The sequence below is a fragment of the Ranitomeya variabilis genome, chromosome 1 (assembly GCF_051348905.1).
Source record: "Ranitomeya variabilis isolate aRanVar5 chromosome 1, aRanVar5.hap1, whole genome shotgun sequence".
NCBI lineage: Eukaryota > Metazoa > Chordata > Amphibia > Anura > Dendrobatidae > Ranitomeya > Ranitomeya variabilis.
The window spans coordinates 24,059,363-24,131,451 of NC_135232.1; the positions used below are offsets into that span (position 1 = coordinate 24,059,363).

Consider the following 72,089-nt stretch of genomic DNA (forward strand, 5'->3'; position numbering starts at 1 on the left):
GTCCATTTATTAAATGTCACCATCCTAGGCACTAGTGATGAGCGAATATACTCGTTACTCGAGATTTCTCGAGCATGCTCAGGGGTCCTCCGAGTATTTTTTAGTGCTCGGAGATTTAGTTTTTCTTGCTGCAGCTGAATGATTTACATCTGTTAGCCAGCATAAGTACATGTGGGGATTCCCTAGCAACCAGGCAACCCCCACATGTACTTATACTGGAGAACAGATGTAAATCATTCAGCTGCGGCATGCTCGAAAAATCTCGAGTAACGAGTATATTCGCTCATCACTACTAAGCACCTATGTTTCCCCCATCCTGGATCCCTATGTCCACTTTAAAAATGTCTTGATCCTGGGCGCCTTCCAGTAATAATGTCCCCATCCTGGCCCCCTATGTCAGCCCCTATGTCCACTACCCTGCCCCATCACAGAGGGGGAAGAAAAAACATTCTTCTCACCTTCCGGCGCTCCCCGTCGTCCTCTTGCAATTTCATATTCGTCATGGTCGTTAAAGTGGCCATTTAACATAACTGCTATGTGATGTCTAATTACCAGATTGCCAAAAGTCAAATACACCCTCAGCTAAAGATTCTTAGATTAATACGTAACTTTTAAAATTATTATTAAAATTAATAATAATAAAGTGCGAATTAAAATTGCAATATCTAACACAGTTATTTTGTTTGAGTTATTAGTCCAAGATGTAAGTAAATTTGTCATTGTTGAAAATGGCTTAGTAGGATAGATTATCTTTCTTGGGGGTAAGTATTGTTCAATATTTCCTTTTCCAAGGATAAAGTTTCAGTGAAAATTTTCACTGTTTAACCTAACCACCGTGGCGGTCCCAGAGGGCGAATAATTTACCTTAGCGATAAGTTTACCTAATTAATGAAGCTGCCTATTATCTTCATTGTATTATTAAGTATTATTCAATTCTTCCCCTTTCCAAGATAAAGGTACAGTAAATAATTTCCACTGTTTATGCCATCCGCTGTGAGGGTAATTGTAAGAGTCTCTCCTCTAGCAGTATGATTATTCACTATCTGGTGATCAATTGTTTACATCATATGGGACATTATTACAGGATACAGTTTAGCTCAAAGTGGCCTCAGACCTCTACTTAGCTTGCACTAACTGTGTAGATTGCTGCTCTAAAAAGTTTAACCAGCTGCCTCCCCGACATGTTTCACCATAACTGGCTTCTTCAGGAAATGAGGCTGTAGGTAAGACTGCAGACAGAATCTTATCATGTATCTCTGTATACAGGGAGCTCCCCCTAGTGGTGGATGCAGACAGGATCTTATCATGTATCTCTGTATACAGGGAGCTCCCCCTAGTGGTGGCTGCAGACAGAATCTTATCATGTATCTCTGTATACAGGGAGCTCCCCCTAGTGGTGACTGCAGACAGGATCTTATCATGTATCTCTGTATACAGGGAGCTCCCCCTAGTGGTGGATGCAGACAGGATCTTATCATGTATCTCTGTATACAGGGAGCTCCCCCTAGTGGTGGCTGCAGACAGAATGTTATGTATCTCTGTATATAGGGAGCTCCCCCTAGTGGTGGCTGCAGACAGAATCTTATCATGTATCTCTGTATACAGGGAGCTCCCCCTAGTGGTGGATGCAGACAGGATCTTATCATGTATCTCTGTATACAGGGAGCTCCCCCTAGTGGTGACTGCAGATAGGATCTTATCATGTATCTCTGTATACAGGGAGCTCCCCCTAGTGATGGCTGCAGACAGGATCTTATCATGTATCTCTGTATACAGGGAGCTTCCCCCTAGTGGTGGCTACAGACAGAATCTTATCATGTATCTCTGTATACAGGGAGCTCCCCCTAGTGGTGGCTGCAGACAGTATCTTATCATGTATCTCTGTATACAGGGAGCTCCCCCTAGTGGTGACTGCAGACAGTATCTTATCATGTATCTCAGTATTCAGGGAGCTCCCCCTAGCGGTGGCTGCAGACAGGATCTTATCATCTATCTCTGTATACAGGGAGCTCTCCCTAGTGATGGCTGCAGACAGGATCTTATCATGTATCTCTGCTTACAGAGAGCTCCCCCTAGTGGTGGCTGCAGACAGAATCTTATTATGTATCTCTGTGTACAGGGAGCTCCCCCTAGTGGTGGCTGCTGACAGGATCTTATCATGTATCTCTGTATACAGTCAGCTCCCCCTAGTGGTGGCTGCAGACAATCTTATCATGTATCTCTGTATACAGGGAGCTCTCCCTAGTGATGGCTGCAGACAGGATCTTATCATGTATCTCTGTATACTGGGAGCTCCCCCTAGTGGTGACTGCAGACAGAATCTTATCATATAGCTCTGTATACAGGGAGCTCCCCCTAATGGTGGCTGCAGACAGGATCTTATCATGTATCTCTGTATACAGGGAGCTCCCCCTAGTGGTTGCTGCAGACAGGATCTTATCATCTATCTCTGTATACAGGGAGCTCCCCCTAGTGGTGGCGGCAGACAGGATCTTATGTATCTCTGTATACAGGGAGCTCCCACTAGTGGTGACTGGAGACAGGATCTTATCATACAGTTCTGTGTACAGGGAGCTCCCCCTAGTGGTTGCTGCAGACAGAATCTTATCAAGTATCTCTGTATACAGGGAGCTCCCCCTAGTGGTGACTGCAGACAGAATCTTATCATATAGCTCTGTATACAGGGAGCTCCCCCTAGTGGTGACTGCAGACAGGATCTTATCATGTATCTCTGTATACAGGGAGCTCCCCTAGTGGTGACTGCAGACAGGATCTTATCATGTATCTCTGTATACAGGGAGCTCCCCCTAGTGGTGGCGGCAGACAGGATCTTATGTATCTCTGTATACAGGGAGCTCCCACTAGTGGTGACTGGAGACAGGATCTTATCATACAGTTCTGTGTACAGGAAGCTCCCCCTAGTGGTTGCTGCAGACAGGATCTTATCATGTATCTCTGTCTACAGGGAGCTCCCCCTAGTGGTGACTGCAGACAGGATCTTATCATGTATCTCTGTATACAGGGAGCTCCCCCTAGTGATGGCTGCAGACAGGATCTTATCATGTATCTCTGTGTACAGGGAGCTCCCCCTAGTGGTGGCTGCAGACAGAATCTTATCATGTATCTCTGTATACAGGGAGCTCCCCCTAGTGGTGGCTGCAGACAGGATCTTATCATGTATCTCTGTATACAGGGAGCTCCCCCTAGTGGTGGCTGCAGAAAGGATCTTATCATGTATTTCTGTATACAGGGAGCTCTCCCTAGTGATGGCTGCAGACAGGATCTTATCATGTATCTCAGTATACAGGGAGCTCCCCCTAGTGGTGGCTGCAGACAGAATCTTATCATGTATCTCAGTATACAGGGAGCTCCCCCTAGTGGTGGCTGCAGACAGAATCTTATCATGTATCTCTGTATACAGGGAGCTCCCCCAAGTGGTGGCTGCAGACAGAATCTTATCATGTATCTGTGTGCAGGGAGCTCCCCCTAGTGGTGGCTGCAGACAGAATCTTATCACGTGTCTCTGTATACAGGGAGCTCCCCCTAGTGGTGGCTGCAGACAGGATCTTATCATGTATCTCTTTATACTGGGAGCTCCTGCTAGTGGTGACTGCAGACAAAATCTTATCATGTATCTCTGTGTACAGGGAGCTCTGCCTAGTGATGGCTGCACACATGATCTTATCATGTATCTCTGCATGCAGGGAGCTCCCCCTAGTGGTGACTGCAGACAGGATCTTATCATGTATCTCTGTTTACAGTGAGCTCACCCTAATGGGGGCTGCAGACAGTATCTTATCATGTATCTCTGTATACAGTGAGCTCCCCCTAGTGGTGGCTGCAGACAGGATATTATCATGTATCTCTGTATACAGGGAGCTCCCCCTAGTGGTGACTGCAGACAGAATCTTGTCATGTATCTCTGTATACAGGGAGCTCTCCCTAGTGATGGCTGCAGACAGAATCTTATCTTGTATCTCTGTATACAGGGAGCTCCCCCTAGTGGTGGCTGCAGACAGAATCTTATCATATAGCTCTGTATGCAGGGAGCTCCCCCTAGTGGTGGCTGCAGACAGGATCTTATCATGTAGCTCTGTATGCATGGAGATCCCCCTAGTGGTGGCTGCAGACAGAATCTTATCTTGTATCTGTATACAGGGAGCTCCCCCTAGTGGTGACTGCAGACAGAATCTTATCATGTATCTGTATACAGGGAGCTACCCGTAGTGGTGACTGCAGACAGGATCTTATCATGTATCTCTACATACAGGGAGCTCTCCCTAGTGATGACTGCAGACAGAATCTTATCATGTATCTCTGTTTACAGGGACCTCTCCCTAGTGGTGGCTGCAGACAGGATCTTATCATGTATCTCTGTATACTGGGAGCTCCCCCTAGTGGTGACTGCAGACAGAATCTTATCATATAGCTCTGTATGCAGGGAGCTCCCCCTAGTGGTGGCTGCAGACAGGATCTTATCATGTAGCTCTGTATGCATGGAGATCCCCCTAGTGGTGGCTGCAGACAGAATCTTATCTTGTATCTGTATACAGGGAGCTCCCCCTAGTGGTGACTGCAGACAGAATCTTATCATGTATCTGTATACAGGGAGCTACCCGTAGTGGTGACTGCAGACAGGATCTTATCATGTATCTCTACATACAGGGAGCTCTCCCTAGTGATGACTGCAGACAGAATCTTATCATGTATCTCTGTTTACAGGGACCTCTCCCTAGTGATGGCTGCAGACAGGATCTTATCATGTATCTCTGTATACTGGGAGCTCCCCCTAGTGGTGGCTGCAGACAGAATATTATCATGTATCTCTGTGTACAGGGAGCTCCCCCTTGTGGTGGCTGCAGACAGAATCTTATCATGTATCTCTGTATACAGGGAGCTCCCCCTAGTGGTGGCTGCAGACAGGATCTTATCATGTATCTCTGTATACAGGGAGCTCCCCCTAGTGGTGGCTGCAGACAGAATCTTATCATGTATCTCTGTGTACAGGGAGCTCCCCCTTGTGGTGGCTGCAGACAGAATCTTATCATGTATCTCTGTATACAGGGAGCTCCCCCTAGTGGTGGCTGCAGATGGGCTCTTATCATGTATCTCTGTATACAGGGAGCTCCCCCTAGTGGTGGCTGCAGACAGGATCTTCTCATGTATCTCTGAATACTGGGAGCTCCCCCTAGTGGTGACTGCAGACAGAATCTTATCATGTATTTCTGTATACAGGGAGCTCCGCCTAGTGGTGGCTGCAGACAGGATGTTATCATGTATCTCCGTATACAGGGAGCTCCCCCTAGTGGTGGCTGCAGACAGGATCTTACCATGTATCTCTGTATACAGGGAGCTCCCCCTAGTGGTGGCTGCAGACAGGATCTTCTCATGTATCTCTGAATACTGGGAGCTCCCCCTAGTGGTGACTGCAGACAGAATCTTATCATGTATTTCTGTATACAGGGAGCTCCGCCTAGTGGTGGCTGCAGACAGGATGTTATCATGTATCTCCGTATACAGGGAGCTCCCCCTAGTGGTGGCTGCAGACAGGATCTTACCATGTATCTCTGTATACAGGGAGCTCCCCCTAGTGGTGGCTGCAGACAGGATCTTACCATGTATCTCTGTATACTGGGAGCTCCACCTAGTGGTGGCTGCAGACAGGATCTTCTCATGTATCTCTGAATACTGGGAGCTCCCCCTAGTGGTGACTGCAGACAGAATCTTATCATGTATTTCTGTATACAGGGAGCTCCGCCTAGTGGTGGCTGCAGACAGGATGTTATCATGTATCTCCGTATACAGGGAGCTCCCCCTAGTGGTGGCTGCAGACAGGATCTTACCATGTATCTCTGTATACAGGGAGCTCCCCCTAGTGGTGGCTGCAGACAGGATCTTACCATGTATCTCTGTATACTGGGAGCTCCCCCTAGTGGTGGCTGCAGACAGGATCTTACCATGTATCTCTGTATACTGGGAGCTCCCCCTAGTGGTGACTGCAGACAGGATCTTATCATGTATCTCTGTATACAGGGAGCTCCCCCTAGTGGTGACTGCAGACAGGATCTTATCTTGTATCTCTGTATACAGGGAGCTCCCCCTAGTGGTGGCTGCAGACAGAATCTTATCATGTATCTCTGTATACAGGGAGCTCCCCCTAGTGGTGGCTGCAGACAGGATCTTATCATGTATCTCTGTATACAGGGAGCTCCCCCTAGTGGTGGCTGCAGACAGGATCTTATCATGTATCTCTGTATACAGTGAGCTCCCCCTAGTGGTGACTGCAGACAGGATTTTATCATGTATCTCTGTATACAGGGAGCTCCCCCTAGTGGTGGCTGCAGACAGGATTTTATCATGTATCTCTGTATACAAGGAGCTCCCCCTAGTGGTGGCTGCAGACAGGATCTTATCATGTATCTCTGTGTATAGGGAGCTCCCCCTAGTGGTGACTGCAGACAGGATTTTTATCATGTATCTCTGTATACAAGGAGCTCCCCCTAGTGGTGGCTGCAGACAGGATCTTATCATGTATCTCTGTATACAGGGAGCTCCCCCTAGTGGATCCACCGAGGACTGTCCTCACAAAGACAGATTTATACTTTTTTTTTTTAGACGGGAGAGCACATAACTGTGATTCCTAAACAGGTTCCTAATACAATCGGCGGCGATGTTCTGCAGAGGTGCTGGGTAAAGATTCTGCAGGTATTTTTTTTTTCACGGTCATTTGCAGGAACGTGTACACTTAATGAGGTTTAGCCAGCGAACATCTGAGGGTCACAGGAAGGTGTGTATGGAGATGTGGATGCGCTTGACACAAACTCCCCATGTCGTCTCTCCAGTGAAGAATGTAGACCTGTATCTCAGGTCACGGTCTTTTAATAACATCTCTCGGGGTTTTCACTTTATAAAGTTAAGAATCTGTTGAGTGTAGAAGATAATGTGAACCAGAATCACAGGCACAGAAATCTAGAAGATGGGAGGCAGAGATAAGGGAGGTGATGGCCATAAATCATGGGCCGGCCCCAGCAGATGGTGAGCAGGGGCCCCAGCATTATGAAGGGCTTTAAAACGGAATATTAAACTTAACAAAAGTCTTTTCATTCCCAAAACTCAATTTCTATTACTGACTGATACAATCCTATTCGGCACTAAGTCCCTATAAAACTGTATAAGTGGTTTAAATCATGTTTTTGGGGTTATAGACCTCCTATAAAGGAGTGCTCTTATGAATGTAATGAAATAGCCCCCTTCACTCAACTCAAACGGCAACCCATTCTATTCTTATATCAGGACTGGCTGCAATCTAAAGAAACACAGCTCCCGAGTTCTGCTGTATCGATAAGCTCACATACTGGAGCTACCGCCGGCCGGACAAGTGAGTGACAGCAGGTGAAACAAATCTTTTCCTCGGTTTACTGATCACGTTGGACCGAGGCCGGAGAAAGGATCCTTTGTGCTCAGCCATGAGGAGAATATTTATTTCTCCTCCTGTCACAGCCCTTTTGTGTTTATGACACGGTTCCTCTGTCAGTTGAGACTCAGATCTCGGGAGCAGTGTTTCTTCAGGCTGCACTAGGCTGCACTAGGATGGGTTGCTGTTTGAATTATGCGATGGGTGCCCATTTATAACTTTCTTGGAAAATCTCTTTAAGCATGGATAAAAGTGATATATGTACAGTATATACATTGTATACGCACATGCATTGCTTGTTGCATTTCCCTGCTGGTCGCCTTTATCTAGCAGCCATATGATGATGCTATAGTTAGCCCTTCACAGCTGTAATCGCACGTGGACATCGGCTGTCACTGGAGATGAGAAGAAACTTCATGGGTGGCCACTGTCATGAAACCGTATCCTTCTAAGACCTCAGCCGCCTCCTTGAAATTTGCAAAATCTTACGAAATGGCAGCTGAAATATTTAGAAGGACATTCCATCCCATTATAAAGTTTCAAAGTTACAATGTTAATAAATACTTACGGTAAGTAACTTTGTAAATACTTCAGTTTACCATTTTTGCATTTTTTTCTTCCATTTTTTTTACATTGTCCCTACTCGTTTCATTAAGGGTAGTCAGCGGTTTAGCTCCACCCACCTGTCAGTCATGTGACCTAACAGAACTTGTCTTCTGAACTCCCACAATGCACTGCTCTCAGAATTTTGGCTTGTGGCTTAAATAATGGAAAAAAAAAATCATCCTGTGTTTTTTAATTTTTTTTCATTTTTGTATTTTCATAATTTCCTCCCTTTCTTCCAAGAAGCAATCACTTTATTTTTCTTCAAAGCTTGTTTTATGAGTTGTAGTTTGGAGTGACACCATACTTCAATTAACAATATAAATATCGGACGCTAAAGGTCTGTTCACACAAGGTTTTATGGATTTTATTATAAACATATCCTACTCAAAAACAGCTTCAAAAACTGTTGAAAAATTGAAGGATGGGGGTGTTGTTTAATTTTTAATTTTCACTTTCTATCCTTTCAAGAAGAGTTTTCCGTAGTTTCCTTATCAGCAGAGGCAGGATTACAATGACAAGTAACATCTCCATACACTGCAAATAACTCAGGATCTACCATTCACAATACATGATGTCACAGCTCACCTCCTCCTCCTGTACAATGACTGATAACATCTCTATATACAGTATATAACACAGGATCCACCATTCACAATAGGTGATGTCACAGCTCACCTCCTCCTCCTGTACAATGACTGATAACACCTCTATTGATAACACCTCTATATACAGTAGATAACACAGGATCCACCATTCACAATATGTTATGTCACAGCTCACCTCCTCCTCCTGTACAATGACCGATAACACCTCTATATACAGTAGATAACACAGGATCCACCATTCACAATAGGTGATGTCACAGCTCTCCTCCTCCTCCTGTACAATGACTGATAACACCTCTATATACAGTAGATAACACAGGATCCACCATTCACAATAGGTGATGTCACAGCTCACCTCTTCCTCCTGCACAATGACTGATCACACCTCTATATACAGTAGATAACACAGGATCCACCATTCACAATAGGTGATGTCACAGCTCACCTCCTCCTCCTGTACAATGACTGATAACACCTCTATATACAGTAGATAACACAGGATCCACCATTCACAATAGGTGATGACACAGCTCACCTCCTTCTCCTCCTGCACAATGACTGATAACACCTCTATATACAGTAGATAGCACAGGATCCACAACTCACAATAGGTGATATCACAGCTCACCTCCTCCTCCTGTACAATGACTGATAACACCTCTATATACAGTAGATAACACAGGATCCACCATTCACAATAGGTGATGTCACAGCTCACCTCCTCCTCCTCCTGTACAATGACTGATAACACCTCTATATACATTAGATAGCACTGGATCCATCATTCACAATAGGTGATGTCACAGCTCACCTCCTCCTGTACAATGACTGATAACACTTCTATACACAGCAGGTAACAGGATCCACCATTCACAATAGGTGATGTCACAGCTCACCTCCTCCTCCTGTACAATGATTGATAACACATCTATACACAGTAGATAACACAGGATCCACCATTCACAATAGATGATATCATAGCTCACCTCCTCCTCCTGTACAATGACTGATAACACCTCTATATACAGCTGATAACACAGAATCCACCCTTCACAATAGGTGATGTCACAGCTCACCTCCTCCTCCTGTATAATGATTGATAACACATCTATATACAGTAGATAATACAGGATCCACCATTCACGATAGATGATATCATAGCTCACCTCCTCCTCCTGTTCAATGACTAATAACACCTCTATATACAGATAACACACGATTCACCATTCACAATAGGAGATGTCACAGCTCACCTCCTGTACAATGACTGATAACACCTCTATATAAAGCTGATAACACAGGATCCACCATTCACAATAGGAGATGTAACAGCTCACCTCCTCCTCCTGTACAATGACTGATAACACCTCTATATACAGTAGATAACACAGGATCCACCATTCACAATAGGTGATGTCACAGCTCACCTCCTCCTCCTGTACAATGACTGATAACTCTGTATACAGTAGAGAACACAGGATCCACCATTCACAATAGGTGATGTCACAGCTCACCTCCTCCTCCTCCTGTACAATGACTGATAGCACCTCTATATACAGTAGATAACACAGGATCCACCATTCACAATAGGTGATGTCACAGCTCACCTCCTCCTCCTCCTGTACAATGACTGATAGCACCTCTATATACAGTAGATAACACAGGATCCACCATTCACAATAGGTGATGTCACAGTTCACCTCCTCCTCCTGAACAATGACTGATAACACCTCTACATACAGTAGATAACACATGATCCACCATTCACAATAGGTGATGTCACAGCTCACCTCCTCCTCCTCCTGTACAATGACTGATAGCACCTCTATGTACTTTTGATAACACAGGATCCACCATTTACAATAGGTGATGTCAGAGCTCACCTCCTCCTCCTCCTGTACAATGACTGATAACACCTCTATATACAGTAGATAACACAGGATCCACCATTCACAATAGGTGATGCCACATCTCACCTCCTCCTCCTGTACAATGTCTGATAACACCTCTATAAACATCTGATAACACAGGATCCACCATTCACAATAGCTGATGTCACAGCTCACCTCCTCCTCCTCCTGTACAATGACTGATAACACCTCTATATACAGTAGATAACACAGGATCCATCATTCACAATAGGTGATGTCACAGCTCACCTCCTCCTACTGTACAATGACTGATAATACCTCTATATACAGTAGATAACACAGGATCCACCATACACAATAGGTGATGTCACAGCTCACCTTCTCCTCCTGTACAATGACTGATAACAGCTCTATATACAGTAGATATCACAGGATCCACCATTCAGAATACGTGATATCACAGCTCACCTCCTCCTCCTGTACAATGACTGATAACACCTCTATAAACATCTGATAACACAGCATCCACTATTCACAATAGCTGATGTCACAGCTCACCTCCTCCTCCTGTACAATGACTGATAACACCTGTGTATACAGTAGATAGCACAGGATCAACAGTTCAAAATAGGTGATGTCACAGCTCACCTCCTTCTGTACAATGACTGATAACACCTCTATATAAAGTAGATAACACAGGATCCACCATACACAATAGGTGATGTCACAGCTCACCTTCTCCTCCTGTACAATGACTGATAACAGCTCTATATACAGTAGATATCACAGGATCCACCATTCAGAATACGTGATATCACAGCTCACCTCCTCCTCCTGTACAATGACTGATAACACCTCTATAAACATCTGATAACACAGCATCCACTATTCACAATAGGTGAACCTTTGCATACGCACATTAGATGCTTCTATATAACCGATAGTCAGAATCTGTTCATTGCTGCTAATGTACATGTGAATTTGCAGAAACGATAGGAACTTTAGAGTCTAAACAAGCCTAAAGCAGCCGATGGGAAAATTACAAGATATCCAATTTTTCTTTCAAATATGGAAAAAAATACATTTAACACAAAAATCTGATTTAGACAATGGCTCATTTTCTGATGACTCGTTCCCTTTAACAGTGGCATATTCAGGAGTGCGGCGGATGGTCCCAGCGTCAGATCTCCCTCCCTACACTCCCTGACAAGTTATGTCACTTATCCATGTTATGTAAATAAAAGCTTATAACCTAATATTAAATTAATCCATTGGTTGTATAAATTATTCTTTTGAAAGCTGAAACCCTCCGAAACGTGGTTTGGGTTAAGAAAATAAATTGGCATCAATGCAGAAATATTGATCAGTTAATGGACACAGAATGGTCAGATTTTGGCAAGACAAAAGTTTTGTCGCCTGGTCATATAATGCACCCAATTCTAGTTTACATCCTCACCTGTGCTCAGTAAATGATCGGTTAATTAGTGTGTGTGTATAAAAAGACACCCAGCACCCTAGACCTTCACTTGAACTGCAACTTGAGCTCTGACAACATGCCAAAAATCCACCCTGCGACCAAAGCCTGGATTATCAAGAGGCTGAAGACCAGATCCACTGCAGAGGTGGCTGGCACCTTTAATGTGTCTCAGCATCAAGTACAAAGAATTAAAAAAAGAAGAGAATGGAGATGTGTTTGACAAGTCCAGGTCCGGCAGACCCCGCAAGACAACTACTCTGGAGGAACGTTTGTTAATTAGAAAATCCAAAGCAAGCCCCTCTTCCACTGCAGCAGAGCTCCAACAGGACTGGTCACCTCAAGTCCCTGTGTCAAGTAGAACAGTTTGTAGGATTCTGTCTCGAAATGGCCTCCATGGTTGAATCAGTGCCCAGAAGCCAGCACTAAACAAAAGGCAAATAAAAAAACGTGTGGCATTTGCAAAGTCCCACAGCCTGCTAAACAGATGGACGCTGGAAAAGTGGCAGAAGGTGGATTTCTCTCATGAATCTTCAGTAGAATTACACAACAGCCGCCGCAAATACTGCAGTCAAGCAAATAAGGCAGCACACTGCAGCGCTGAAACATGCAAACATGACACACGAAAATTGAACTGCATTACTGCACTAGAAATATGAAAAATGAGAGCATTTAGTGCATAAAAATGGCCAATTTTATGTGTACCTGGTAGCCACTTTACGGCATCTCTCGTATACCAGGTCCTACGCTTTCCTTTCCTCGCTGAGAATAAACGTCTCCATCTGAATGGGTACCTATGAAAACCTCTTCTTAGACTAACATTCTCTCTCTCTGTGGAGGGGTAATGGACCTGTTGCGATTAAAACACCTGTGGCTAGGAGGCGGAGTGCTCGGTCAGAAGGCTAAATAATACATTTGAAAAAAACTGACTGTCACATCCAAACATAGACTAAGTGTGAACAGGTGCTGAACCTAGAGTCACTAACTCTTATGCTGCAAATACTGCAGGAGACCTACTGGAGCCCGTATGGATCCAAAATACATCCAGAAAACAGTTAATTTTGGTGGTGGAAAGATCACGGTCTGGGGTTACATTCAGTATGGGGGTGTGCAAAACATTTGGAAGGTGGAAGGCAATATCAATAGCCTAAAATATCAAGAAGTATTAGCTACCTCTTATATTCCAAATCATAAAAGGGGTCAAATTCTGGAGCAGGATGGTGCTCCATCTCATACATCCATCTCTACAACAAAGTTCCTCCAGGCAATAAAGATCAAGGTGCTCAAGGACTGGCCAGCCCAGTCACCAGACATGAACATCATTGAGCATGTTTGGGGTAGGATGAAAGAGGAAGCTTGGAAGACAAAACCAAAGAATCTAGATGAGCTCTGGGAGGCATGTAAGACTGCATTCTCTGCTATTCCTGATGACTTCATTAATAAATTGTATGAATCATTGTTGTACCGCATGGATGCAGTCCTTCAAGCTCATGGAAGTCACACAAAATATTAAATATGACTCTAATAGCACTACAACTTCATTCACCAATGTTATGCAACATAGATTTGTATTTTAAGTATTATTTGTTTGAATATAACATTACTTTCTGCGGGCGATAAAACTTTTGTCTTGCCAAAATCTGACCATTCTGTGTCCATTAACTGATCAATATTTCTGCATTGATGCCAATTTATTTTCTTAACCTAAATCACATTTCGGAGCGTTTCAGCTTTCAAAATAATAATTTATACAACCAATGGATGAATTTAACATCAGGTTATAAGCTTTTATTTACATAACATGGATAAGCGACATAACTTCTGTCAGTGAGTGTATAACCTCCCCTGTGTTCAGATGAGAACAGATTAAATCTTAATACGTCGCGGCACAAGATTCCCCATCTGGATGGCCCCCGCGTCCTGTTCACCTGATGGAGGAAGGATGCGGGGTGATCTTGGAAGGAAGCGCACAAGATAAGTTTTGCTTTTTTTTGAAGATTTTGCTTAAAAACTAAAAAAAAGTGATAATCCTCGGGATACTGTGGTCCTTGTTTTCGCTCCTCGTCCTCCAGCTGCTGAGTGTGACTGCAGGCGAGATAAGCGGCGTGACGTTCATGGTCAGTCACATTGATCGTGTTCTCATTATTATGGGCCCGGCGGGCGTCCTGACAGCGCAGGCCGATGATACAGAAATACATTGTTCTCCTTGAGGAATATCTCCAGACTGGCAAAGCGAGAGATCAGGACCAGGCAATGATCACTGGGAAGAGGACGCGCAAATGGTCTCTTCCAAGAAGAAGAAGAGCCAACGATTGGAGGTGGCCACCGAGACAACAAAGCGCAAGAAGCCAAAAGGGCCGTCTATAGATGGAGGTCTCTAAAGGCCCGAAGTCTCCAGATGGAGTAGCCTCGCTCCTGATCGCGGCTGTGAGTCCTCGTAGTCTTCATAGATCACTGATGTCGCTGTCCTCCACACATGAATGCCCATAATGTCACCATCACCATTCTGTGACATCGCACCAGTGATGTCATCATATTCGCTGGTAGTCACAGGTCCCACCAACTTATGGACCAGCAATCTGATATCATCATCTTTGGCAGCACCGAGGTGGTGATCGCTTCCTTATCAAAAGATTTAGGATTACCCTGACGGATAACACCTCTATATACAGCTGATAACCCAGGATCCACCAGTCACAATAGGTGATGTCACAGCTCACCTCCTCCTCCTCCTGTGCAATGACTGATAACATCTCTATACACAGCATATAACACGGGTTCCACTATTTACTATAGGTGATGTCACAGCTCACCTCCTCCTCCTCCTGTGCAACGACTGATAACACCTCTATATACAGTAGATAACACAGGATCCACCATTCACAATATGTGATATCATAGCTCACCTCCTCCTCCTGTACAATGGCTGATAACACCTCTATATACAGTGGATAACACAGGAGCCACCAATCGCAATAGATGATGTCACAGCTCACCTCCTCCTCCTGTACAATTATTGATAACACCTCTATGTCTATATTTGCCCCGTATTTCACATGTAAAGCGCCATGGAATAAATGGCGCTATAAAAATGTATAATAATAATAATATACAGCTGATAACACAATCCATCAGTCACAATAGGTGATGTCACAGCTCACCTCCTCCTCCTGTACAATGACATAACACCTCTATATACAGTAGATAACACAGGATCCACCATTCACAATAGGTGATGTGACAGCTCACCTCTTCCTCCTCCTGTACAATAACTGATAACACCTCTATATAAGTAGATAACACATGATCCACCATTCACAATAAGTGATGTCACGGCTCACCTCCTCCTCTCCTCCTGTACAATGACTGATAAGACCTCTATATACAGTAGACAACACAGGATCCACCATTCACAATAGGTGATGTCACAGCTCACCCCCTCCTCCTGTACAATGACTGATAAGACCTCTATATACAGTAGATAACACAGGATCTACCATTCACAATAGCTGATGTCACAGCTCACCTCCTCCTGTACAATGACTGATAAGACCTCTATATACAGTAGATAACACAGGATCCCCCATTCACAATAGGTGATGCCACAGCTCACCTCCTCCTCCTGTACAATGACTGATAACACCTCTATATACAGCAGAGAACACAGGATCCACCATTCACAATAGGTGATGTCACAGCTCACCTCCTCCTCCTGTACAATGACTGATAACACCTCTATACAGTAGATAACACAGGATCCCCCATTCACAATAGGTGATGCCACAGCTCACCTCCTCCTCCTGTACAATCACTGATAACACCCCTATATACAGTAGATAACACAGGATCTACCATTCACAATAGGTGATGTCACAATTCACCTCCTCCTCCTGTACAATGACTCATAACACCTGTATACAGTAGATAACACCTGAGCCACCATTCACAATAGGTGAGGTCACAGCTCACCTCCTCCTCCTGTACAGTGACTGATAACACCTTGTGGTGCAGTGACCTCTGTGGCAGCTAGGAGGCGCTGTGTGTGCTCCTTGGGATATGCATTGAGGCATATCAGTTGTGATAATGGTAGTAAAATAGTGACTGGCAGTGTTGTGAATGGCCGATATGTGTCACAGAGGGAGTCTGCGTGGTAAGTCTGATGCAATGTTGTTGTCCTGGGACCTGTAGTCCCTCAAGAGTTTGTATAGTTGTAAGGGAGACTTACTAGGCTAGTTGTGTGAGATGGGTGGGACAAACTAGCCACACATCCACACTCCCACCTGTGGGAGTGGTTAGTACTATATAATGTGACTGAGGTCTGGTCACATGGTCTTGGAGTGTGGACCTGAATGGTCTATGCCGGAAGGTCCTGGAAGCCTGTGTTGGAAGTCCTGGAGAATAGGATTCCTGAAGAGCACATGGCAGGGCTCTGGACCTAGCACATGCCAGTGTGTGGGATGGATGGAGATCCGTGTTGTACTGACCGGGGTCAGAGTGAGAAACGTCTGAAGGATACCTCTGTGGAGGAGAGGTATCTGAGAAACCTGTGCGGCACCAACAGGTAACAGAAAGGGATCCGTGTTATGCTAACCGGGGTTAGAAGAGAGAGACATTGTGTATGGGGGCACCTCTGAGGCCAAGAGGTGTCCAGGAACCTGTGAAGGTAACGGATGAGATCCGTGTCTTATGCTGACCAGGGTCAGAGACGAACTGTGGTGAAGTTGAATATGTCCAGAATATACAACCTCTATATACAGTAGATAACACAGGATCCACCATTCACAATAGGTGATGTCACAGCTCAGTCCTCCTCCTATACAATGTCTGATAACACCTCTATATACAGTAGATAACACAGGATCCACCATTCACAATAGGTGATATCACAGATCACGTCCTCCTCGTGTACAAGGACTTTTGCACACGCTCATTAGATGCTTCAATGCAAAACACAGGTTCACACTCTGTTCATTGCTGCTAATGTGCATGTCCATTTCCTGAAATAACAGGAAGTTAGAGTCTAAACAAGCCCAGTGGCCGATGTGAGAATTGCAAGATTTCTTCTACTTTTTTATTTTTAATACAGATCGAGATTTGGTAAAAAAAAATGATTGCCAATAGTTAAAAAAAATATATACCTTTAACACAAAAAAATATGTAAGCAATATGTGCCTTTTAAAGGGGATGCTCTCACCTATGGCATGGGCCACTCCTGCTCCCTATAAAAATTTAGGAATTACCTTGGTTTGGACTAATTGTTTTGGTAACATCCATTATTAATCACATCCAATTGTGATTACTTGTACAAATCGTGTCCTATTACCAGGGAACACAAGAATGTGCAGGATAATAATGTGACGGCTCTTCTGGACATCACATTTACTTATAAAACTCTAATCTAATTTGTAGCCGGGATATAAATAAGAAGCCGGAGACGACGGGTCTGGGATGTGGGGAAGATAATGGGCTCTAGAGGATCTCGGCAGCAAGGAAAGTGCTGAACTCAGACTTTACCTCTGCTACATTATTCAGCTCCGATGACACGAGGGGCAGGACGTTCTCCGAGATCCGACCTCTGAGATCATATTATCTACAGTATTATAATACTTCTTACATTGATCCCTTCAGACCCCAAACCAGGGGGAGAAGAGTTTTATAAGGTGTACTAAGCTTATTAAAGGGGTGTCCACCTTTCAAAAATGTTCCCAAATGATTGGATGCTTGTAAAATGATACACAGGGACAGTATCCACCCTTGTGCGGTCTGATCAATGTACATTACTGCTGCAGTCAATCACTGAGCTCAATCAGCTGAGTTGCTGAGCTCAGTGATTGGCTGCAGCAGTGATGTGCGGTGTTGTCATGATACCACCCCTGCAGCCAATACACTCCCAATACAAGGGAGTGTGACTAACATCTGTGTTTGTTATTTTACAAGTAACCAATCGTTTGAAACCACTTTTTTTAAAAAAAATAGTTGAAAACCCTGCAAAGAAAACTTCAACAACTTTAAAATATACTTTGTGTTCCAATTTCTTGTCAATTGTAACATCTCACAGGAGCTTTGTATGAAGTGTACAGGGATCACCACTGACATTATACACAGGAGCTCTGTATACAGTGTATAGTGTACAGGTAATACAGTGATCACCAGTGACATTATACACAGGAGCTCTGCATATAGTGCTAGTGTACAGGCAATACAGTGATCACCAGTGACATTATACACAGGAGCTCTGCATATAGTGTTAGTGTACAGGTAATTGTCATGATTCTCAATGGCGAGAGAACATAGCCCAGCATATATGAGAACTAGCTCTTGGAAGATGGAAACTATACTGACCATGAACTAAACCTGCCGCACAACTAGAAGTGGCCGGGTAGCATGCCTACGTTTTTTATCCCTAGATGCCCAGCGCCAGCCGGAGAACTACCTAATCCTAGCAGAGGAAAAGACAGTCCTGGCTCACCTCTAGAGAAATTTTCCCAAAAGGCAGACAGAGGCCCCCACATATATTGGCGGTGATTTTAGATGAAATGACAAACGTAGTATGAAAATAGGTTTAGCAAAATCGAGGTCCGCTTACTAGATAGCATGAAGACAGAAAGGGCACTTTCATGGTCAGCAGAAAAACCTATCAAAACACCATCCAGAAATTACTTTAAGACTCTAGCATTAACTCATAACACCAGAGTGGCAATTTCCGCTCACAAGAGCTTTCCAGACACAGTAACGAAACAGCAGCTGTGAACAGGAACAAAATGCAAAAACACACAAGGACAAAAGTCCAACTTAGCTAGGAGTTGTCTAGTAGCAGGAACATGCACAGAAGGCTTCTGATTACATTGTTGACCGGCATGAAACTGACAGAGGAGCAAGGTTATATAGCGACTCCCACATCCTGATAGGAGCAGGTGAACAGAGGGGATGATGCACACAAGTACAATTCCACAAGTGGCCACCGGGGGAGCCCAGAATCCAATTTCACAACAGTACCCCCCCCTCAAGGAGGGGGCACCGAACCCTCACCAGAACCACCAGGGCGATCAGGATGAGCCCTATGAAAGGCACGGACAAGATCGGAGGCATGAACATCAGAGGCAGTGACCCAAGAATTATCCTCCTGACCGTATCCCTTCCATTTGACCAGATACTGGAGTTTCCGTCTGGAAACACGAGAGTCTAAGATCTTTTCCACAACGTACTCCAACTCACCCTCAACCAACACCGGAGCAGGAGGCTCAACGGAAGGCACAGCCGGTACCTCATACCTGCGCAACAATGACCGATGAAAAACATTATGAATCGAAAAGGATGCAGGGAGGTCCAAACGGAAGGACACAGGGTTAAGAATCTCCAATATCTTGTACGGGCCGATGAACCGAGGCTTAAACTTAGGAGAAGAAACCCTCATAGGGACAAAACGAGAAGACAACCACACCAAGTCCCCAACACAAAGCCGAGGACCAACACGACGACGGCGGTTGGCAAAAAGCTGAGTCTTCTCCTGGGACAACTTCAAATTGTCCACCACCTGCCCCCAAATCTGATGCAACCTCTCCACCACAGCATCCACTCCAGGACAATCCGAAGATTCCACTTGACCGGAGGAAAATCGAGGATGAAACCCCGAATTACAGAAAAACGGGGACACCAAGGTGGCAGAGCTGGCCCGATTATTGAGGGCGAACTCCGCCAAAGGCAAAAAAGCAACCCAATCATCCTGATCCGCAGACACAAAACACCTCAAATATGTCTCCAAGGTCTGATTAGTCCGCTCGGTCTGGCCATTAGTCTGAGGATGGAAAGCAGACGAAAAAGACAAATCTATGCCCATCCTAGCACAGAATGCCCGCCAAAATCTAGACACGAATTGGGTCCCTCTGTCAGAAACGATATTCTCCGGAATACCATGCAAACGAACAACATTTTGAAAAAACAGAGGAACCAACTCGGAAGAAGAAGGCAACTTAGGCAAGGGAACCAGATGGACCATCTTAGAGAAACGGTCACACACCACCCAGATGACAGACATCTTCTGAGAAACAGGCAGATCCGAAATAAAATCCATCGAGATGTGCGTCCAAGGCCTCTTCGGGATAGGCAAGGGTAACAACAATCCACTAGCCCGAGAACAACAAGGCTTGGCCCGAGCACAAACGTCACAAGACTGCACAAAGCCTCGCACATCTCGTGACAGGGAAGGCCACCAGAAGGACCTTGCCACCAAATCCCTGGTACCAAAGATTCCAGGATGACCTGCCAACGCAGAAGAATGAACCTCAGAGATGACTCTACTGGTCCAATCATCAGGAACAAACAGTCTACCAGGTGGGCAACGATCAGGTCTATCCGCCTGAAACTCCTGCAAGGCCCGCCGCAGGTCTGGAGAAACGGCAGACAATATCACTCCATCTTTAAGGATACCTGTGGGCTCAGAATTACCAGGGGAGTCAGGCTCAAAACTCCTAGAAAGGGCATCCGCCTTAACATTCTTAGAACCCGGTAGGTAAGACACCACAAAATTAAACCGAGAGAAAAACAACGACCAGCGCGCCTGTCTAGGATTCAGGCGCCTGGCAGACTCAAGGTAAATTAAATTTTTGTGGTCAGTCAATACCACCACCTGATGTCTGGCCCCCTCAAGCCAGTGACGCCACTCCTCAAAAGCCCACTTCATGGCCAAAAGCTCCCGATTCCCAATATCATAATTCCGCTCGGCGGGCGAAAATTTACGGGAAAAAAAAGGCACAAGGTCTCATCACGGAGCAGTCGGAACTTCTCTGCGACAACACCGCCCCAGCTCCGATTTCAGAAGCGTCGACCTCAACCTGAAAAGGAAGAGCAACATCAGGCTGACGCAACACTGGGGCGGAAGAAAAGCGGCGCTTGAGCTCCCGAAAGGCCTCCACAGCATCAGGGGACCAATCAGCAACATCAGCACCCTTCTTAGTCAAATCAGTCAATGGTTTTACAACATCAGAAAAACCAGCAATAAATCGACGATAAAAGTTAGCAAAGCCCAAAAATTTCTGAAGACTCTTAAGAGAAGAGGGTTGCGTCCAATCACCAATAGCCTGAACCTTGACAGGATCCATCTCGATGGAAGAGGGGGAAAAAATGTATCCCAAGAAGGAAATCTTTTGAACCCCAAAAACACACTTAGAACCCTTCACACACAAGGAATTAGACCGCAAAACCTGAAAAACCCTCCTGACCTGCTGGACATGAGAGTCCCAGTCATCCGAAAAAATCAGAATATCATCCAGATACACAATCATAAATTTATCCAAATAATCGCGGAAAATGTCATGCATAAAGGACTGGAAGACTGAAGGGGCATTAGAAAGACCAAAAGGCATCACCAAATACTCAAAATGGCCCTCGGGCGTATTAAATGCGGTTTTCCACTCATCCCCCTGCTTGATTCGCACCAAATTATACGCCCCACGGAGATCAATCTTAGAGAACCACTTGGCCCCCTTTATACGAGCAAACAAATCAGTAAGCAGTGGTAACGGATATTGATATTTAACCGTGATTTTATTCAAAAGACGATAATCAATACACGGCCTCAAAGAGCCGTCTTTCTTAGACACAAAGAAAAAACCGGCTCCTAAGGGAGATGACGAAGGACGAATATGTCCCTTTTCCAAGGACTCCTTTATATATTCTCGCATAGCCGCGTGTTCAGGCACAGACAGATTAAATAAACGACCCTTAGGGTATTTACTACCCGGGATCAAGTCTATGGCACAATCGCACTCCCGGTGCGGAGGTAGTGAACCAACCTTGGGTTCTTCAAAAACGTCACGAAAGTCAGACAAGAAATCAGGAATCTCAGAGGGAATAGATGATGAAATGGAAACCAAAGGTACGTCCCCATGAGTTCCTTTACATCCCCAGCTTAACACAGACATAGCTCTCCAGTCGAGGACTGGGTTATGAGATTGCAGCCATGGCAATCCCAGCACCAAAACATCATGTAGATTATACAGCACCAGAAAGCGAATAACCTCCTGGTGATCCAGATTAACACGCATAGTCACTTGTGTCCAGTATTGTGGTTTATTACTAGCCAATGGGGTGGAGTCAATCCCTTTCAGAGGTATCGGAGCCTCCAATGGCTCCAAATCATACCCACAGCGTTTGGCAAAGGACCAATCCATAAGACTCAAAGCAGCGCCAGAGTCGACATAGGCGTCCGCGGTAATAGATGACAAAGAACAAATCAGGGTCACAGATAGAATAAACTTAGACTGTAAAGTGCTAATTGAAACAGACTTGTCAGGCTTCTTAGTACGCTTAAAGCATGCTGATATAACATGAGTTGAATCACCACAATAGAAGCACAACCCATTTTTTCGTCTAAAATTCTGCCGCTCGCTTCTGGACAGAATTCTATCACATTGCATATTTTCTGGCGTTTTCTCAGTAGACACCGCCAAATGGTGCACAGGTTTGCGCTCCCGCAGACGCCTATCGATCTGAATAGCCATCGTCATGGACTCATTCAGACTCGCAGGCACAGGGAACCCCACCATAACATCCTTAATGGCATCAGAGAGACCTTCTCTGAAAATCGCCGCCAGGGCGCACTCATTCCACTGAGTAAGCACAGACCATTTGCGGAATTTTTGGCAGTATATTTCAGCTTCATCTTGCCCCTGAGACAAGGACATCAAGGCCTTTTCCGCCTGAAGCTCTAAATGAGGTTCCTCATAAAGCAACCCCAAGGCCAGAAAAAACGCATCCACATTGAGCAACGCAGGATCCCCTGGTGCCAATGCAAAAGCCCAGTCCTGAGGGTCGCCCCGGAGCAAGGAAATTACAATCCTGACCTGCTGTGCAGGGTCTCCGGCAGAGCGAGACTTCAGGGACAAAAACAATTTGCAATTATTTTTAAAATTTTGAAAGTGAGATCTATTCCCCGAGAAGAATTCAGGCAAAGGAATTCTAGGCTCAGACATAGGTGCATGAACAACAAAATCTTGCAAATTTTGTACCTTTGTGGCGAGATTATTCAAACCTGTAGCTACACTCTGAAGATCCATTTGAAACAGGTGAACACAGAGCCATTCAAGGATTAGAAGGAGAGAAAGAGAGGAAGGCTGCAGCATAGGCAAACTAGCAAGTGATTCAATTAAGAGCACACTCAGAACTAGAGGGAAAAAAAAAAAAAAATTGTAGCAGACTTCTTTTTTCTCTCCTTTCTCAGCCAGTAATTTAACCCTTTTTTTTGGGCCGGTCAAACTGTCATGATTCTCAATGGCGAGAGAACATAGCCCAGCATATATGAGAACTAGCTCTTGGAAGATGGAAACTATACTGACCATGAACTAAACCTGCCGCACAACTAGAAGTGGCCGGGTAGCATGCCTACGTTTTTTATCCCTAGATGCCCAGCGCCAGCCGGAGAACTACCTAATCCTAGCAGAGGAAAAGACAGTCCTGGCTCACCTCTAGAGAAATTTTCCCAAAAGGCAGACAGAGGCCCCCACATATATTGGCGGTGATTTTAGATGAAATGACAAACGTAGTATGAAAATAGGTTTAGCAAAATCGAGGTCCGCTTACTAGATAGCATGAAGACAGAAAGGGCACTTTCATGGTCAGCAGAAAACCCTATCAAAACACCATCCAGAAATTACTTTAAGACTCTAGCATTAACTCATAACACCAGAGTGGCAATTTCCGCTCACAAGAGCTTTCCAGACACAGTAACGAAACAGCAGCTGTGAACAGGAACAAAATGCAAAAACACACAAGGACAAAAGTCCAACTTAGCTAGGAGTTGTCTAGTAGCAGGAACATGCACAGAAGGCTTCTGATTACATTGTTGACCGGCATGAGACTGACAGAGGAGCAAGGTTATATAGCGACTCCCACATCCTGATAGGAGCAGGTGAACAGAGGGGATGATGCACACAAGTACAATTCCACAAGTGGCCACCGGGGGAGCCCAGAATCCAATTTCACAACAGGTAATACAGTGATCACCAGTGACATTATACACAGGAGCTCTGCATATAGTGTCAGTGTACAGGTAATACAGTGATCACCAGTGACATTATACACAGGAGCTCAGTATATAGTGTCAGTGTACAGGTAATACAGTGATCACCAGTGACATTATACACAGGAGCTCTGCATATAGTGTCAGTGTACAGGTAATAGTGATCACCAGTGACATTATACACAGTAGCTCTGGATATAGTGTCAGTGTACAGGTAATAGTGATCACCAGTGACATTATACACAGTAGCTCTGGATATAGTGTCAGTGTACAGGTAATAGTGATCACCAGTGACATTATACACAGGAGCTCTGCATATAGTGTCAGTGTACAGATAATACAGTGATCACCACTGACATTATACACAGGAGCTCTGTATACAGTGTATATTGTACAGGTAATACAGTAATTACCAGTGAGAGTATACACAGGAGCTCAGTATATAGTGTCTGTACAGGCAATACGGTGATCACCAGTGACATTATACACAGGAGCTGTCACGCTCGCGCCCAGACTGGTTGGTGCGGGGGAGTGGCCCCACTGGACCACAGACCAGACTTCCCTGGAAGGGGAGTAACTAAGTACCTTCCTTGGTGTTCTCTGGAGCCTCTGATGGTGAGGTCAGACTTGTGCGGCAGGAAGCTACCAGGTGCTACTCCAGGGTGGTGTCTGGCTGTGGCTGCTGATCCCACTGGGGAACGGAACATAGACAGGCAAGCGGGCACGGCTGTCACTCTGGCAGACAGGCGGGCATGACTGGGACACAGGCAGGCAGATGGGTACAACAGAGATACTGGCAGGCGGGCACGGCTGGCTCTCTGGTAGGCAGGTACGGCTGGCTCTCTGGCAGGACAGGCGGACAAGACTGGTACACTGGAAGAACCGGTAGGGACCGGTCTGTAGGCAGGTATGTAAAACAGGTAAGAACCTGTTCAGACACGAGGACTTAAGAATAGGAAGAGAAAGACCGCAAGAGAGGATGCAAAGTGAAAGCACAGGAGCTAGAGCCAAGAACAGAGATGCAGGAGGCGGAGCCATGAGGAGCCAAGTGCAGAAACGCAGGAGGCGGAGCCAAGTGCAGAAACGCAGGAGGCGGCGCCAAGAGCAGGAGGTGGAGCCACAGGCAGAAATGCAGGAGGCGGAGCCAAGAGCAGGAGGCGGAGCCATGTGCAGAAACGCAGGGGGTGGAGCCAAAATCAGGAGGCGGAGAACCACAAGGAGCGAGGTAGAACTGCAAGGAGCGGAGCCACAGAGCAAAGCCACAGAGTGCAGAGCAAAGTTACTGAGAGCAGAGCTAGAGCAAAGCCACAGAGTGCAGAGCTGGGAACAGAGCAAAGTCAGTGTGCAGAGCAAGACACAGTACAGAGCCCAGAGCAAAACCACAGAGAGCAGAGCAAGGCCACAGAATGCAGAGCAAGGAGCAAAGCAAGGTTGTAGAGAGCAGAGCCAAAAGCAGAGCAAAACAAGACACAGAGTACGCACAGCAGGGAAAGGAAACCAAGGCAGGGATATAAACGGACACAGCAACTTGACTAGGCTAAGACAAAGTCAGGAACAGGACAAGGCACAAAGACACGGACACAAGTCAGGGTACGAAGCCCCACTGGATGGCAAACACTGGACACAGACCAGCGTACAATGCTCCCCTGGGTGGCGGACATAAGATTAACAGAGACAGGGCCTGGCACCTCAGCAGCTAAGAACTGACTGAGGGAGTAAGTTGCACAGGCCCCCACCAATGGGTGGGAATGCCTTAAATACAGGAAGCGATTAGCCGGGGACACCTTAGCAAGGTGCACACAGTCTCAATAAGACACAGGAGTTGCTGGCGCCGCCCCCCTATGCACACAGACAGAGCATGCACAGAGCAAGCAGCAGACATGAGACACACAGCATGGAGCTGGCAGCAGAGAGAAGTCACAACAAGGCCCAGAGAAGTGAGTTTGAGTGTAATGCAGGTGGGGGATGGGAGGCCATGCAGTGATGCCAGCAGGGTTGTTACCCCTCCTTTACGGCCCCTCTTCTTCAAGCTCGACAGGATGATTGGCAGAAGAAGAATAGGTTCACACACAGTCCAGGCCAACATGACATTTTCAGGGTAGAATAAGGCAGGCGGGTCACCAGGAATCTCAGAAAACAAAGTCTCTTGGTGCTCAAAAGGGTTGGCTTCCACAATGAGCTGGACCACCTCCTCCAGGTACATAGGTAACAGGGACTTGAATGCTGCTGTCTTAATATCTTCACCAGCCGGACACATGGAAACTGGAAACCTTCCCATAGGGTTCATCTCTTGCCCGACAGGTAGCAGAGATGTTCTTAAGTACGGAACACAAGAAAAGTCATTGGTGATGAGTGTGGAGAACAACACCTCCACCAGGTCAGAGAAAAATTGAGGTGAGCAAACTTCTGTTTTGAAATCTTCACCAGCCGGCCACAAGGACGCTGAAGGTATCCACATAGGAACCATCTTCTGCCCATTAACCAGAAGAAATCGTCCAAACGGTGGGGATGTTCCTAGGAACGGATTACAGGTATAGTCATTGGAGATGTGTGGAGACATCGTCACCGTTTCCCCATCTTCGGTGACATCAGCACACCTTTACTCGACAACTATCTGTTTACTGGTATAGTCACTAGAGATGTGTGGAGACATCGTCACCGCTTCCCCATCTTCGGTGACGTCAGCACACCTTGACTCGACGACTAGCAGACCAGCTGAAGAAGAAGATGACACTGCTAACTGTCTTTGACGCATGGGAACCAGACACTTCTCAAGACTGGGTAAGTTCAAACGAAGCACTTTACTGGAACTCTTGACCAGAGCGGGTGGTAGAGTTCTTGGCTCAGAATGACCCATGGGCATAACAGACACCATACGGAAAACAAACTTCTTCGTGTATAAGGCTCCAACTTGGAGCTGTAGTTGTCCTTGCAGGACTAGACTGCTCTTTAGCAGGGCTCGGCCATTATCAGACAACGCCCACACCAGGTTCTGGAGCTGTAGAACGGAGACCATACACCGACTCCGTATGACAGGCGGCTTAAACACACCAAAGCTCCCAGAAGGCAGAGAAACAGTCATTAATGTAGATAGAGAGGAAGTACTCTCACCAGGGGCAGCCTCTCCTACTGGCCCAGGGTTTTGGAGTACAGGCTTCACAGGGCAGAGACCATCTGAATGTTCTTTACATCCGCAGGGATACCGTATTTCAATCTCAGCACCAGATTCAGGCTGCAGATTTGCCAGCCCCCTTTTATTAGACCTCTTGGATCTTGCTCGGGTGGCTGTTTCGGCAGATTATGGAACAGGTGAGTCTTGGACGGTTATAGACGGAAGCGACGGTTTACACACAGGTTTCTTTCGTCTGGACCATCTCTGTGAGCTTGGAGGGGAAGACTTTTCAGGAGATGCAGTACTAGGCTTATCGAAGGCCTTACAGTAGGCCACCAGGAAGGCTGGCAGATTCAAGGTGATGGGGTCCCTTGCTTCCCAGAGGGGGTTGAGCCACATCAAAGCATCTCCTCTTAGGTAGGTCATTAAGAAACCTACTTTAACCCGGTCTGTGGCGAAATAGGGAGCATGCCACTTGAAATAACACAAGCACCGCTCCAAGAACCCACGAGATTGCTTTGGATCCCCATCATAGCATGGAGGATCTGCTGGGACGGGTTCGTCATTAGGAGTGCAGGCTTGAAGTCGATCAAACAGCTCATTAGAGATGACAATTGTGGGTGGAGCAGTGAAAAACTGGATTTCAGATTGGGAAAACATTTTCCTCGGAGGCCAATACTGGCAAGAAGAGAGTTCATCTTGCTCCGAAAGCGAAGGCACATGGGACTCAGCGGGGATCATGGCCTATGCAAAACTGTCATGCTCGTGCCCAGACTGGTTGGTGCGGGAGTGTGGCCCCACTGGACCACAGACCAAACTTCCCTGGAAGGGGCGTAACTAAGTAGCTTCCTTGGTTTTCGCTGGAGCCTCTGATGGTGAGGTCAGACTTGTGCGGCAGGAAGCTACCAGGTGCTACTCCAGGGTGGTGTCTGGCTGTGGCTGCTGATCCCACCGGGGAACGGAACATAGACAGGCAAGCGGGCAAGGCTGGCACTCTGGCAGACAAATGGGCACGGCTGGGACGCAGGCAGACAAGTACAATAGAGACACAGGCAGGCAGGCAAGGCTAGTACAATGGAAGAACCTTTAGGGACCGGTCTGCAGGCAGGTATGTAAAACAGGTAAGAACCTGTTCAGACAAGAGGACTAAATAATAGGTAGAGAAAGACCGCAAGAGCGGATGCAAAGCGAACGCACAGGAGCTAGAGCCAAGAACAGAGATGCAGGAGGCGGAGCCAGGAGGAGCCAAGTGTAGAAATGCAGGAGGCGGAGCCAAGTGCAGAAACGCAGGAGGCGGAGCCAAGAGCAGGAGGCGGAGCCACGTGCAGAAACGCAGGAGGCGGAGCCAAGAGCAGGAGGCGGAGCCACGTGCAGAAACGCAGGAGGCAGAGCCAAGAGCAGGAGGCAGAGAACCGCAAGGAGCGGAGCCAGGTAGAACAGCAAGGAGAGGAGCCGCAGAGCTAAGCCACAGAGTGCAGAGCAAGGTCCGAGTGCAGAGCAAAGTTACTGAGAGCAGAGCTAGAGCAAAGCCACAGAGTGCAGAGCTGAGAGCAGAACAAAATCAGAGTGCAGAGCTGAGTGCAGAGCAAGACACAGAGTGCAGAGCTGAGAGCAAAGTGTTGTGAATTTGCTTTTTGCTCCCTCTAGTGGTTGCTAGTTTTTTGACTCTGGTTTTTCTGTCATTCCTTTTATCCGCACCTGGGTCGTTAGTTAGGGGTGTTGCTATATAAGCTCCCTGGACCTTCAGTTCAATGCCTGGCAACGTAGTTATCAGAGCTAGTCTGCTGTGCTCTTGTCTACTGATCCTGGTTCCAGTTATATCAGCTAAGTCTGCCTTTTGCTTTTTGCTATTTGTTTTGGTTTTGTATTTTTGTCCAGCTTGTTCCAAATCTATATCCTGACCTTTGCTGGAAGCTCTAGGGGGGCTGGTGTTCTCCCCCCGGACCGTTAGACGGTTCGGGGGTTCTTGAATTTCCAGTGTGGATTTTGATAGGGTTTTTGTTGACCATATAAGTTACCTTTCTTTATTCTGCTATCAGTAAGCGGGCCTCTCTGTGCTAAACCTGGTTCATTTCTGTGTTTGTCATTTCCTCTTACCTAACCGTCATTATTTGTGGGGGGCTTCTATCCAGCTTTGGGGTCCCCTTCTCTGGAGGCAAGAAAGGTCTTTGTTTTCCTCTACTAGGGGTAGCTAGATTCTCCGGCTGGCGCGTGTCATCTAGAATCAACGTAGGAATGATCCCCGGCTACTTCTAGTGTTGGCGTTAGGAGTAGATATATGGTCAACCCAGTTACCACTGCCCTATGAGCTGGATTTTTGTACTCTGCAGACTACCACGTTCCTCTGAGACCCTCGCCATTGGGGTCATAACAGTTTGCCAGGCCAGTATTAAATGTTTAATGCATTGCAGAAGAGGGATTATAAGAAAGAAGATTCTGAGTTTTTTTTTTTCTTCTTCCCCTTTACCTCAGAGTGGCTATGCTTGCTGCAGACATGAATGTCCAGACCTTGATTACAAGTGTGGACCAGCTGGCTACTCGTGTGCAGGGCATACAAGACTATGTTATCAGAAATCCTAGGTCAGAACCTAAAATACCGATTCCTGAACTGTTTTCCGGAGACAGGTTTAAGTTTAGGAATTTCGTGAATAATTGTAAATTGTTTTTGTCCCTGAGACCCTGTTCATCTGGAGATTCTGCTCAGCAAGTAAAAATTGTTATTTCGTTCTTACGGGGCGACCCTCAGGATTGGGCTTTTTCGCTGGCGCCAGGAGATCCGGCATTGGCTGATCTTGATGCGTTTTTTCTGGCGCTCGGTTTACTTTATGAGGAACCCAATCTTGAGATTCAGGCAGAAAAAGCCTTGCTGGCTATGTCTCAGGGGCAGGACGAGGCTGAAGTGTATTGCCAAAAATTTCGGAAATGGTCCGTGCTGACACATTGGAACGAGTGTGCACTGGCCGCTAATTTTAGAAATGGCCTTTCTGAAGCCATTAAGAATGTTATGGTGGGTTTTCCCATTCCCACAGGTCTGAATGATACTATGGCACTGGCTATTCAAATTGACCGGCGGTTGCGGGAGCGCAAAACCGCAAATTCCCTCATGGTGTTGTCTGAACAGACACCTAATTCGGTGCAATGTGATAGAAAAACCGCAAATTCCCTCATGGTGTTGTCTGAACAGACACCTGATTTAATGCAATGTGATAGAATCCTGACTAGAAATGAGCGGAAAATTCATAGACGCCGGAATGGCTTGTGCTACTACTGTGGTGATTCTACACATGTTATCTCAGCATGCTCTAAACGTATAGCTAAGGTTGTTAGTCCTGTCACCGTTGGTAATTTGCAACCTAAATTTATTCTGTCTGTAACTTTGATTTGCTCACTGTCATCTTATCCTGTCATGGCGTTTGTAGATTCAGGTGCTGCCCTGAGTCTCATGGATCTCTCATTTGCTAAGCGCTGTGGTTTTACTCTTGAACCATTAGAAAATCCTATTCCTCTTAGGGGTATTGATGCTACACCATTGGCAGCAAATAAACCGCAGTATTGGACACAGGTTACCATGTGCATGACTCCTGAACACCGCGAGGTGATACGTTTCCTGGTTTTACATAAAATGCATGATTTGGTTGTTTTAGGGCTGCCATGGTTACAGACCCATAATCCAGTCCTGGACTGGAAGGCTATGTCAGTCTCAAGTTGGGGCTGTCGTGGTATTCATGGGGATTCCCTGCCTGTGTCTATTGCTTCTTCTACGCCTTCGGAAGTTCCGGAGTATTTGTCTGATTATCAGGATGTCTTCAGTGAGTCTGAGTCCAGTGCACTGCCTCCTCATAGGGACTGTGACTGTGCTATAGATTTGATCCCAGGCAGTAAATTTCCTAAGGGAAGACTGTTTAATCTGTCGGTGCCTGAACATACCGCTATGCGTTCATATATCAAGGAGTCTCTGGAGAAAGGACATATTCGTCCGTCTTCTTCCCCTCTTGGTGCGGGATTCTTTTTTGTGGCAAAAAAGGACGGATCTTTGAGACCTTGTATTGATTATCGGCTTTTAAATAAGATCACTGTCAAATTTCAGTATCCTTTACCGCTGTTGTCTGACTTGTTTGCCCGGATTAAGGGTGCCAAGTGGTTCACCAAGATAGACCTTCGTGGTGCGTACAACCTTGTGCGCATTAAGCAAGGTGATGAATGGAAAACCGCATTCAATACGCCCGAAGGTCATTTTGAGTACTTGGTGATGCCTTTTGGGCTCTCCAATGCGCCTTCAGTTTTTCAGTCCTTTATGCATGACATTTTCCGGAAGTATCTGGATAAATTTTTGATTGTTTATCTGGATGATATTTTGGTTTTTTCTGATAATTGGGATTCGCATGTGGAGCAGGTCAGGTTGGTCTTTAAAATTTTGCGTGAAAATTCTTTGTTTGTCAAGGGCTCAAAGTGTCTCTTTGGTGTACAGAAGGTTCCCTTTTTGGGGTTTATTTTTTCCCCTTCTGCTGTGGAGATGGACCCAGTCAAGGTCCGAGCTATTCTTGATTGGACTCAGCCCTCGTCAGTTAAGAGTCTTCAGAAGTTCTTGGGCTTCGCTAACTTCTACCGTCGTTTTATCGCTGATTTTTCTAGCATTGTGAAACCTTTGACGGATATGACCAAGAAGGGCTCCGATGTAGCTAACTGGGCTCCTGCTGCCGTGGAGGCTTTCCAGGAGTTGAAACGCCGGTTTACTTCGGCGCCTGTTTTGTGCCAGCCTGACGTCTCACTTCCCTTTCAGGTTGAGGTGGATGCTTCGGAGATTGGGGCAGGGGCCGTTTTGTCGCAGAGAGGCCCTGGTTGCTCTGTTATGAAACCTTGTGCCTTTTTCTCTAGGAAGTTTTCGCCTGCCGAGCGAAATTATGATGTGGGCAATCGGGAGTTGTTGGCCATGAAGTGGGCATTTGAGGAGTGGCGTCATTGGCTCGAGGGTGCTAAGCATCGTGTGGTGGTCTTGACTGATCACAAAAATCTGATGTATCTCGAGTCTGCTAAACGCCTTAATCCGAGACAGGCCCGCTGGTCATTGTTTTTCTCCCGCTTTGATTTTGTTGTCTCGTATTTACCAGGTTCAAAGAATGTGAAGGCCGATGCTCTTTCTAGGAGCTTTGTGCCTGATGCTCCTGGAGTCGCTGATCCTGTTGGTATTCTTAAAGATGGAGTTATCTTGTCAGCTATTTCTCCGGATCTGCGACGTGTGTTGCAGAGATTTCAGGCTGATAGGCCTGAGTCTTGTCCACCTGACAGACTGTTTGTCCCGGATAAGTGGACCAGCAGAGTCATTTCCGAGGTTCATTCCTCGGTGTTGGCAGGTCACCCGGGAATTTTTGGCACCAGAGATCTGGTGGCCAGGTCCTTTTGGTGGCCTTCCTTGTCAAGGGATGTGCGGTCATTTGTGCAGTCCTGTGGGACTTGTGCTCGAGCTAAGCCTTGCTGTTCTCGTGCCAGCGGTTTGCTCTTGCCCTTGCCTGTCCCGAAGAGACCTTGGACACATATCTCCATGGATTTCATTTCTGATCTTCCGCTATCTCAGGGCATGTCCGTTATCTGGGTGATATGTGATCGCTTCTCCAAGATGGTCCATTTGGTTCCTTTGCCTAAGCTGCCTTCCTCTTCCGATCTGGTTCCTGTGTTTTTCCAGAACGTGGTTCGTTTGCACGGCATCCCTGAGAATATTGTGTCAGACAGAGGATCCCAGTTCGTTTCCAGGTTCTGGCGATCCTTTTGTAGTAGGATGGGCATTGATTTGTCGTTTTCGTCTGCTTTCCATCCTCAGACTAATGGACAGACGGAGCGAACCAATCAGACTTTGGAGGCTTATTTGAGGTGTTTTGTCTCTGCTGATCAGGACGATTGGGTGACATTCTTGCCGTTGGCTGAGTTTGCCCTTAATAATCGGGCTAGTTCCGCCACCTTGGTTTCGCCTTTTTTCTGCAACTCTGGTTTCCATCCTCGCTTTTCTTCGGGTCATGTGGAGCCTTCTGACTGTCCTGGGGTGGATTCTGTGGTGGATAGGTTGCAGCAGATCTGGAATCATGTGGTGGACAACTTGAAGTTGTCACAGGAGAAGGCTCAGCGCTTTGCCAACCGCCGCCGCGGTGTGGGTCCCCGACTACGCGTTGGGGATTTGGTATGGCTTTCTTCCCGCTTTGTTCCTATGAAGGTCTCCTCTCCCAAATTTAAACCTCGTTTTATTGGGCCTTACAAGATATTGGAAATCCTTAATCCTGTATCTTTTCGTCTGGATCTTCCTGTGTCGTTTGCTATTCACAATGTATTTCATAGGTCCTTGTTGCGGCGGTACATTGTGCCTGTAGTTCCTTCTGTTGAGCCTCCTGCTCCGGTGTTGGTTGCGGGCGAGTTGGAGTACGTGGTGGAGAAGATCTTGGATTCTCGCCTCTCCAGGCGGAGGCTTCAGTACCTGGTCAAGTGGAAGGGCTATGGTCAGGAGGATAATTCCTGGGTGGTCGCCTCTGATGTTCATGCGGCCGATTTAGTTCGTGCCTTTCATGCCGCTCATCCTGATCGCCCTGGTGGTCGTGGTGAGGGTTCGGTGACCCCTCACTAAGGGGGGGGTACTGTTGTGAATTTGCTTTTTGCTCCCTCTAGTGGTTGCTAGTTTTTTGACTCTGGTTTTTCTGTCATTCCTTTTATCCGCACCTGGGTCGTTAGTTAGGGGTGTTGCTATATAAGCTCCCTGGACCTTCAGTTCAATGCCTGGCAACGTAGTTATCAGAGCTAGTCTGCTGTGCTCTTGTCTACTGATCCTGGTTCCAGTTATATCAGCTAAGTCTGCCTTTTGCTTTTTGCTATTTGTTTTGGTTTTGTATTTTTGTCCAGCTTGTTCCAAATCTATATCCTGACCTTTGCTGGAAGCTCTAGGGGGGCTGGTGTTCTCCCCCCGGACCGTTAGACGGTTCGGGGGTTCTTGAATTTCCAGTGTGGATTTTGATAGGGTTTTTGTTGACCATATAAGTTACCTTTCTTTATTCTGCTATCAGTAAGCGGGCCTCTCTGTGCTAAACCTGGTTCATTTCTGTGTTTGTCATTTCCTCTTACCTAACCGTCATTATTTGTGGGGGGCTTCTATCCAGCTTTGGGGTCCCCTTCTCTGGAGGCAAGAAAGGTCTTTGTTTTCCTCTACTAGGGGTAGCTAGATTCTCCGGCTGGCGCGTGTCATCTAGAATCAACGTAGGAATGATCCCCGGCTACTTCTAGTGTTGGCGTTAGGAGTAGATATATGGTCAACCCAGTTACCACTGCCCTATGAGCTGGATTTTTGTACTCTGCAGACTACCACGTTCCTCTGAGACCCTCGCCATTGGGGTCATAACAGCAAAGCCAAGTGCAGAGCTGGGAGCAGAGCAAAGTCAGAGTGCAGAGCAAGACACAGAAGCGGAGAAACCAAGGCAGGGATATAAACGGACACAGGAACTGGACTAGGCTAAGACAAAGTTAGGAACAAGACAAGGCACAGACATGGACACAAGCCAGGGTATGACGCCCCTCTGGGTGGCGGACATAGGCCAGGGTACGAAGCCCCGCGGGATGGCAAACACTGGACACAGTCCAGGGTACAACACCCCTGGGTGCGGACATAAGATTAACAGAGACAGGGCCTGGCACCTCAGCAGCTAAGAACTGACTGAGGGAGTAAGTTGCACAGGCCCCCACCAATGGGTGGGGATGTCTTAAATACAGGAATCCTCATGGCGATTGGCCGGGGACACCTTAGCAAGGTGCACACAGTCTCAATAAGACACAGGAGTTGCTAACGCCACCCCTATGCACACAGACAGAGCATGCACAGAGCAAGCAGCAGACATGAGGCACACAGCATGGAGCTGGCAGCAGAGAGAAGTCACAACAAGCATAAACAGTTATTAGTTCCTCATCCCCTATGACGGGATCCCTTCATAAATAACATGAAACTACCAATAAAGAACCATGAAGGCAATGGATCCAAAAATGTACCAAGTATAAAACATAACTTTATTTTCACAATAGTTAAAAACAGCACATGACAAATGACATAATAAATAAAGTGTAACAGTGAGCCAAAACAGGGTCAACCACAGAAGCTACAGACTGATATGACCCCTTTGGTATCAATACCCGGTGCAGTAAGTAATCATAAATACTCAAACATGACAGGCACCCTAACTAAACTGTTAATAGCGTGACATACTGAAAATATCTAACTACGAAGTCCGGATACTGTGATCCGTAAATAGTTATAGCCATATAAGAAGCAGTTAGTAGCGGTGATTACCTGTAGTCATCATGGACCGGGGATAGGGGGGTCAACCAGACTGAGCGCACCTCGACGCGCGTTTCACTGCAAAGGCAGCTTCGTCAGGAGGCAATATGGCGTTGCTACTCGAGCCTTATATACCGCAACCTAATTCTCACATGCCCAGCACCTGTGTACCAGCGCATCGACGCCATGTTGCGGCGTCACTGAAGGGACCGCGCTCAGTGTACGCGTCATCCGGTCACATGGCCCGGTCATGTGACCGGCCATGTAACCAAGACAACGCAGCACACATCTAGAGCGCTTCCTCACAGCGGCACCACAGCGCATGCGTGCCGTGCGCTAAATGCTAAAGCAGGAGAAAGGTCACATGGCCCGGTCATGTGACCGACCATGTAACCAAGACAACGCAACACGCATCTAGAGCACTTCCATATAACGGCACCACAGCGCATACGTGCCGTGCGCTAAATGCTGAAACAGGAGAAAGGTTAGTGACGGGTATTACAGTGATATACCAGAACAAGAAAAAAGGCTAACTACATTAAAAATAGACCGCTACACCACTCCTACACCCCTACCTCACTAATAACCCCACCTTCCACCTTTTTATCCTATGCCATACTAAAATAGTGAATATACCGTAGACCAATGTTATATTACTCAATATAGCAATGATACCCATCTCATTGGTGGCATACAATATACAATAACCATACAACAATAAATATCATAAGGCATAATGTTTCCACATATAATATATAATGTATCCAGATCAACCATCCATCTGGTTTCACATTTGAGCAATTCCTTTTTATAATTACCTCCTCTAATGCCCAATTGCACCCGATCAATCCCTCTGACTTTAAATGTTGTGGGGTTGCTATTGTGACATTTTCTAAAATGCTTAGGGATTGTTTTTAGTGCATCTACATCCAAAGCCGTGGCCCCATTCTTGATGTCTCGTACATGTTCTAGGATGCGCACCCGTAGTTCACGTGTGGTCATACCAATGTAAATCAGATTACATGCACATTTGGCATAATACACCACGTTGTCTGTTCTACAATTGCTCAAATGTGAAACCAGATGGATGGTTGATCTGGATACCCTCGCCCCCAATGGGCTTAATGAATCGATTAGCTTCAAATCCTTCCTAGGCTAGCGCGAATTTTAATTATATGTTGCTTCTTTGGTTTTACATATGGATTTTTTATATATTTGTAGGATCTACTTCCCTCCCCCCCCTCCCTGCTATACCCTCTATTCCTCTTATCCGTCTCATGAACCAGGATGTTGATGGTGGTATAATATGTTGATATATCCATTATATTATAATTGTAATAACTTCCTCTTTATTCCATCTATAGCTGTGCTCAGCAGAAAAAAATTTTTTTTTGGCGGTGACATTGTATCTTAGACACAATTGATGATATGGATGATGCTTCAATCACCTATGAATTACCCCAGAAAAATGGAAGGGGAAATGAGAAGAAAGTACAATCAAGAGGCTACGTGTGATCCCAGCACTGCCAATTGTATACTAATGCTACTTAATTATTTATATGTGGAAACATTATGCCTTATGATATTTATTGTTGTATGGTTATTGTATATTGTATGCCACCAATGAGATGGGTATCATTGCTATATTGAGTAATATAACATTGGTCTACGGTATATTCACTATTTTAGTATGGCATAGGATAAAAAGGTGGAAGGTGGGGTTATTAGTGAGGTAGGGGTGTAGGAGTGGTGTAGCGGTCTATTTTTAATGTAGTTAGCCTTTTTTCTTGTTCTGGTATATCACTGTAATACCCGTCACTAACCTTTCTCCTGTTTCAGCATTTAGCGCACGGCACGTATGCGCTGTGGTGCCGTTATATGGAAGTGCTCTAGATGCGTGTTGCGTTGTCTTGGTTACATGGTCGGTCACATGACCGGGCCATGTGACCTTTCTCCTGCTTTAGCATTTAGCGCACGGCACGCATGCGCTGTGGTGCCGCTGTGAGGAAGCGCTCTAGATGTGTACTGCGTTGTCTTGGTTACATGGCCGGTCACATGACCGGGCGATGTGACCGGATGACGCGTACACTGAGCGCGGTCCCTTCAGTGACGCCGCAACATGGCGTCGATGCGCTGGTACACAGGTGCTGGGCATGTGAGAATTAGGTTGCGGTATATAAGGCTCGAGTAGCAACGCCATATTGCCTCCTGACGAAGCTGCCTTTGCAGTGAAACGCGCGTCGAGGTGCGCTCAGTCTGGTTGACCCCCCTATCCCCGGTCCATGATGACTACAGGTAATCACCGCTACTAACTGCTTCTTATATGGCTATAACTATTTACGGATCACAGTATCCGGACTTCGTAGTTAGATATTTTCAGTATGTCACGCTATTAACAGTTTAGTTAGGGTGCCTGTCATGTTTGAGTATTTATGATTACTTACTGCACCGGGTATTGATACCAAAGGGGTCATATCAGTCTGTAGCTTCTGTGGTTGACCCTGTTTTGGCTCACTGTTACACTTTATTTATTATGTCATTTGTCATGTGCTGTTTTTAACTATTGTGAAAATAAAGTTATGTTTTATACTTGGTACATTTTTGGATCCATTGCCTTCATGGTTCTTTATTGGTAGTTAGAAGTCACAACAAGGCCCAGAGAAGTAAGTGACTTTGAGTGTAATGCAGGTGGGGGATGGGAGGCCATGCAGTGATGCCAGCAGGGTTGTTACAGGAGCTTTGTATATAGTGTCAGTGTACAGGTAATACAGTGATCACCAGTGACATTATACACAGGAGCTCTATATATAGTGTATAGTGTACAGGTAATACAGTGATCACCAGTGACATTATACACATGAGCTCTGTATATAGTGTACGGATAATACAGTAACTACCAGTGACAGTATACACAGGAGCTCAGTATTTAGTGTCAGTGTACAGGTAATACAGTGATCACCAATGACATTATACACAGGAGCTCAGTATATAGTGTCAGTGTGCAGGTAATACAGTGATCACCAATGATTTTATACACAGGAGCTATGTATATAGTGTCAGTGTACAAGTAACAGTGATCACCAGTGACATTAAACACAGGAGCTCTGTATTTAGTGTCAGTGTACAGTTAATGCAGTGATCACTGGTAGCATTATACAAAATAGCTATGTATATAGTGTCAGTGTACAGTAATACAGCGATTACCTGTGACATTATTATTATTATTATTTATTGTTATAGCGCCATTTGTTCCATGGCGCTTTACAAGTGAGGAGGGGTATACATAATAAAAACAAGTACAATAATCTTGAACAATACAAGTCATAACTGGTACAGGAGGAGAGAGGACCCTGCCCGCGAGGGCTCACAATCTACAAGGGATGGGTGAGAATACAGTAGGTGAGGATAGAGCTGATCGTGCAGCGGTTGGTTACATGTCCTACATTACATGTAGGAGCTCTGTATGTAGTGTCAGTGTACAGTAATGCGGGTATCACCAGGGACTTTATACACAGGAGCTCTGTATGTAGTGTATAGTGTACTGTTTATACCGGAATCACTGGTGACATTATACACAGGCGCTATGTACATAATGTACAGTGTATAGTGTCAGTGTACAGGTAAGACACTAACATTTCTAGTTAAAGCCCTTCATCTTCAGTTTCTTCTTCATCCAGTGAAGACCACCATCACTTCTTACAGGAAGGACTTGTCTCTGCAGAAAACAACACATAGTTATCTAGAGCACTGCTTCCAGAGCACATTCCCCACTTTCTCCCCAACTTCTATACTACACAACTGAATACAGACATGCAGCCACCATTAATACATAATTAGTTATTATGCATCCCACTATTCCAAATATAAATTGTAATCCACCACTGTCCTCCCACCAACTATAAATAGCCATGTTATGCAACCAACAGATATATAAATTAGCACTTATACTCTTTCCAATTCAATACCAGTCGCGCTCCTGTATCCTCAGCGCCCCCCTACTCTGTTTCTCCCACTCTCCTGATTCATTATATTTACATACCCCTCCACCCCAAATCATTGTCATGTCCTCTCTCCCACTCCAACCCTCAATTGATCATCATTTTATCTCATCCACAATCAATACATCATTTACTCCCCACCACCCTCAATTCATTATTATTTGGTGTTCCACCTAGTCTCAATTCATAATCATTTGCTCTTTCACACCACCTTCAGTATGTCTCATATTCTCCCCCCCCACCCTCAGTTCATCATCTCCTGTCACCCATCCCCAATTCATCATTATTTGTGCTCCCCTTTACCCATTTAATTTATTTAAAAAATACGTTTTTCATACTTACGTCTCATATGATCCCCTGCAGCTCCATTTCTGGTATCCTGGCACACGTACATGCAGGCGTACTGGCACACAATACATTATTACACCCTGGAGACCGGTGATCAGAAGCAAAAGAGGGAGGGATCCGGACGTCTTTGCTTCTGCTCACCGGGCCCCATACAGCAGCAAGGGTAGTAATGTCCTGATGGCAGCCCTGCTGGGGAACACTCAGAAAACCCCCAGTTCCAGGAATATTACTTGTCGCCATGTGAATAATTATTATTTTTATTATTTTCCCAAGTGCAGGATATGCAGAGCGTCCTCTCGTCAGTTTCTGGAAGTCTCCAGCATAATCCGAGCAGACAGACTGGTTCCAGTTGCCACAGGGCAATTATGTGATGGTTCTGCTTCATCTCCTTGTGTTTTCGTACTGCAGTAATGGAGGGTCAGATGAGGACAAGAGTTCAGGGCAGAAATCCATGACAATCAGTTCTCCATGGTCATAGAGCAGAAGCAATGAGATTTGTAGAAAAAAAGTGAGATGATCAGGAGATTTCTACTTCTGTCATGGAAAACAAATCTCTGTAACACTGGGGTTCAGGTGAGCACTCGGCAGACACATAGTGAATCCCCAGTTTCAGGAATCCTTTATTTTAATGTTTTCATTTCCGCCATAACTTTTCCCGTTGACGTAAAGAACTTATTTTTTGCAGGACGAGTTGCAGTTTTCCTCGGCTCCATTTTGGGGTGACATATGACTTTTGATCCCTTTTTATATACATTTTGCTTAATATTTTTTTTTATTAATGCTGCTCCCTGTGCAGTATGAATAAGATGAATATTTTACAATTCTTGTTGTTACGGATGCAGAAATACCAGTTCTCTGCACTTTTCTTAGTTTTATTTTTTGATATATGTAGCAATAAAGTGGGGTATTGTTTTTTTAAACAAATGTTTACACTTCATTAACTTATTTTTACTTTTCACTTGGGGGTCTTGTATGTTATAATAAAACCTATATGGATGTACTAAGATTGCACATCTGGCGCTCATAATTTGGCACCTTGGTACGCCAGCAACCCCCCAACACCCCACTATCACATTGCGACTATGCACGTAAGTGCCACAATCTCAATTGATCAAAATATATTTATTAAAATGTACAACTTTTAATGATCAATTACTTAAAATATTAATGAAAATTCAAGCATGGGAGAAGAACAAAGGAAGGCACTAACCCTGGAATCTGGAAAGTACTACATATTATAGTAAAAGTCCAAGTGCATGGCATAAATGATGATGCCCTATGTGAAGATGATAATATATTGCATAGCCCTATTTAATACATGATAATATGAAATAAAGTCCTGGATCAAAGAGGTATATCTCTATGTATATTACAAAGTTAATCAATAAATAAACTGGTAACCTAGTAAATCTTTAGGAAAAGAGAGAGAGGTGTATCCCCAAACCCTTTATGTTAGGTACTTGAAAAGTGACTTGTGCTTTATCTCTGGAATGTCATGCTTCCTTACCCCAATGACGACGTTTCGCCATAAGCTTCTTCAAAGGGGCGCTAGCTATAAGGTGGCTGAGTCAGATACCTAACACCTGGGGATTTTTCTGCGCATGTCCGTTCAATCTAGCAATCCATTTTGTAAATAGAGACTTCCGGTGTTCCGCGCTGAATTGCATGCGTGGAACACATGTTGTTCTTTGTTGCGCAGGACCGGAGGTCCGGGTGGAGACGGAGCAAATAAGCGCACTCCCTGGTGGTTACGGTAAGCATGAGGGTGGGTATACACATTGCATATTAGAAATAAAGGGAGGTGTAGTATCGCTCGTTATGGAGCATAGTACTAAAGGGGCGTTCCTAATCTTATAATGCAGAAGATGTGAAGTGATAATTACGACGGCGTGAACTTAAAATATGTTATATATAGTGATTGGGAATATATATGTAACAAGTATGAAGTGAAAGTGTGCGTCGTATGGAGGATAAAAGGTGCAAAAAAGATAAAGTGAGTAGAAGAAAGAAGGGAAAAGGCTGTGATTATTCATATAAAGTGATTTAAACCTACGTGTTATGTGAATGTTGGTGATGGGTTGAATGGGAAATGTATTCAAAAGTGATAAATGGGAATAGTGTCACAAATTATTCTTTTTTTGTGATGTAATATGATGTATATATTTACATTTCTATCACAAACACATAAACATGAATACAGTAAAAAAATAAAATCTATATAATATTATGCTGAATTGGAGATTCTAAAAGAACATTTTGGTAAAAGTTCTTGTGCATAACAAAGTTACTTCTTTATATAGCTTATCTTACTTGATTGTTTGACTGGTTAGTGTGTCATCTCACAGGTAGATCCAATAGTCCGTTTCAGGATGTTCACCAGTTACTTTACAAAAGTTTTTCCTGAAAAGTAGGTGCTGATATTTTCAACAGGTTTCGGATACCGGTCCATCAGTGAAGTTAATTTAGATTATTTCTTTTTTTTTCCCTAGTTTCTCAGCTCACTGTACAACATCAATTGATCTTAATGACATCATCAAATTCCTTTGTGTTTCAATTCATCACCAATTCGAACATCTCTGCTTGCTGTCAGTGAATGTGAACCCTCTTGTGTCCATTCAGAGGCAGTGACCCTGGACATATCTCGCCCTGTTCTCGGTTGAGAGGTTAAAAGTTAATCAGGTGCAGACTATGCTCTGTGAGCTAAACATTCATACAATGTAACAATCCAGCAGAGATCTGTGCAGCTGCTGCTGATGTTTAGCTCACAGAGCATTGTCTGCACTGGATATATTGTATCCGCTTCTCATCTGAGAGTGGAATAGCTTTTCATTTAGGTTCTCAATTAATGACAGCAAGCAGAGACCTTGGAAATTGTGAAGAATTTAAACATAAAGGCACCCTTAATTTGTGAGGTTAAAAATGCTATTATATTTTATATTGACTTTTTTTTTATTTGTACCTTGTTTATTATTTAATTTGCGCCTTTTCTACTTTTTTTTAAGTCACCATTATCTGGATACTTTATCTTACTTCATCATTTGGGACTTTCCGAAATGTCACCATTTTTTTGCGCAGTTGTAAATATCTTACCAATTTCATCGAAAACTAACGAGCAGCATTTTAAAGGACCATGTGACTTTTTGCTGTAAAAAAACACAAAAAATGTAAAAGGGCAAAGAAAAAAGCATATTTGATTTTGCACAAAATTCATTAATCCAAGTGCATAATTTTTGAAAAATTTGGTGCAAAAAAAACCTGCAACAAATGCCGCAGGATACAAAAGAAATGTCAATTAAAAAAATGCAAGTAACGAATCAGGACCAAAGTCTGTAAGGAAGTTGTATAACATTTACTTTCTATGCTGATTCGATCTTTACACCCTTTCCCTCCTACAAATATCTTGTTTCGATAACTCACGTTACACATTTGCAACCTGTTCTAGTTAAGCGCTTCCATTGTGAGTGGCAGAATAAAGCCTTTGTGTCCTTCACAAATGGTGGAGAATGCGGGCAGTGTTTACAGGGTCAATGTCATGTTAAACACCTGATCAATGACACCCAGATCATTTCTCATCAGAGCCACAAAGCCATCGCTCTTCCGGGATATACATAGTAGCCAATTCTGACTAGTGAACCATCCACAGGGCCATGACAGGCAACCGTCTCCGGGCTCCATGTGTTCACTCCGGGTTCTCTTTAGACAGATTTTACTTGAAGGTCGGATCAGACAGGATTTGCAGGACAAAAGGGTTGGGGGATGCCTCTAGAAAAACTTTCATAGGGTCTCCAAATGACCAGGGAGAGAAGTCATGCAGGGTGTTACACAGTTTTAATTTAACCCTTCATGGCGCAGACATATGCACAGAGGATGGTTATGGGTGCTCTCGTTTTAATGAAGACATTACCCAAACCTTCGACAGACAAAAGGGAAATTAAGCCAAAACCTAATGTACGAGAGGAGTGAGAGCTGCAAATGACCTCCCGGCGACCCGTACGCTTACAATCACAGGGTTAATGAAGGATTTTGGCACCAGGGAATATTTTCCAACATGTTTGTAGAAACAAAAGAAATCCCCACCGCACCCTCGCCAGGCGAGCAGCTTCCTGTACAGATTTCACTCACCGAGCTGTGGACTTACTGCTAAGAGTCTAGGAGAGGCACAGTCCATATAGAATAGCAGATTTATGGACTTTTATGTATGTTTACCGCCAGTGACAGCTCAATGCCAGATGGCAGTCTTGGCAAGAGAAAGCACACAATTAGTTCATATCCTCCTAAAAACAAAGATTGGGCAATTACAAGACATTGAAATGCCTTTTACAGATACTAAAGGACGTAAGGAGTTGTTTAGGATCAGAAAATCACAGGTGTTTTTTTAATAATGCCACACCTGTCCACAGGTTGTGTGTTGTATTGCAGCTTAGCGTCATTCACTTTAGTGCAGCATAGCTGCAGTACCCGACACAACCTGTGCACAGGTGTGGTGCTATTTCATGCTCTTTTTAACCATGTGCAATCAATGTATTTATATTATCTGTAAAATCAACTCCAGCACTTATATACAGGTTATTTACTTGCTCACTGTGGGACTTTAAAAAAAATGCCAAATAGTCCCAATCACAAAAACGACAGGGATTAGATTTATTTTAATTATAAGGAGTATTATGAGGGAATTTTGCAAAAGAGTGCTATTGTGTAGAACGTAAGACTTGAAATGTACAATTATTTGGGATATCACAATTAGAAGGAATTCAGACTGCAGAAACGTAACTTGAGGTTAAAGGATTTATCACGTGTTGGATGTTGCTGTAAAATTTACTTTCTGGATATTGTGATGTTTTCCTTCTACCCAAGTGTCAATGATTTCCTGTACTTGTGACCTAGCACAACTGTGGGGTGTTCCCGGTATATGGTAGGTATTGTGGGGTGTTCCTGGTATATGGCAGGTATTGTGGGGTGTTCCCAGTACACGGCAGTTATTCTGGGGTGTTCCCGGTATATGGCAGGTCTTTTGGGGTGTTCCCGGTATACGGCAGGTCTTGTAGGGTGTTCCCGGTATATGGCAGGTCTTGTGGGGTGTTCCCAGTATACGGCAGGTCTTGTGGGGTGTTCCCAGTATACGGCAGGTATTGTGGGGTGTTCCCAGTATATGGCAGGTATTGTGGGGTATTCCCGGTATATGGCAGGTTTTGTGGGGTGTTCCTGGTATATGTCAGGTCTTGTGGGGTGTTCCCGGTATACGGCAGGACTTGTGGGTTGTTCCAGGTATACAGCATGTCTTGTGGGGTGTTCCCGGAATACATCAGGTCTTGTGGGGTGTTCCTGGTATACAGCATGTCTTGTGGGGTGTTCTCAGTATACGGCAGGTCTTGTGGGGTGTTCATGGTATATGGCACATCTTGTAGGGTGTTCACGGTATACATCATGTCTTGTGGTATTTGTGGTATATGGTGGGTCTTGTGGGGTGTTCCCGATATACAGCAGGTCTTGTGGGGTGTTCCCGGTATACGGCAGGTCTTGTGGGGTGTTCCCAGTATACGGCAGGTCTTGTGGGGTGTTTCCAGTACACGGCAGGTCTTGTGGGGTGTTCCCAGTATATGGCAGGTCTTGTGGGGTGTTCCCAGTATACGGCAGGTCTTGAGGGTGTTCCCGGTAATGACTGCTCTTGTGTGATGTTCCCAGTATATGACAGGTGTGGGTTGTTCCCAGTATACTGTTTTTGTGGGGTGTTCCCTGTATATAGCCAGTCTTGTGGGGTGTTCATGGTATACAGCAGGTCTTGTGGTATGTTTGCAGTATGTGGTGGGTCTTGTGTGGTGTTCCCAATATACAGTATGTTTTGTGTGGTGTTCCCGGTATACGGCAGGTCTTGTGGGGTGTTCCCGGTATATGGCAGGTCTTGTGGGGTGTTCCCAGTATACAGCAGGTCTTGTGGGGTGTTTGCAGTATGTGGTGGGTCTTGTGTGGTGTTCCCAATATACAGTATGTCTTGTGTGGTGTTCCCGGTATACGGCAGGTCTTGTGGGGTGTTCCTGGTATACGGCAGGTCTTTTGGGGTGTTCCCAGTATACGGCAGGTCTTGTGGGGTGTTCATGGTAAACAGCATGTCTTGTGGTGTGCTTGCGGTATATGGAGGGTCTTGTGGGGTGTTCCCGATATACAGCAGGTCTTCTGGGGTGTTCCCGGTATACGGCAGGTCTTGTGGGGTATTCCCGGTATACAGCAGGTCTTGTGGGGTGTTCCCAGTATACGGCAGGTCTTGTGGGGTGTTTCCAGTACACGGCAGGTCTTGTGGGGTGTTCCCAGTATACGGCAGGTCTTGTGGGGTGTTCCCAGTATACGGCAGGTCTTGAGGGTGTTCCCGGTAATGACTGCTCTTGTGTGATGTTCCCAGTATATGATGGGTGTGGGGTGTTCCCAGTATACTGTTTTTGTGAGGGGTTCCCTGTATATAGCCGGTTTTGTGGGGTGTTCATGGTATACAGCAGGTCTTGTGGTGTGTTTGCAGTATGTGGTGGGTCTTGTGTGGTGTTCCCAATATACAGTATGTCTTGTGTGGTGTTCCCAGTATAGAGCAGGTTTTGTGGGGTGTTCATGGTGTATGGCGGGTCTGGTGGGGTGTTCACAGTGTATGGCAGGCCTTGTGGGATGCTTCCAGTATACAACAGGTCTTGTGAGGTGATCCCTGTATACGGCAGGTCTTGTGGGGTGTTCCCAGTAACGACGGGTATTGTGGGATGTTCCCTGTATATGATGTATCTTGTGGGGTGTTCCCGGTATACATAAGTTCTAATAGGGTGTTCCCGTGTGACAAAGTCACTGGTAAAGTACTGGAGAGGAGATATGTGTCACTATGCTTAATGGCATCATTGATATAAAGCCAGAGTATTTTCTTCTAGCACACTAAAGTGTTGTGAGGCCTAAGCTAAAGTTGCATAAATGGGCTGGTTTTATGTGAACGTCCATAGAGTGCGTGGTAGAGTGTCCACCTTATCTCCACCTGCAGAGCCGGCACCGCCGTGGGCTGACAGGACCTGTGTGATGTCACAGTCATGTGATCAGTCATATGGGTGAGGAGTCACATGGTCAAGGCTTAAATAGCTGGACTTCAAACGCAGTCTGGGTGTTGAGTGTCTGGAGAGGAACACTCCAGAGAAGTGGTTTTGTGCTGTGGGTTATGTCTGAACCATGGGTTGTGCTAACCCTGAGCGCGCTGACCCTGCTACTACAAGGGTTTTACCTAGAGCTACCATTTTGTTTTACTTTGCTGTTTTGCCCAAGGGGGTGTTTATTTTGTGCTTAACCCTTGGCTTATGCCGCATTTAATAAACTAAGTGCATCCTTCGAGCCACAGTGTTCCCGTGTCTACCTCCGTGTGCAGCAGAGTGAGCCGATCTACCACAGCAAACATGTGTGATGGCCACAAGCCAAGGTGTGATGTCAGGCAAGATGAAGGACCTGCTCAAACATGTGATACAAGCACAGCAGCAACAGCAACTACAGCACCAGCAGCAATTACAGCAGCAACAGATGGCGCAACAAGAGACAAGTAAGCTGCGTATACTGTAGATGCAGCAGCACCACCAGCAGCATCAGAAGCAGATTGACTTGTTTGCAGAGGAGGTTCGTGGAAGGCCGGCAGCCCCTACCCCAGGTCCAAGTGACGACACATACATCCGGAAGGCGTAACACGAGCGAAACAAAAAGTGACCCCGGGTGATGATGTTGAGGCATTTTTGGCATTTCTGACTGTATTCGAGCAGGTGGCGGAGCGTGAGTAGCTACCACCAGAGCAGTGGGCGGAGGTGCTGGCCCCCTATCTGACTGGTGAGCCCCAGAAGGCCTATTATGATTTGGCATTGCAGGATGCAAAGGAGTATGCCAAATTGAAAACCAAAATTTTGGCACACGCAGGAGTGACTATGTCCGTCAGAGCATAAAACCACCTTGATCCCAGATGTTTGACTTATTGCATCTTGTGCAAACATGGCTGCTGTCACAATCTTCCACCGCAGCCCAGAAGATTGAGCGCGTTGCCATGGACAGATTCGTGCAATCCCTTCCTAGGCTGTTGCGGACCTGAGTTGCCCAGGGAGAACCCCGAAATGTGGACGAGAGGGGCTGCAATCATGTCCTGTGACCATAAACGGAGTGCAGGTGTCAGGACTCTTAGACACAGGAAGCTTGGTGACCCTGAAATGGGCCACACTCCCACCCCAGTTGGTCCCAGGGAAACATGTGGGCGTCCCCTGTATCCACGGGGACACCAAAGACTATCCCGCTGCCAGAATGTTGGTCAAAACGAGCTTGATTTCAGAGTCCCATGAGGTCAGGGTAGTCAAAGGTTTGCTACACCCCATGATAATTGAGCGGGACTTGTGGGGAAAGGCAGGATACCAAGGGACGCAGATAGGAGCCAGCTCAACCCTGATGAAACCCCATCACAGCCAGAGTTGGATGAGTACCCTTGTGTGTCCTGGCTGGTGACGAAGATGACATAGCAACCAGTGAGGTCAAAATTCCTGCACTGGGGGTTTCTGATGGGAATTTGGGGACTGCCCAAATGCAGGATTTAACATTGACAAATGTACTTGAAAATGTTCTACTGATCTCCATGTTCTCCATCAGAGAAGTCCCATAGGCCTCTACAGGGTTCTCACCGTTAGAGCTCCTATACAGACAGCACCCAAGGCGTCTTCTCGACATTGCAAAGGAGACCTGGGAAGCGGAGGTAACACCCCACCAAAGTTATCGAACATGTGGCCCAGATGCAGGACAGAATTGCGAGTGTGATGCCAACTGAGAACTAGAGTCCTGTTGTGATTTTGCTTTTTGCTCCCTCTAGTGGTCATTAGTGATTTGACTCTGGAGCTTCTGTCTTTTCCTATATCCTCACCTGGGCCGTTAGTTCAGGGGCGTTGCTATATAAGCTCCCTGGACCTTCAGTTCAATGCCTGGCATCGTTGAAATCAGAGCTAATCTGTTGTGCTCTTGTCCTATGATCCTGGTTCCTGTATTTCAAGCTAAGTCTGCTTCCTTGCTTTTTGCTTTTGTTTTGTTTGGTATTTTTGTCCAGCTTGTTCCAATCTGTATCCTGACCTTTGCTGGAAGCTCTAGGGGGCTGGTGTTCTCCCCCTGGACCGTTAGACGGTTCGGGGGTTCTTGAATCTCCAGCGTGGATTTTTATAGGGTTTTTGTTGACCAGATAAGTTATCTTGCTATATTCTGCTATTAGTAAGCTGGCCTCTCTTTGCTGAACCTGGTTCATTTCTGTGTTTGTCATTTCCTCTTACCTCACCGTTATTATTTGTGGGGGGCTTGTATCTTGCTTTGGGGTCCCTTTCTCTGGAGGCAAGAGAGGTCTTTGTTTTCTTCTCCTAGGGGTAGTTAGATTCTCCGGCTGGCGCGAGTCATCTAGCGATCACCGTAGGCATGATCCCCGGCTACTTCTAGTGTTGGCGTTAGGAGTAGCTATTTGGTCAACCCAGTTACCACAGCCCTATGAGCTGGATTTTTGTATCTCGCAGACTTACACGTTCCTCTGAGACCCTGTCCACTGGGGTCATAACAGTATGCCAGGCCAGTATTAAATGTTTAATGCATTGCAGAAGTGGGATTATAAGAAAGAAAATTTTGAGTTTTTTTTTTCCCTCTCTCATTTTTTTTTTTTTTTTTTCTTTTCCCCTTTACCTCAGAGTGGCTTAAGCTTGCTGCAGACATGAATGTCCAGACCTTGATTACAAGTGTGGACCAGCTTGCCGCTCGTGTGCAGGGTATACAAGATTATGTTACCAGAAATCCTAGGTCTGAACCCAAGATTCCGATTCCTGAACTGTTTTCAGGAGACCGATTTAAGTTTAGGAATTTCAGGAATAATTGTAAATTGTTTTTGTCCCTGAAACCTTGTTCGTCTGGAGACTCTGCTCAACAAGTAAAAATTGTTATTTCATTCTTACGGGGTGACCCTCAAGATTGGGCTTTTTCGTTGGCGCCAGGAGATCCGGCATTGGCTGATATTGATGCGTTTTTTCTGGCGCTCGGTTTACTTTATGAGGAACCCAATCTTGAGATTCAGGCAGAGAAAGCCTTGCTGGCTATGTCTCAGGGCCAGGACGAGGCTGAGGTGTATTGCCAAAAATTTCGGAAATGGTCCGTGCTGACACATTGGAACGAGTGTGCACTGGCCGCTAATTTTAGAAATGGCCTTTCTGAGGCCATTAAGAATGTTATGGTGGGTTTTCCCATTCCCACAGGTCTGAATGATACCATGTCCCTGGCTATTCAAATTGACCGGCGGTTGCGGGAGCGCAAAACCGCAAATTCCCTCATGTTGTTGTCTGAACAGACACCTGATGTGATGCAATGTGATAGAAAAACCGCAAATTCCCTCATGGTGTTGTCTGAACGGACACCTGATTTGATGCAATGTGATAGAATCCTGAATAGAAATGAGAGGAAAATTCATAGACGCCAGAATGGCTTGTGCTACTACTGTGGTGATTCTACACATGTTATCTCAGCATGCTCTAAACGTATATCTAAGGTTGTTAGTCCTGTCACCGTTGGTAATTTGCATCCTAAGTTTATTCTGTCTGTAACTTTGATTTGCTCACTGTCATCTTATCCTGTCATGGCGTTTGTAGATTCAGGTGCTGCCCTGAGTCTTATGGATCTCTCATTTGCTAAGCGCTGTGGTTTTATTCTTGAACCATTAGAAAATCCTATCCCTCTTAGGCTACGTTCACATTTGCGTTGTGCGCCGCAGCGTCGGCGCCGCAGCGCACAACGCAAACAAAAACGCGGCAAAACGCACGCTAAAACGCTGCGTTTTGCGCCGCATGCGTCGTTTTTGCCCGCAAGTTGGACGCAAAAAAAAATGCAACTTGAAGCGTTTCTTGCGTCCAACGCTTGCGGCCATGCGGCGCAAAACGCAGCACAACGCATGTCCATGCGCCCCCATGTTAAGTATAGGGGCGCATGACGCATGCGGCGCCGCTGCGGCGCCCGACGCTGCGGCGCTGACCGCAAATGTGAACGTAGCCTTAGGGGTATTGATGCTACGCCATTAGCAGAAAATAAACCGCAGTATTGGACACAGGTTACCATGTGCATGACTCCTGAACACCGCGAGGTGATACGTTTTCTCGTTCTACATAAAATGCATGATTTGGTTGTTTTGGGGCTGCCATGGTTACAGACCCATAATCCAGTCCTTGACTGGAAGGCTATGTCAGTGTCTAGTTGGGGCTGTCGTGGTATTCATGAGGATTCCCTGCCTGTGTCTATTGCTTCTTCTACGCCTTCGGAAGTTCCGGAGTATTTGTCTGATTATCAGGATGTCTTTAGCGAGTCCAGGTCCAGTGCATTGCCTCCTCATAGGGAATGTGACTGTGCAATAGATTTGATTCCAGGCAGTAAATTTCCTAAGGGAAGACTGTTTAATCTGTCGATACCTGAACATACCGCTATGCGTTCATATATCAAGGAGTCTCTGGAGAAAGGACACATCCGTCCGTCTTCTTCCCCTCTTGGTGCGGGATTCTTTTTTGTGGCTAAAAAGGACGGATCTTTGAGGCCTTGTATTGACTATCGGCTTTTAAATAAGATCACTGTCAAATTTCAGTATCCTTTGCCGCTGTTGTCTGACTTGTTTGCCCGGATTAAAGGTGCCAAGTGGTTTACCAAGATAGACCTTCGTGGTGCGTACAACCTTGTGCGCATTAAGCAAGGGGATGAATGGTAAAACCGCATTCAATACGCCCGAAGGTCATTTTGAGTACTTGGTGATGCCTTTTGGGCTCTCTAATGCCCCTTCAGTTTTTCAGTCCTTTATGCATGACATTTTCCGGAACTATCTGGATAAATTTTTGATCGTTTATCTGGATGATATTCTGTTTTTTTCTGATAATTGGGACTCGCATGTGGAGCAGGTCAGGATGGTCTTTAAAATTTTGCGTGAAAATTCTTTGTTTGTCAAGGGCTCAAAGTGTCTTTTTGGTGTACAGAAGGTTCCCTTTTTGGGGTTCATTTTTTCCCCTTCTGCTGTGGAGATGGACCCAGTCAAGGTCCGAGCTATTCTTGATTGGACTCAGCCCTCGTCAGTTAAGAGTCTTCAGAAGTTCTTGGGTTTCGCTAACTTCTACCGTCGTTTTATCGCTAACTTTTCTAGCATTGTGAAACCTTTGACGGATATGACCAAGAAGGGCTCCGATGTGGTTAATTGGGCTCCTGCTGCCGTGGAGGCTTTCCAGGAGTTGAAACGTCGGTTTACTTCGGCGCCTGTTTTGTGCCAGCCTGATGTCTCGCTTCCCTTTCAGGTTGAGGTGGATGCTTCAGAGATTGGAGCAGGGGCCGTTTTGTCGCAGAGAGGCCCTGGTTGCTCTGTTATGAGACCTTGCGCCTTTTTCTCTAGGAAGTTTTCGCCTGCGGAGCGAAATTATGATGTGGGCAATCGGGAGTTGTTGGCCATGAAATGGGCATTTGAGGAGTGGCGTCATTGGCTCGAGGGTGCTAAGCATCGTGTGGTGGTCTTGACTGATCACAAAAATCTGATGTATCTCGAGTCTGCTAAACGCCTGAATCCTAGACAGGCCCGCTGGTCATTGTTTTTCTCCCGTTTTGACTTTGTTGTCTCGTATTTACCAGGTTCAAAAAATGTGAAGGCCGATGCTCTTTCCAGGAGCTTTGTGCCTGATGCTCCTGGAGTCGCTGAACCTGTTGGTATTCTTAAGGATGGTATTATCTTGTCAGCTATTTCTCCAGATCTGCGACGTGTGTTGCAGAGATTTCAGGCTGATAGGCCTGATTCTTGTCCACCTGACAGACTGTTTGTGCCTGATAAGTGGACCAGCAGAGTCATTTCCGAGGTTCATTCCTCGGTGTTGGCAGGTCACCCAGGAATTTTTGGCACCAGAGATCTGGTGGCCAGATCCTTTTGGTGGCCTTCCTTGTCTAGGGATGTGCGGTCATTTGTACAGTCCTGTGGGACTTGTGCTCGAGCTAAGTCTTGCTGTTCTCGTGCCAGCGGGTTGCTCTTGCCCTTGCCTGTCCCTAAGAGACCTTGGACACATATCTCCATGGATTTCATTTCTGATCTTCCGGTGTCTCAAGGCATGTCTGTTATCTGGGTGATATGTGATCGCTTCTCCAAGATGGTCCATTTGGTTCCTTTACCTAAGCTGCCTTCCTCTTCCGATCTGGTTCCTGTGTTTTTCCAGAACGTGGTTCGTTTGCACGGCATCCCTGAGAATATTGTGTCAGACAGAGGATCCCAGTTCGTTTCCAGATTCTGGCGATCCTTTTGTAGTAGGATGGGCATTGACTTGTCGTTTTCGTCTGCTTTCCATCCTCAGACTAATGGACAGACGGAGCGAACTAATCAGACTTTGGAGGCTTATTTGAGGTGTTTTGTCTCTGCTGATCAGGACGATTGGGTGACCTTCTTGCCGTTGGCTGAGTTTGCCCTTAATAATCGGGCTAGTTCCGCCACCTTGGTTTCGCCGTTTTTCTGCAACTCTGGTTTCCACCCTCGTTTTTCTTCGGGTCATGTGGAACCTTCTGACTGCCCTGGGGTGGATTCTGTGGTGGATAGGTTGCAGCGGATCTGGAATCTTGTGGTGGACAACTTGAAGTTGTCACAGGAGAGGGCTCAGCGCTTTGCCAACCGCCGCCGCGGTGTGGGTCCCCGACTACGTGTTGGGGATTTGGTGTGGCTTTCTTCCCGCTTTGTTCCTATGAAGGTTTCCTCTCCCAAATTTAAACCTCGTTTTATTGGTCCTTACAAGATATTGGAAATCCTTAATCCTGTATCCTTTCGCCTGGATCTTCCTGTGTCGTTTGCTATCCACAACGTGTTTCATAGGTCCTTGTTGCGGCGGTACGTTGTGCCTGTGGTTCCTTCTGCTGAGCCTCCTGCTCCGGTGTTGGTTGAGGGCGAGTTGGAGTACGTGGTGGAGAAGATCTTGGATTCTCGTCTCTCCAGGCGGAGGCTTCAGTACCTGGTCAAGTGGAAGGGCTATGGTCAGGAAGATAATTCCTGGGTGGTCGCCTCTGATGTTCATGCGGCCGATTTAGTTCGTGCCTTTCACGCCGCTCGTCCTGATCGCCCTGGTGGTCGTGGTGAGGGTTCGGTGACCCCTCACTAAGGGGGGGGTACTGTTGTGATTTTGCTTTTTGCTCCCTCTAGTGGTCATTAGTGATTTGACTCTGGAGCTTCTGTCTTTTCCTATATCCTCACCTGGGCCGTTAGTTCAGGGGCGTTGCTATATAAGCTCCCTGGACCTTCAGTTCAATGCCTGGCATCGTTGAAATCAGAGCTAATCTGTTGTGCTCTTGTCCTATGATCCTGGTTCCTGTATTTCAAGCTAAGTCTGCTTCCTTGCTTTTTGCTTTTGTTTTGTTTGGTATTTTTGTCCAGCTTGTTCCAATCTGTATCCTGACCTTTGCTGGAAGCTCTAGGGGGCTGGTGTTCTCCCCCCGGACCGTTAGACGGTTCGGGGGTTCTTGAATCTCCAGCGTGGATTTTTATAGGGTTTTTGTTGACCAGATAAGTTATCTTGCTATATTCTGCTATTAGTAAGCTGGCCTCTCTTTGCTGAACCTGGTTCATTTCTGTGTTTGTCATTTCCTCTTACCTCACCGTTATTATTTGTGGGGGGCTTGTATCTTGCTTTGGGGTCCCTTTCTCTGGAGGCAAGAGAGGTCTTTGTTTTCTTCTCCTAGGGGTAGTTAGATTCTCCGGCTGGCGCGAGTCATCTAGCGATCACCGTAGGCATGATCCCCGGCTACTTCTAGTGTTGGCGTTAGGAGTAGCTATTTGGTCAACCCAGTTACCACAGCCCTATGAGCTGGATTTTTGTATCTCGCAGACTTACACGTTCCTCTGAGACCCTGTCCACTGGGGTCATAACAGAGTCCCTCCAAGCATAAGAGACCCAAGCAAGGGTCTACAATAGGTTGTCAAGAGTGAGACAGTTTAGCCCTGGAGACAAGATGCGGGTGTTGATCTCAACCGTTGAAAGTAAATTGCTGGCCAAGTGGCAAGGGCCATACGAAGTGGTCAAAAAGTTGAGTAACGTCAACTACAAGGTCCACCAACCGGGAAGAAGAAAACCATACCAGGTGTACCACATTAACCAGCTGAAACCACGGCGAGTCAGGGATCCGGTAGAAGCAACGTGCCTAGGAGCCCATCCTGAAGCCAAGGTCGAGGATATCACAGTGGCAGAGACACTGTCGCCGGCCCAGAAAAAACAGTGCTGTGAGCTGCTTCAGTGGAACCGAGATGTACTCAGGTTGTGGAGTACGAAATCCTGACTGAGCCACATGTGAGAGTGAACCAAAGGCCGTATCGGATTCCTGAAGCTTGCCTCGAGGTGATCTCCAAGGAGGTGAAGAGAATGTTGAGCCTGGGCGTCATCAAGGAGTCAAAGAGTGGCTGGTCCAGCCCTATTGTCTTTGTGCTGAAGTCGGATGGAGAGCGGCGCTTCTATAACGGTTACAGGAAGCTCAATGAGTTTGACGCTTATCCAATGCCCCAGGTCGATGAGTTTATTGAGAGGCTAGGGTCAGCCAGATATATCGACACTCTGGACCTCACAAAATGGTACTGGAAAATTCTGTCGCCAAGTGCGAAGCAGAAGATGGCCTTCTCTACACCGGATGGGTGTTTTCAGTATATCCGGATGCCTTTCAGACTACAAGAAGCCCAAGCTACCTTCCAGAGGGCTATAGACTGGATACTAGTCCTCACAAGAAGTAGGCCGCCGCTTACTTGAATGACATTGTGATCTTCAGCCCAGATTGGGGAAGTCACCTGCAGAAGGTCCAGGCGGTACTGAATACACTGAGGGAGGCAGGGTTTACCATAAACCCAAAGAAGTGCGCCCTCGGAAAAGAAGAGGCAAAGTACTTGGGTTACATCATTGGAAGGGGCAAGTTTAAGCCACAAATAGACAAAGTGGAGGCAATCCAAAAGTGTCCTCAGCCGGTCTCTGAAAAGCAGGTTGGGGCGTTTCTGGGAATTGTGGGATATTATCGTCGATTTATCTCGAATTTTGCCATGACAACCGATCCCCTGACAGATCTTCTCAAGGGCACAAAATCATCGATGGTCAAATGGCCCTTGGAAGCTGAGATGGCATTCCAAGAGTTGAAGTTTGGCCCTTGCTGACAGCCAGTTTTGGTCGCACCAGACTTCACTAAGGAGTTTGTGCGCCAGACGGATGCCTCCGAGGTCGGTTTGGGAGCTGTATTGTCCCAGGAAATAAATGGGGCAAACACCCAGTCCTATAACTGAGTAGCAAACTCTCCTGTGAGAAGAACTATGTCATCATGGAGAAAGAGTGCTTGGCCATCAAGTGGGCTATCGACACCCTGAGATATTACATGTTAGCCATAGGTTTCAGGCTAATATCTGATCATGCACCCCTGACATGGATGAGGGAAAAGAAGGGAAGAATGCCCGGGTAACTAGGTGGTTTCTGATGCTCCAGGACTTTACATTTCATGTGGAGCACAGGCCAGGGAAGTTGCATGGGAACACATATGACCTGTCCAGAGTCCCCTGCTTAGCCAGTGAAGGTGCTAAAGCCCCCAGCTTTGGGCAGAGGGGGGGATATGTGACAAAGTCACTGGTAAAGTACTGGAGGGGAGATATGTGTCACTGCATATGATGGTGTCAGTGATATAAAACTAGTGTATTTTCCTCCAACACACTGAAGTTATTTTGTGCTTAACCTTTGGTTTCTGCCACATTTAATAAACCAAGTGCAACCTTCAAGTCACAGTGGTCCTGTGTCTACCTCTGTGTGCAACCAAATGAGCCGATCTACCCACTGGTATACGGCAGGTCTTGTGGGGTGTTCCTGGTATACTTCAGGTCTTGTGGGGTGTTCCCGGTATACGGCAGGTCTTGTGGGGTGTTCCCAGTAAATGGCAGGTCTTGTGGAGTATTCCTGGTATACTGCTTGGTCCTTGTATATGGCAGGTCTTGTGGGGAGTTCCCGGTAACGATTGGTCTTGTAGGATTTTCCTGGTATATGACGGGTCTTGTGGTATGTTTTCGGTATACTGTTCTTGTGGGATGTTCCTGGTATACGGCAGGTCTTGTGGGGTGTTCCCAGTAAATGGCAGGTCTTATGGAGTATTCCTGGTATACTGCTGGTCTTGTGGGGTGTTCCTTGTATATGGCAGGTCTTGTGGGGAGTTCCCGGTAACGATTGGTCTTGTAGGATTTTCCTGGTATATGACGGGTTTTGAGGTATGTTTTCGGTATACTGTTCTTGCGGGATGTTCCTGGTATATGACAGATCTTGTGGGGTGTTTCCTGTATACGGTAGGTCTTATGTAATATTCTTGGTATACGACAGGTCTTGTGGGGTGTTCCCGGTATACGGCAGGTCTTGTGGGGTGTTCCTGGCATATGGCAGGTCTTTTCGGGTGTTCCTGGTAAATGGCAGGTCTTTTCGGGTGGTCCTGGTATATGTCAGGTCTTGTGAGTTGTTCCTGGTATATAGTGGATACTAATTACCAAAAGTGATAACAGCATCCTGAATTTCCTAGACTAGTGGCACTTTATTAGGTGAATAGGGTCTTTGGGATCCATTTGGCACATGTGCGTGGAGGAGCGTGAACATAGTGTATGGACAGACTTTCAAATATATATCTATACAACTGAGGCCTATAGGTACTGGATAGTATGGATCTATATGCCATATACACAAGTAGCCCAAATCAGTGATACAGGACCCCCCTTCCAGCTTTGCCTTTTTCCAACACGACACCAACAATTACTTTTTTCAGCCAATATTCCGCACACATCATCATGGAGATAACAAAGTAATTGTGTATTTCGTATAACACGCCTTCCCATGATAAACCAGTCAGTGGAATAACGATTGCCCGGGGTAAAAAAAAATCACCTTTGCTGCCAGGAGGCGCGATAACAGGGTGATCTTATTTCAGCACTGACTCCGTTCCTTTAGTACATGTACAGGGTTTCTGTTTTCATAGCTTACCTTAGTGGGTGTGGGGCGTGAAGTCCGGGGCCGCCGCTGCTTGGGTTTCAACCTGAAGATTATATTCTCCTCTCCTGAACAATTCTCCTTTGTGCCACTGCCAAAAAGGGAAAATGCAGCACAAAGGGTTAACAGAAGGCAGAGCCAAAATCCCATCAGAAGAGATTTGTTTACAGACGACTTAGGTTAACCCTTCATTCTCATGACAAATGATAACGCTTAAAGGGAATCTGTGTCTAGGACAGAAGTGAGCAGTTTTTGCTCTTATTTCATTCCCACTACTTCACTGAGTTTTCTGTTTTTTGTATTTTTGAAGTCCAACTTATGGTTCCAGAGATACGGGCTTTTATAGTTTGTGCTAATTGATATGGTATTTATCAAGGAGGCGTGGCTAATAGGATTCTCTGGAGGCGTGTCTTTAGTCTTCACATAATTTACCCTGTGAGCCACGCCTCTTTAGTAAAGACCATAAAAAGTAGCACTAAATAAAAAGGTCCATATCTCTTGAACGGCATGGCGGATTTAAAAAATACAAAAACCTGAATAATCAGAGGAATAGCGAGAATAACATAAGAGCAAAAATCGGCAACTTTCAACCTGGTGACAAGTCCCCTTTAAAGAGCAAATTTGTGATATATGTACAGTCTAAGTCCGTCACAGCTAAAGTGACTCTGTGGCGTACAGAGGCCCAGAATATCCCTTAGGCCATGGATAATGTTTACTTTTATTCTTACATTTTTTTTCTCCTCCCCCTCTTCAAAGAACCATAACTTTTAAATCCCCCATAGACATAGCCAGATGAGGGCTTGTTTTTTTACAGGACGAGCTGCAGATCTTAATATCTCCAGTCATTTTATAATATAATGTACTGAAAATTGAATAAAAAAATCAATCCAATGAAATAATGACAATGACAGCAAAACCAAGTGTTTAGGTTTTTAATGCTTTTTTAAAAAATATAAAATTTACAAAATGAACAATAATTTTTCATGTTAGTCACCATTGTCTGAGATATTTAACTTTTTTAATTTCTGACAACTTTCAGATTTGTAAGTTTTTATTGGTGTCATTTTATGTGTTAATTTTTTTATTCCATTTTTTGGGCAATTCTGCTGTTTTTGTTTTTTTATGGGATAAATAATTTTTAATTTTATAAGTTTTGACTTTTACGGACATGGAGGAGATACCAAATATGGGGGGTGGGGGGTGGAAAAAGAGAGGTGATTTACTTTTTTTTGTTTTTATTTTTTAAATATTTTTTATGTAGAAAAATATAAATAAATAATAAATATAGAATGTTTTAACTAATCTTTAGTTCCCCTCGGGAATTTGAACCAGCGATTGCTTGATCGAAACACTGTTATAAATTTATTGTGAACTTATCAATCTTAACAGGGAGAACTTTCTAGGAGTAACAACATGATGGACTTGTCTGCATACGAATGACTAGACCTAACTGAGTACAGATGCTGAACAAGCAGGGGGTGAAAGAAAATGACTAATCTTGCAATTAGAGGCTATTTTAGACTTATTCTTTTTCTATCATTTCAGGAAACGTATTCAGCAGCCTCATTATCAGCAGAGGGAGGATTAAAATATCAAGTAAAATCTCTACACCCAGCTCATAACATAGGAGCCACCAATCACCATAGGCAATGTCACAGCTCTCCTCTTCCCCCTCCCTTCATCATGACCTTTGCACATGCTCATTAGATGCTTCAGTACAACAGAGTCTGATCACTGCGGCTAATGTGGGTGTGAATTTCCTGAAGCAGAAGGAAGTTAGAATCCAAAAGCACCTGCTATCGCCATTGTGAAAATTGCAGAATTTCTGATTTTAGTACAGAAAATAATTGGAAACGTGTAGAACTTTCCGCTGTAGAAAGAAGAATACGTATTTGCCGTGTGATAGAGCTGATGAATGAGTTGTAGCAGAAGTCGCAGTAATGGACGCCGTTCCCAGTCAAATACAAAAGGAGATTTTTATTAAGGGAAACGGCGATTGGTGTGAACAAAAGGCTAAGAGCACAGTTTACACACGGCCGGATTTGCAAGTGGCCGCGGACTCTCCGGTCGGCTTATACATTGTGTGAGTGAAGCGAAGGCTCTTTGCTTCCTGCTCATCTGTCTTTTCACATTAATTAGACGGTGGGGCTCAATCACCGGAGCGGCCAAGAATAAAGCTCCCGGCCACGGGCAGATCGGCGCTTGTGCGTCCATTACAGGTTCAGTAATAGGATCAGGAGGTATCTGGGGTGTGAACATATCGCAGAACGCCCACCAACAGGCAGCACCGGCTGGAGTAACACCGTACAGCACCCGCCGATGCCCGATACCTAGTGGTGACATACTCCGCAGCGTCGTACAGAGGTCATCGGCTCCACCAGATATAACATGGAACATCAGCTTACAAAGTATGTTAGTAACCTGTTAAACTTCCTGCTGCCTGGTAGAAGTGACCTACAACAAGTCTGTGCAGGCTGGGGAGCCGGTCTACTGTACAGCACATGGAACATGCTCTGATGATAGGAAGATGAACATGACGCCAATCGGTCACACCCATATATGTAATATAAAAAGTAGTGGTCTCATCACATTGATGGAGATGTGCAAGGTTCATTGGTGTACAGGGTCCACTGATGAGCGAGGACCACAAATGTCTGGGGGCCACTGATGTACAAGGTTCACTAATGTGTGAGGTCCACTGATGTGTGAGGTCCACTGATGTGCTAGGTCCATTGATGTGTGAGGTCCGGTGATGTGCGAGGTCCACTGATGTACGAGGTCCACTGATGTGCGAGGTCCATTTATGTGCAAGGTCCACTGATGTGCGAGGACCACAAATGTCTGGGGGCCACTGATGTACAAGGTTCACTGATGTGTGAGGTCCATTGATGTGCGAGGTCCACTGATGTACAGAGGTCCACTGATGTGCAAGGTCCATTGATGTGTGAGGTCCATTGATGCACGAGGTCCACTGATGTACGAGGGCCACTGATGTACAAGGTTCACTGATGTGTGAGGTCCATAGATGTGCGAGGTCCACTGATGTGCTAGGTCCATTGATGTGTGAGGTCTATTGATGTGCGAGGTCCACTGATGTACGAGGTCCACTGATGTGCGAGGTCATATGTGCAAGGTCCATTGATGTGTGAGGTCCATTGATGCACGAAGTCCACTGATGTACGAGGTCCACTGATGTGCGAGGACCACAAATGTCTGGGGGCCACTGATGTACAAGGTCCACTTATGTGCGAGGTCCATTGATGTGCGAGGTCCACTCATGTGCGAGGTCCACAGATGTGAGAGGTCCACTGATGTGCAAGGTTCATTGAGGTGCGAGATCCACTGATGTGAGAGGTCCACTCGTGCGAGGTCCACTGATGTGAGAGGTCCACTGATGTACAAGGTTCATTGAGGTGCGAAGTCCACTGATGTGCAAGGTCCATTGATGTGCAAGGTCCACTGATGTGCGAGGTCCACTGATGTGCGAGGTCCATTGATGTGCGAGGTCCATTGATGTGCGAAGTCCACTGATGTGCAAGGTCCACTGATATGCATGGTCCATTTATGTGCCAGGTCCACTGATGTGCGAGGTCCACTAATGTGCAAGGTCCACAAATGTGCCAGGTCCACTGATGTGCAAGGTCCATTGATGTGCGAGGTTCACTGATGTGTGAGGTCCAATGATTTGCGAGGTCCACTGATGTGAGAGGTCCACTGATGTGCAAGATCCATTGATGGGCAAGGTCCACTGATGTGCAAGGTTCATTGATGTGTAGCGCCCCCACTGCCGCAGGGCCGAGGGGTACCCGGTACCGGGCCTCTGAGTCTCTGTTCTGGGGTTGTCACGGTGGCTAGACCCGGTCCGTGACCCTGCTGAGGGGCGTACAATGAAGGGTGTGGATGGAATGGTGATGATGTTGTGGTGGTGCGGTGCAGGTCGCAGTAAATAACGAGGACACCAGGTTGCAGTCTCTTTACCTCTTTACTGAAGGTCCCAGGATCCTCAGTCCAGAATACGGTTAACCGGGCTGCGCAAGTCCGGCCGGTCCGATGGCACCTCCAGAGTTCCCTTTACAGGTGGAAATCTGTGCCTACCTTCTAGCGCTTGTGTGTTGTGGTCCTCCCCTGCTGTGCTTACGGGATAGTCCCCACAACTGTTGTGTCTGTTTCTGAAGTTCCCTCACAACTCGATTATGATGTTCTTCCTCGTCCCCCAGATGATATGGCTAGGACGCACCCGTATGACGGGTAGGCTCGGAGTTCTTCCGGGACCCTAGAGTCGCCCCTCTCCTGTTGTTGCCCCCTGTGTCTTCGTAGGTGATTTGTGTGAGACAGCCCGCCTATAGCTGACTGTCCTGCCGTAGGTTTGAAGTATTGCTTGGAGCCTAGTACTTCCTCGGCGTTCCGGCCACCGGCTACGCGCCTCAGTAGGATGTTGCCTCGTCTTACAGCACGACTCCTACTGGTATTTCTCCTTGTTGCGTTGATCTCGTTTCTCACTCAGCACAATATACCTCGCTTCTTGTCCTTTCTTAGGGTACCGCCGCGATCAAGTGCAGGCGCGGTCCCGTAACGTTCTCTCTGTTCGCTAGGCCTCTGTCAGGATCCCACCCCTGACAGGGACCCCCCTGAGGCTCTCCCCGCAACACCCTCTGCCACAGGGTGTTGCCTGTTCGATTCCCAGTCAGCTTCTGTCTAACTTTCTGCCTAACCCCCAGTTTTACCAGATTGTGAGGAGTGGCCTAATACATAGCACCCTTAGCTCCCCCTGGAGGCCAGACTGTGAAGTGTATTGGTGACTGTGATACCTGGTCAGAAGAACTCCTTCAGTGCCATCAGACGTACCATAGCCCCCCTTAGCGGCGGAGCATCAGTACTGCAACGACCAGGACTCTGGGGCGCTGCAGATGTGCGAGGTCCACTGATGTGCAAGGTCCATTGTTGTGTGAGGTTCACTGATGTGCAAGGATCATTGAGGTGCGAGGTCCACTAATATGTGGGGCCACTGATGTGCAAGGTCCACTGATGTGAGAGGTCCACTGATGTGCAAGGTCCATTGATGTGAGGTCCACTTTTGTATGTGGTTCACTGATGCGTGAGGTTCTTTGTATGGGAGAGATGTCCAAGATGGCTGCCGGATGGACAGTTGGCCTAACAATTGTTCCACTGACAGCCATCTGATGTGTATGCTGAGCCCTAGTTTTAGGGTCACCCCTTTAAGTGCTATGTATTCTGCCTGTTGGTGTAATTATTGCAGGTTATTAGACTCTCAATAAAAAAACATGAAAGCCTCCAGGGTCTGAGATTACGCTCCGGTGTGGGAGTGGGAACTTCTCCTCAATAACAACAGATGGATGGCTTCAAAAGAAAATCTGAGATAACCGAGAAGTTTACCAGTGATCGAAGCGGATTCCATCTCAAGGCAGAATCCTCAGAAGTCGGGAGGAAGCTGGCAGAGATATCAGCGCTACTATTACTGTGTATAGGTGTCTAGTACAGACATCCCCAGTCGGGAGGACCTCCAAATCATGTGACAGCAGCACAAGGAGTGAGGGTTCTTTAACAGGTTTTTGTGTTAAATGTTTGGGGGGGGGGGGGGGTTTATTGCAATTTTTCTTTTCACAGCTCAATTTTTATCACTATTGTTTCAGGAAATTCACATCTACATTAGCAGCAATGAACAGACTCTGATACTATCTTTTGTATCAAAGTGTCTAATGAGCATATGCAGGCAGGAGGGGGAGGTGAGCTGTGACATCACCCATCGTGATTGGTGGATTCTGAGTTATCGGTGGTGAACAGAGTCTGAAAACCACCTGGGAATGAGCACTTCTGCGGGTTCTTCTGCGTGACTCCTGGGTGCTCCATGTTTACTCTGCTCCAGGGTCCAAACATATATTCAGAGGCAAGGCCGCCATCAGGGCATTGCTGCCCTGACTGGTGTATGGGGCCCGATCAGCAGAGGGGGCCAGCATCAGGCCCTGTCTCTTCTGCTAATCAGGCCCCAGCGGTAGGATTCTGCCGGTGCAGTAACTGGACCTGCGTCTGAGGGGCAGGTTCAGTTACTTTATTGCCGTGCAGGCTCGCAAGGCAATAGTTAAAGCCGCCAGCCAATCGGAGGTTGTCAGCTGACATCAGCGAGCATGTCGCTGGCGTATGACGTCATTGTCATTCGCCGGCGAGTGCGCGCTTGAAACTCCTGGAGGAACCATCATCAGCTCAGGAGCGTGGGAAGGTAAAGAGGAAGATTTTTGTTTTTTTATTGAAAGTGGCAAGTCAGGTATAACACCCCAGGTAACCGGTTGTTACAGTGATGTTGGCTTCCTTTCGGGGAGGGCGATATCATGCTTGGAGGCAAGGAGGATTCCCTTTACCAGGTAAAGCACCTACATGCAACACATTCTGAATCCAGTCCAGAAGGGGGAGCTCTGAACCCGGATTCAGTTGAGCTTCCCCAGATATATGTATTCTGGTCTGGAGGAGGAGTTAGTCAGTTCAGTAGAGGAGAGTGAAGAGAGAGGAGGAGAGCAGGGAGTGGAGCTGTGCAGCCACGTTTGGGCTTTAGCTCCAGGAACGGAAGATAACCTGAAGGTTTGTAATTTAGTGAGCACCTGAGGAAAGGAGCAAAGGAGAAGGAAAAGGCTTAGAGGGGAACTGTGACCGGGCACCCTCTGAGCCGAAGCATGAACCGGGCACTGGGAGCCCGAGGTTGTGTTGTACTCTAGGTTGCACAGCAAAACCGGAGGGCATAGGACTTTATGTAATTTGCCCGCACCCACACCTGAAGGTGCAGCAGTACACAAAGAGCCCGGGTTGTGATAGAGACCCTGCACATCATACAGGTAACTGTCCCAGGACAGGAAAGAGAGGACTTTGTCAGGGAGCCACAGGCAGCAAGGATCTCGCATACGAGCGCGAGCAGGAATGCTTACGGACCTCACCTGGGAGAGGGATCCTCCATTGCCTCCAGGCCGGCCGGACCACATCACCACCTGTTGCTGGTACCCTGGACTGTGGCCTGATTCAACCAGTAAGCCAGGTAAAGACGTCACAACCCTGTGTCCTCATTTGTAAGCATCCACCACACCATCCCTACCCAGCACACCGGGAGCCCTGGGGACCCCACTTCATCTGTGGGAAGCGATACCATCTTGCTGCCATACTATCACCCCCAGAGGACCCCTTTAAGCACCCCTGACCGAATACCACAGGTGGCGGCACAAACTTTTATTGCTTTACAATTCCCTTTAAAAACTATCCCATTTACTTGAGTGCCCAGGGCTATAGACTGGGTCGCCACCAATGTGACGACTGGTACCGAGTACCCCACGGCCCTGACAGGTGACTCACAGGATGGGAGACACAGGGGCAGAATGGAGACAAGGGGCAGAATGGAGACAGGTGGCAGGATTGGGGGCACAGGGCCAGATGGAGACAAGGGGCAGAATGGAGACACGGGGCAGGATGGGAGACACAGGGCAGAATGGGAGACATGGGGCAGGATTGGAGACACGGAGACGAGATTGGAGGCACGGAGGCAGAATTGGAGACACGGGGGCAGGATGAAGACAAGGGGCAGAATGGAGACAAGGGGCAGAATGGAGACACGGGGCAGAATGGGAGACACGGGGGGGTAGGATGGAGACAAGGGGCAGAATAGAGACAGGGTGCAGGATTGGAGATATGGGGGCAGGATTGGAAACACGGGGGCAGTATGGGAGACACGGGGCAGAATGTAGACAAGGGCAGAATGGAGACATGGGGGCAGGATGGAAGACACGGTAGGATGGGAGATGAGGGGGGCAGGATGGGAGACACGCGGGCAGGATGGGAGATATGGGGCAGAATGGAGACAAGGGGCAGAATGGAGACGGGGCAGATTGGAGACACGAGGGCAGGATGGAGACACGGGACAGGATGGGAGACACGGGGACAGAATGGGAGACACAGGGGCAGGATGGAGACAAGGAGCAGAATGGAGACAAGGGCAGAATGGAGACACGGGGCAGGATAGGAGACACGGGGCAGGGTGAGAGACAAGGGGGCAGGATGGGAGACAAGGGGGCAGGATGGGAGACATGGGGCAGAATGGACACAAGGGGCTGAATGGAGACAAGGGTCAGAATGAAGACGGGGGCAGGATGGAGACAAGGGGCAGAATAGAGACAGGGGACAGATTGGAGACTTGGGGGCAGGATGGAGACACGGGCAGGATGGAGACATGGGGCAGGATGGGAGACACAGGGCAGAATGGAGACACAGGGGGAAGGATGGAGACACAGCGGGGCAGGATGGAGACATGGTGCAGGATAGAGACAGATGGGGCAGAAATATGGGACAGGATGGAAACAGATAGTGCAGGATCATGGGGCAGGATGGAAACAGATGGGGCAGGATGGAGACAGGTGGGGCATGATCATGGGGCAGGATGGAGACACATGGTACAGGAATATGGGGCAGGATGGAGACAGATAGTGCAGAATCATGGGGCAGGATGGAGACAGATGGGGCAGGATGGAGACAGGTGGGGCATGATCATGGGGCAGGATGGAGACACAAGGTCCAGGATCATGGGGCAGGATGGAGACAAATGGTGCAGAATCATGGGGCAGGATGGATACGATGGAGACAGATGGGGCAGGATCATGGGGCAGATGGGGCAGGATCATGGGACAGATGGAGCAGGATCATGGGACAGATGGGGCAGGATCATGGGCCAGATGGAGCAGGATCATGGGACAGATCGGGCAGGATGGGGAGATCATATGGGGCAGGATGGGACATCACATGGAGGCAGGATGGGAGAACATATGGCTGGAGCTAGGAATGAGACACGTGTGGGCCAGGATGGGGGATATTATTACTGCCCTGATATATTTATTTTATTTTTTGAGGATACTGTTTTAAATGGGGGAGGCGGTCCTGTTACTGTGCAGAGCAACAATATGTCGCCTTTTTTTCTTTATCTGGTGTAGTTTAAAATTTGGAAAAAAAATAAGTAATGTGTTCTGCAAGCGGAGGTCTAGATAACTGTGTTATTTCCTGCAGAGACGAGCCCTGGCTGGCAGAAGTGACGTCGGTCTGAGCTGGATGAAGATGAAAAGCAAAGATGAAGGTTCTTCACCTAGAGATGTCACTGGTGAGTCAGTGTGTTACCTGTATACTGACACAATACACTGTATACTATATACAGCAGTCCTGTGTACAATGTCACCAGTGATCACTGTATTACCTTTACACTATACACTATATACAGACCTCCTGGGTATAATGTCACCGGTGATCACTGTATTATCTGTACACAGACACTGCATACTTAGTACAGATCTCCTAGGTATAATGGCACTTATGGTGATATTAGCACCTGTGGTGTTTCCTGATGAAGGAGTCTTGAACTCTGAAATGCATAGAATAATAAAGCCACATGTACTAATAATTCTGGAATTCTAGTGATTCAGCAGCGCAGAAATTTACCACAATTATCACAATCTGTATCTAATGGTTGTTACAGTGATGTTGGCTTCCTTTCGGGGAGGGCGATATCATGCTTGGAGGCAAGGAGGATTCCCTTTACCAGGTAAAGCACCTACATGCAACACATTCTGAATCCAGTCCAGAAGGGGGAGCTCTGAACCCGGATTCAGGGGAGCTTCCCCAGATATATGTATTCTGGTCTGGAGGAGGAGTTAGTCAGTTCAGTAGAAGAGAGTGAAGAGAGAGGAGGAGAGCAGGGAGTGGAGCTGTGCAGCCACGTGTGGGCTTCAGCTCCAGGAACGGAAGATAACCTGAAGGTTTGTAATTTAGTGAGCATCTGAGGAAAGGAGCAAAGGAGAAGGAAAAGGCTTAGAGGGGAACTGTGACCGGGCACCCTCTGAGCCGAAGCGCATGAACCGGGCACTGGGATCCCTAAGTTGTGTTGTACTCTAGATTGCACAGCAAAACCGGAGGGCATAGGACTTTATGTAATTTGCCCGCACCCACACCTGAAGGTGCAGCAGTACACAAAGAGCCCAGGTCGTGATAGAGACCCTGCACATCATACAGGTAACTGTCCCAGGACAGGAAAGAGAGGACTTTGTCAGGGAGCCACAGGCAGCAAGGATCTCGCATACGAGCGCGAGAAGGAATGCTTACGGACCTCACCTGGGAGAGGGATCCACCATTGCCTCCAGGCCGGCCGGACCACATCACCACCTGTTGCTGGTACCCTGGACTGTGGCCTGATTCAACCAGTAAATCAGGTAAAGACGTCACAACCCTGTGTCCTCCATTTATTTGTCAGCATCCACCACACCATCCCTACCCAGCACACCGGGAGCCCTGGGGACCCCACTTCATCTGTGGGAAGCGATACCATCTTGCTGCCATACTATCACCCCCAGAGGACCCCTTTAAGCACCCCTGACCGAATACCACAGGTGGTGGCACAAACTTTTAATGCTTTACAATTCCCTTTAAAAACTATCCCTTTTACTTGAGTGCCCAGGGCTATAGACTGGGTCGCCACCAATATGACGACCGGTACTGAGTACCCCACGGCCCTGACGGGTAACTCACAGGATGGGAGACACAGGGGCAGAATGGAGACAAGGGGCAGAATGGAGACAAGGGGCAGAATGGAGACGTGGCAGGATTGGGGGCACAGGGGCAGAATGGAGACAAGGGGCAGAATGGAGACACAGGGCAGAATGGGAGACATGGGGCAGGATTGGAGACACGGGGGCAGGATGGAGACAAGGGGCAGAATGGAGACACGGGGCAGAATGGAGACACGGGGCAGGATGGGAGACACGGGGCAGAATGAGAGACACGGGGTAGAATGAGAGACACGGGGGGCATGATGGAGACAAGGGGCAGAATAGAGACAGGGTGCAGAATTGGAGATATGGGGGCAGGATTGGAAACACAGGGGCAGTATGGGAGACACGGGGCAGAATGTAGACACGGGGCAGGATGTAGACAAGGGCAGAATGGAGACATGGGGGCAGGATGGGAGACACGGCAGGATGGGAGATGAGGGGGCAGGATGGGAGATATGGGGCAGAATGGAGACAAGGGGCAGAATGGAGACAAGGGGCAGAATGGAGACACGGGGCAGAATGGAGACAGGTGGCAGGATTGGGGGCACAGGGGCAGAATGGAGACAAGGGGCAGAATGGAGACGGGGCAGATTGGAGACTCGAGGGAAGGATGGAGACACGGGACAGGATGGGAGGCACGGGGACAGAATGGGAGACACAGGGGCAGGATGGAGACAAGGAGCAGAATGGAGACAAGGGCAGAATGGAGACACGGGGCAGGATGGGAGACACGGGGCAGGGTGAGAGACAAGGGGGCAGGATGGGAGACACAGGGGCAGGATGGGAGACATGGGGTAGAATGGACACAAGGGGCTGAATGGAGACAAGGGTCAGAATGGAGACACGGGGCAGGATGGAGACAAGGGACAGAATGGAAACGGAACAGTTTGGAGACTTGGGGGCAGGATGGAGACACGGGCAGGATGGAGACATGGGGCAGGATGGGAGACAAGGGGCAGAATGGAGACACAGGGGGAAGGATGGAGACACAGCAGGGCAGGATGGAGACATGGTGCAGGATAGACTCAGATGGGGCAGAAATATGGGACAGGATGAAGAACAGATAGTGCAGGATCATGGGGCAGGATGGAAACAGATGGGGCAGGATGGAGACAGGTGGGGCATGATCATGGGGCAGGATGGAGACACATGGTGCAGGAATATGGGGCAGGATGGAGACAGATAGTGCAGAATCATGGGGCAGGATGGAGACAGATGGGGCAGGATCATGTGGCAGGATGGAGACACAAGGTCCAGGATCATGGGGCAGGATGGAGACAAATGGTGCAGAATCATGGGGCAGGATGGATACGATGGAGACAGATGGAGCAGGATCATGGGACAGATGGAGAAAGGATCATGGGACAGATGGGGCAGGATCATGGGCCAGATGGAGCAGGATCATGGGACAGATCGGGCAGGATGGGGAGATCATATGGGGCAGGATGGGACATCATATGGAGGCAGGATGGGAGAACATATGGCTGGAGCCAGGAATGAGACACGTGTGGGCCAGGATGGGGGGTATTATTACTGCCCTGATGTATTTATTTCATTTTTTGAGGATACTGTTTTAAATGGGGGAGGCGGTCCTGTTACTGTTCAGAGCAACACTATGTCGTCTTTTTTTCTTTATCTGGTGTAGTTTAGAATTTGGAAAAAAAATAAGTAATGTGTTCTGCAAGCGGAGCTCTAGATAACTGTGTTATTTCCTGCAGAGTCTAGCCCTGGCTGGCAGAAGTGACGGCGGTCTGAGCAGGATGAAGATGAAAAGCAAAGATGAAGGTTCTTCACCTAGAGATGTCACTGGTGAGTCAGTGTGTTACCTGTATACTGACACAATACACTGTATACTATATACAGCAGTCCTGTGTACAATGTCACCAGTGATCACTGTATTACCTTTACACTATACACTATATACAGACCTCCTGGGTATAATGTCACCGGTGATCACTGTATTACCTGTACACAGACACTGCCTACTAAGTACAGTTCTCCTAGGTATAATGGCACTTATGGTGATATTAGCACCTGTGGTGTTTCCTGATGAAGGAGTCTTGAACTCTGAAATGCATAGAATAATAAAGCCACATGTACTAATAATTCTGGAATTTTAGTGATTCAGCAGCGCAGAAATGTACCACAATTATCACAATCTGTATCTAATGGCTGGTCCTTCCTGGACTCATGGATCTACTGCAGTGAATCCTTTCAATGCTTCAACTCAGCTACATCTGATGAGTGCAATCCTATGGATTAACCTTTTAACCTTCTCAGATAAGACACTATTTGCTCTCTTTCCTTTAACAGTTTTCATAACAAATGATTAATAGGCTAGAGTAGAGTAGGGCCCGGCCAAAAGAGACTACCTTGTCGTGGTGACGGCTTAAAAAATCTTTTAACTGTGGGCAGTTCGAGGGGTGGAGTCGGGGCTGGGGTGGAGTCTGGGCAGGGTCTCAAGGGGGCCCTGAAAATTTTGCCAGTTTGGGGCCCCGAAATTCCTAGTGGCAGCCCTGTTCAGGGGCCGTAGAGGGGAAAAAATATGGATTTATAGGGCATCCCCAAAAGATAGCAAGTATGCAACAAGGACACATTATTGCTCTATGCTTGGCAACCCTGCCTGTTTACTCATTAGGGCACTGGCCTTAAAGGGGTTTTACCAATGTAGCAAGCTGATCACTTGGAATTCTCACTTGAAATTCTCAGCGTTCGGATTCTGTGTATGAAAGAAACAGACTCGGAGAGAGGATCTGTTGGTACCATCTAAGAAGACCCGGAAATCGCGAGATCCTGAGATACGGTTTATCTCCACAGCTAATTGCCGATGGGATCGGATCCGTGATATTCTGACCAAACATTGGTCGGTTTTATTGACGGATAATGTTTTGGCAAAACATCTGTCTCCAGCCCCATGTATGGTACAACGCAGGGGAAGAAATCTTAAAGATAGTCTGGTGAAAAGCCATTATGTGGCAAAATGTGACACCTTTTTAGCGAGAATAAATCCCAGACTGGGTTGCTTCCCCTGCGGATCATGTGTCGCGTGTCCTAATATCCTTAGATGTGGGACCTTTCAATCATCTGATGGGAGCAGGGCATATACAATCCGTGAATATATCTCATGTAACACCACCTACATAGTGTATTACGCTACGTGTCCCTGCTCCCTTATCTATATTGGTCTCACATCTAGGGAATTGAAGGTTAGGACGCGCGAACATGTTCGTGATATTCTGGCTGCAAAAGAGACAAAAGACACATAGACGCTGAAAACTTTGCCGAGGCATTTCCGCACTTACCACGGGTCCGATCCCGCTGGCTTAAAAGTGAGGGGAATTGATAGGATTCATGGGGGCATCAGGGGTGGCAATCTTAAACAATTACTTGCACAATGTGAATGCAGGTGGATTGTCACCCTTGATACCATGTCCCCCAAGGGACTTAATGAACAATTAAGTTTTGTTCCATTCTTATGACATGATATTCTATCTGTTATGTGGGATCCCTGTTCCACCGCTGCTTCGTCCTCATTGGAGTACTTCTATGTTGTTTGTTTCTTTTAACACTGAATATAATTTTGAATATTGCTATATATCCTCTTCCCAGATGATTCCCTTCCATGTTTTTATTTTCTATTCTAATATGTTTGTTTTCTTGTCTTTAGTTATTTTAATTATGGGACGCTACCGCAATGTAACCTGCCATGTGACCACTCACCGGATCTGCTTGAGACCCTTTGC

General features: G+C 46.5%; 1 long non-coding RNA gene across 1 annotated transcript; it reads right to left on the reverse strand.

Moving 5' to 3' along the window:
• Positions 1–7,752: 7,752 nt before the first annotated feature.
• LOC143793659 (uncharacterized) lies at positions 7,753–57,836 on the reverse strand. The gene is made up of 3 exons (XR_013220176.1): positions 57,761–57,836; positions 42,054–42,143; positions 7,753–7,913 (listed from the first exon to the last, which is right to left on the reverse strand). It is a non-coding gene; the product is annotated as an uncharacterized LOC143793659 (long non-coding RNA).
• Between the last annotated feature and the right edge of the window lie 14,253 nt (positions 57,837–72,089).